This window comes from Corvus cornix, chromosome 5 (assembly GCF_000738735.6).
Source record: "Corvus cornix cornix isolate S_Up_H32 chromosome 5, ASM73873v5, whole genome shotgun sequence".
In the NCBI taxonomy this organism is placed as follows: Eukaryota; Metazoa; Chordata; class Aves; order Passeriformes; family Corvidae; genus Corvus; species Corvus cornix.
In genome coordinates, this window is record NC_046335.1 from 19025704 (window position 1) to 19097792 (window position 72089).

Below are 72089 nucleotides of genomic sequence, written 5' to 3' on the forward strand. Positions count from 1 at the left end.
CATTATTTATATTGATGTTGTTTCTTTATTTCTAACTTCTTGAAGATGATGGAACCACCTGATTTATCTGATGTAAATCCAAAATATCTGAATTAATACAGATGTTTGGAATTAGAACTCAAATTTTTCCTTTATTTTTTTTCTTTCCTTTTCAAATAGATGTAGCTTATTTATTAAAAGGCAAAGTTCCAATGGAACATTTCTTGGGAAGAGATTTATCAGATGCTACATGACTGTTGATATATGATACCTTTTTCTACACCTCAGAATATTAAGACAGTTGGAACATTCAGGTGGTTGAAACCTAGCTCTCGGTCCCTAATTTCCCTAAAAAATCAGAAGCTTGAAGATGGATGTCATGTCATGAGGGAAAATCTTAGATAGACAAAGTTTCTTTGTATGTTCCAGTGAATTAAATCTTGGAAAACTTAGATCTTGACCAACAATTTAAATGTTGGAAAATTTAATCCTGGGTAAAATTGCTGGATGGACAAAAAGCATTTTGCACCATAGTGTACTGAGATTTTTCAAGGAAAAGGAAAGACTATTCAAAGGGAAAAGGGAAGGCAAAAAAGAAGGAAAAAGGGGAAGGAAAAAGGAAAGGAAAAGGAAAGAGGAAAGTAGAAAGGGAAGAGGAAAGGAAAAGAGAAGATGAAAGGAGAAAGGGAAGAAAAAAATAAGGAAAGTGAAAGGAAACAAAGGTTTTATTTTAATTTTTATTGAGTAGCAAACTTACTACAGCTCCAGAATAAAAAATTTCTAAATAAAGGAACATCCATTTAGGCACATTACACTTGGTACCAATATCCAGCATCAATCATTGGAAGACAGATGAATTAGAGGGATTTTAAAAAATCTACATGAAAATTCTTCTGCTAGCGGGGACAGAATGAGAAGACAGGCTTATGATGGCAGAGGGCAAAAAAATTCATCTTAATATCTTCCTTCCTCTTTCAAACCTGAGAAAAAAACTTTAATTGTGAGAAAGAATAAGGATAAACAAAATAGCCTTTTCTATTTTGGTTTTGAAGTGAAATGTAGACTTCAGCACTTCACATTTCCTTATAGGTTCAGATCTCATTGTCAGCATCGTAAGATATTCTGTACATCATTCCTGTAGTTTGCCCTTACCCTCACCTCATAAGACTCGGATAAAATCCCTTTCATGGCACTACCAATGGGTTTTTGTGAAGTTTGTGTCTTCCAAACCCCTTTAAGACTGAATTTCGTGATGTACAGGATCTGTCAAACAGAAAGTGAAGAGAGGCAGAACGGGTACATTTGGAAAAGATAGGTCTTTGAGAACACAGAGCAACTGTGAGCGTGTTCAGTTCTTTGTCCAAGATGCTTGACTTTTCAAAGTCTGAGAAAAGTTTCCTTGAGGGATATGAATTTTACATGAGCTACCCCATGTCACTGTATTTGCTTCTTTGGCAGTGTCACTTTTTGAGCTCTTTAATACTATTTTCAATGAGTGATTTAATCACTAATATGTAGGAGAGATTTTGTCTCCTGTATGTTAGGTATAGCTCAATAATGGCTCATCTCTTAAAAGTGTGTGCCAGCTTTGATTCCTATATGGTCCTTAGTATATCAAAATAGTGTTTAGATACAGTGTGTTTTTCCTAATGTGCTTTCAATCATTGCTCAGCTTACGTCAGGAGCAAAGGATATGAAAGATACTGGCCCCAGCTGTCTTCTGTTCTAGCATTAGCTATAAATTGCTAAATCAGCTTGGAGCAAATATGGTAGTATCTAGTAATATATAGCAGGCCAAATAAGAACATGATGCATGTGCATGCAACTGATGTAGATCAGCAATTTTTGCTGCTGCAGTTCTTCTGAAAGTATGTTCAATAAATATGATTTTTCTCTATCATTCCTTTTTTTTGTGTGTGTTTTGGATTTTTATTTTGTAGAAGATTCAATAAATAGCCATTTCTCATTTATATCAGTATGTTTTTCAGATCCAGTTACAATTTTTTTTTTTTTTCTGGACTATTTATTTTTCTGGCTGTCTTTTTAAAATTTGTTTCACCATTTTCCCTATTGAACAGTTAATTGATGTTCCTATATACTGTCAAATCAAAAGAATGAGTGTATATCCAGTCCTGATTTTATGATTTCTATCTCTGATCCTCCAAAGTAAGCCAACTTATTTTGTAAAAGGGTCTGGATGATGAGTGTTATGTTTTCTTCCACTTTTTCTAATGGTAAGATCCTTAGAAGTAATGTGCTGATAGTTGAGAAGAGAAAGAGTTCATGACAGCAATCAGATAGCAGAAACTAGATTGAAGAGATCTCCACAAATAATAGGTTTAGGTTGCTACTACCTCTCAGACTGGTATTAAATCTTTAAGTGTTTTGTTTTAATATTGTTCTGGCAGTAAGAGCTTGAACTCCAGTCTTTCCCTTGGGTAACTGTTCTAAGAGTCCACTTAATGAATAATTCATGCATATTCTTTTCTTCTCTCTAGCCTAAACACTTGGTAATTTCATGAAAACAGAACTAAATGCATCAGGAGAAAATGAAAATTGCCTATTTTATGAAATTATAACACATTTATTATTTTCCCACGGAAGTGAAGTTGAATCCTCTCATACTGAAGGAAATTTTGCTCCTTGGCACAAGGAATAAATGAAATAATGAATACTGGACATCACATTTCCATTGTCTTTGGTACTTACCCTGTGAACAGGCAGAAATGTCTCTATATTGCATTTGGGCAATACGAACCTTCTGATAGCAATGAATAAGCTACCACAGTCTTCAGAGCAGTAAAGCTTAATGCATCCTCTTCTAACATTACTCCTTTAACTTTTTTTGGAATCTTACTGCATTATTATACTACCTTTCCTGTCTCCATCTCCCAGACACTTAATTCCTTCTAGACAAGAAGCTAAGGAGGAAGCATCTCAGTCAAGTACACAGATGATGGGAATTGAAGAGACCAGAAACTGGGTGCTGCAATAATGACTTGAAACACTATTCTTTTCAGAATGTACTTCTCAAATTCTCTGTGACTTCATTTGGATAAGAAATTCTTCCCTACTTTTTTGGATATTCTTCCCCACTTTTCAGGAAAGAAACATCTGCAAGATATCCTCGTCCACCCTGTTAGGGTGCATATAAGCATCTCACGCCACATCTACTCAGAAGGACAACATTAAGATAGAAGAGAACTTCGGAACCTTGGTCAGGGAACTTACTTGCTTATACATTGAAAAAGCATCTAGCACACATTCAGTTTATCAATTTTGAGAAAATTAAAATTAACAAGGAACACAAAATAGAGAGCTGGGTTCCCCCCCAAAGGACATTAGACATCAGCAATTCTTCAAATAAGGTGGTAAAGAATCCAACTCGCATGCACTTTCTAAAGAGAGTTATGTTTCTCTATAAATGGATTTGGGTGATCGGTTACAGTCAATTAGTAAAAATACCCATGCCTTATATGGTGTTACTCTTATTGCCAGTGTTGCAACTGATGCTCCTATCACTGTTTTAGTATTACTAGTACTAGTACTGGTACTGGTACTGGTACTGGTACTATTACTGCCGCTGTTATTGGAATTTCTATTATCTCTCCTTCCAGTCGAAAACATGGATTTTATTGTTCTAGTTTCTTTTTCTGGTTTAAGGCTGAGACTTCTTTTTGTTTATATCTTGTGTACATTGTCAGAAATTCACTTGTTCCCAGTTTATGAAGCAATGAGAATTGCCAAATTTGGCACAGAATCTTTCAATCTCTAAGAACAGAGAAGGAAGAGTTCTAAGGAAGTCTTCTAAGAGTAACTGCCTCTCCCTCTCTTTCTGATACACATGTTCATTCACACATACAAATATAACTGGAAATGAAAATGACACTCAAAGAATGTTTAAGGTGGCTACAGAAAACAAGGAATGAAAAGAAATGTGAGTCAAGGGTGAAAGGTACCATATGTCTTCAAAAGCCTTGGCACAATGGGGAACCACCTAAATAGCTTTCTTAATGCACCCTGTCGTGCCTAGGCATTGATGGACATATGGTACATTTCACCCTGAACTGTGAATTTCCTGAAACAGCTGTAATGCTCTTTTAATGTTTTTCTGGATAATGACACATTCACAGCATACAATACTTAACCATTCCTCCCTGACCCTTCAGGTGGCCCATGTACTTTATCAGACTATAGAGAACAGGATATCAGTGGATCATTTATCTTCTGGCTGCATAAATATGTCTTACTCATTGACATATTCTGCAGAGGCTTAAAGTTTTTGGTGACTGCACCATGAGAAGGCCAGCAAGGTATTCAAGATTGCTGTCCTCTGGGAAGATCATAAACAAACTCAAGATACAGACACATAAATAAGAGAATTAAGCATCAGAGTATCTCTTTGCTTTAATAATTTTATGGTTAATTTCCTTACTCTTATTTTTGCACGATAAACTGGGAAAAATTCATGGGTGTATATGGAAAAATCAAGATGCACACAATTGTAAATATATAAGGTAATGAGATATTATTATATTGGTATATATATGTTATTCTCCCCATAGATTTAATTCCTCTGTGTAACTCATCCTCTGACTCATCCTTTATACATGGCACAGTATCATTCATTTTGCATTTCACTGCTGACTGGTAAAATATAATTTTTATTTTTATGATCAGTTACTGGCAGTGTGAGATCTAACTTATAAATCTGCTTGGGTAAATAGATTGGTCTGTTTAGGAGAGAAATTACATTACATGTAAGAATCTCTCTTTCTTGTTATTAAAAAAGAAACAGATGTATAAATTTTCAGATTAAAAATATTTAAAGAAATAATCATTTGGTCTAAATAAAACTGATTTTCTTGCATCAGAAACATTATCTGAACACTTTTCTTACCATCCTTTAGGGGAATTACTGACTGATGAAAGACTTTAAGTTAATAAAGTTTAAAAGACTGTTGTTTCTGTTTTATTGTTACTGCCCTTTCCTTTTGTTATCACTTCCTTTATATAAAATGGACAGCATATTTCACAGGTCATCAGTCTCTTCATCACTTCTGTGAAGCAATGCACTGCAGAACCAGAATTTTTGTGTGAGAAAACCAATCAGGCATCTGAGTGGATTAGAGATTGGTACTATAGATTTACAATAATTTCATCTTCTCTTTCCTGAAAATTTAGTTCACATTTGAAACACAACAGCTAAAAATATGGATGAAAAAAGTAAATAATCAGTTTTCCCATCATATATATTTTATAGAAGTTGTATAGACTTCATTATGTAATCACTGGTTCCAGTACTACATGCTAGATTATCATGTTAAAGTGCTCTCATATGTAGAATCAAACAGTTCCTTTATTAAAATGTTTCCAGAAATGCTGTGGTCAGTGAAAATACATATATATTTTCAATTGTTTTACCTCTGAAAGCAAAACTCCTGAATAATGAAAATGCATTTACTTGTTGGATTTTTGTTTGGATTTTTTTTTTCCCTGCAGGGATTATATTTTAAGTTTTTTGTATGTGCCCTAGTTATAGTCAATGTGCTGCTCTGAAAACTGATATTGTTCTCCGTGGATTTTTAAATTAAAATAATCCTGTCTCTTTCATAGGCCTTACCCATGCAAATGCTCATTTCTTATTCAGAGAATAAGAATACTTCTACCCACCCAAATTTCAAATACATCATATACTGTCAGATGGTGCATCAGTTCTGTCCCAGCTCTCTACTTTCACATGAAATTGGCAAAGCAGATCCTCCCCCTCATTTAATTTTACCTTTATATTCTGTCCTCCTGATTCTTCTGGCATTCTTCACCATTTTCTTGATGCTTGGGGAATGAAGTTGCAAGGTCCTCCCACCTTTTCAGGAGGAGGAACTGCACTGAAGAGGAATAAGTAAAGGAATAAGTAATGGAGGGAACAGAGTAAAATACAGCAGAGTTTTCCTGAAGCAGAACTGACAGTTCTTGTCTTCCAGAAGAATGCAAATGGGGCAGGCAGGTGGTTGAACAAGTTTTCCTTCCCTCTCCCAAGTAAGACAAAAATTTGTGAAAATACTGGAATTTATTGGTTTTGTATGATAAGAATCCAGAAATATACTTGCCTAATCTCATTGAAAACAGAAAATACAAGCTATACTCCTACAAGGTGATGTGTTTGTCTCCTGGAGAATCATCAATGTAAAGATTGTGATGACTACAAAGTGGTTAGATTTCTATCCAATAGGATGTACCTTAGTTATAAAAGAATTGCCTATCTTTCATTGTTTCAGAAAGCAAAGAACTGGAAATGTTATAAAATAAAAGTCATGATCTTTAAATGATGTGATTTTCAAATACTTATTTTGAGGTTTTATAGTATTATGATTAAAAATGATACTAATACAAAACCATGCTATGATTACTCAAAAAAAAATCACAAGTAAACATCACTGATAAATTTTTTTACATTGAAGTATTTCAGGTTCTTCATGCTGGCACAGGAGAACACACCTAATAGGACAATGGTGAGCTACTCTCATCTCTGGTTTGTGTATAGAAAACTTGTCATTACAGAGAGGGTTAAATCTCACAGTACGGCACACAGTACTTCATTAATAACTTAAATGTGTACTTACATCTTAACAGAAATGGGCTTGTTCATTTCAAACTCAAAAAAAGCTGGAAAACATGCTTCAAGATGAGGTTGTTTAATTTTCAATATCTTTGAATGGCTTGGATTGTATTGTCTGCATCCATATTCTATATATTGAATCTACAATCAACATAAAAACCTGGCAAAAACCCCTTAAAATTTCATTTCTCTTCACTTGTCCACAATTTGCCAACTTTCCAGCACAGCACTTCCTAATTGTATACTCAAATACCAGCCGTCACACATAAAAGTATTGATGGAAATGGAAACTCCCGGAACTTAGCAGCAAACAAATACTGAAAGATTTATGAACACAAGTTAATTTTTGACATTGTTAATGTTAGAAAGTATCTCCATCTAAACTTCCTGTTGTACTCCAAAGAGCTAACCTATGAGCTCAATTGCTGCACACATGTGCAGTTTAAAACTACTATTAAATTAATTTAGATTACACCTATCCACAAATTATTTTTCATACCTACATGCTATGTAAAGTTCAGCCTTGGAAAATATTATTGAATTGTAAAGATTGTTGTAGACCATGTGAAGACTTTTTTTTTTTTTTTTACAGAGGAAATATTAAGATTTACTGTAAATAGTAATTGTCTAATCTAAATATAACTCACAGATTCACAAAGGTCTCACAAGGTGCTGATTTTATAGATCCTGATGCTTTAGACAGCAATAATTACTAGTCAAAATAATCACAGTTGTGAAAAGAGAGAACACAAAGACAAATCTGCACCTAATTAGATGGCAAATATGTTCTCCAGTTACCAGAAACCCACCCCCTCATGGGAAAAGATTGCTTGTTCCTTTGTAAACAGAAAGACAATGGAGAGCAGCACTTTTGTCACATAAACCCAAATCTGTACAACATACAGGCCCACAACTCTTTCTATTTAAGTAACATTGGGCAGGAAATGGTTCAATTCTTTAAAGGGTTCACACCTAAATTTACAAACCCTTTTTAAAAATAGTTTCTAAAAGGACTTAATCTACTTCATAGATTCACTCTTGTATACATTTTTCCATTGCAAAATGGAATATGAACTCTATGCAAGCATGAATTTTAATATTCTAGATTAGTAGTTACAAGCAAATAATATTCTTTGATACTGGCCTATGTAAAACCCAGTGTATCATACAGCTCCTGCAGATACTTGCTCATGAAATAAAACATGTCTAAAATGTAAGCGAGACCAGATGAAACTCAGATATACTTCTTCATTCTTTGCTGGCAAGAAAGTGGTTATTCTTTCATAAAATAGCTTCAAAATTTTGGTGGGATTTTTTTTTTATCCCCATTTTGTTGCAGAAAAAAAATTAAGTAGCCTTTTATTTACTTGGAAATGCACACATTTGTGCACCTATTATTTAAAAAATTGACAAAACATCAAAATTAATGAAAAAATAGGTAAGTCTAGGCATTAAAAATGGGGCATCCACAAATTCCTACTGCCATCTATTGGTAGTAGCTTGGAACTACAAGTTATTGCCATTTGCATAGCATTAAATAATTAAGTGCTTGAGTTATGACAACCTAGCAGCAGAGACACTTAAAAAGGAAATAGGATATTACTGGAATCACTTGCAAGACACTAATTCTGGAAGAATTTCTTTAGTGAGAGATGTGGATATGTTTGGAGGTGTTCTTGTCTATTTTTCGATGTTAAGAATATATTCTCTTTTTTCAATAAAAGATATTAAGAAAGAACCTGGACCTAATAGTCCCTAACCATGCAAAATAGTACTACTTGCACTATCCAATTAAGGACTCAGCTGCCTAAAATCTCTTCACAGCAACACAAACTTTCTGTCCCTTTGAACACAGCCCAGCCCTGTGTTTGAGCAACCTGCTGTGAGCACATCAGGAGAGGTGAATGACTTCTGGCTGGAACTCCAAAGAGCGGCACCTCTGAGCATGCAACTGCTTAAATTTTACAGCCAGGTGCTCAGACAAGCACTGGGCTGTATTTGAAACCTGTCTTGACCTGATGCATTCAGGTAAGGGTTACACAAGAAGAGCTTCTATCTGAACCTGGACCTACAGCTTGAAGGCCTCCCTTCAGTGTCTAGACTCTGCCACTAGTGTGAATAAGGTCACTTTCATGTGACAGCCCAAATAACTTACTCTTACAGAAAACAGGAAGCTCGTGGTTAGCTTGGCTGCGCTAGCATTCCCACATGTCCTCCCAGGAGACTATTCTTCCCATCTAGTATGTTTTGTTCTGAGAGCAAGAGGGAACTGTTCATCTACTGCTCTCACTGAAGATGAAAGACAATAAATCGAACAACAAAGGCCATGGTCTAGTACTGTTGGGCAATTGGCCACAAGATGAGATCCCTTGTTTGCAGCTTTCTTTTCAGTAGTCTTTCTCCTTTTTGCAAGAATCAGCCTTACCTTCAAGACGGTTTATTTCCCAGGGGATGCACAGGTCTTTCATGCCCTGGGCAAGTGCTTTGACCAAGAGTGTATTCAATGCCAAAGCCAGTAACAGTACTCAGCACCAGCATATGTTAGAAGTAAGTGGAATCTGTGACTGCAGGCCCCTGCAGAAGCTGATGCCTGTGAGGTGTATGGTAACAAAATAGCTCAGGACACTCAGGAATTAGGGACCTAATTATCACCGTAAATGCCTAAGTGCTTTCTTGGTAGCAGGCCTTAACCCCTAACTAACCATTCTGAAGAGGCTCCCTGAGTTTCAGTTTTCAACAGTATAAATACCCAGTCCAAGATTATTAAATCTTCTCTTCAGGAAATAATACAGAATTCACAGCAAATGAATGATGCAAAAATAATTTTTTTGAACAATTGCCAACGTTGCCTCTTGGTGATTCCGTTTTAATTTTTATGCCTGATTTTCTGAGAGATAACACCTTTATACAATATAAATGTTTTTTAAAGCAGAAATGTTGGCTTTGAAATGAGCCACCATAAGTAATGGTTGGTTGATTAAACAGTGGGTTAATGTTCTGTTTCAAAACAACTCAAATACTGAAAAATGCTTCATATTAATGAAATAGATCCATTTAGGTAGAAGTTATCCAGAATTTGTACATATCTTCTTCCTTAATACAGAGAAGACTCTTTATTTTTTTAACAGATAAGGGAAAAAATAGTTTTGCCTGGTTTTTAGCCTGTGAGGAGGGATTACAGTATTAATTTGCTTACACAGTAACAGCATGGGCATTGTCTTTACTGACATATGTCACTACTTCATGTTCCTAGTTTCTCAAAATAAAGGTTCTTACTCTATACTCAACCCATTTTCTCTCTTTTCATTGGTGTTTCTTTTCAAATCTCAAAAGATTCTTTAGGGTGAATTTTCCCCCAAAAAAATCAGTGTTCTGAGACAGACAAAGCACAACAGGCCCTGAAATGAACACACACCTGTGTGCCCAGCTTTTGTGCTTTGCTCAGAAATAACAGCATCTCTGGTTTTAGGGAGGTAGATAGGGGGGTACAGGGCTATACTGTAATCCCTCTGCTGGGATAAACTTATATTTAAATGGATTTTTTTCCCAACAAGAGTGCATTAGGGGTGATAAAAAGGATAAGGTTGGACGTGCACAACCAGGGGCTGTAGCCAAGGACTGGTGAGGCAGAACATTGCAATTCTTGGGAGGCTGCTGTCTGCAGAAGCTGCTCTGCCACTTCTGCAGATTTTGCCATCAAAATCTCATCATGCTGTTGCCCTAGGCAACTTCTTGCTCTGCCTAAGGACATCCCTGGTGCCTAACAGCACACAAGCCAGATTTCAAACTGGCGCTGTTCCCATTTCTGACACCTCTGTTGCATCCCAGCATCAGCATCCCTTTGAAATTGTTCAGAAATTACTAGCAGTAAACACTATAGTGGCTGGGTCTCTTCTGCCTAAAAAGTATGTCCTACTAAAGGTATTATTTTCTAGTGATTTAGTAAAACGGGCTGCATTCCATCTGGTTAATTCATGTCAGCAGAATTGGATCTAAACTTCTTACTGTAATCAAAAAGGCAGTGTGACAGTGTCTATAGTTTAGAAGGTGAAAATGTTTTCAATTAAGTAGTATTTACCTTAGGAAAATATCACAGATTTCCTCCTGCCCTTTAGATTACTATTGTTTGTTGAAGGCAGTTTTTGCAAGACAGTGTAAAATGCATATTTGTTTGGCTATATTTGTGCAATGTTGTGAGTCAGAAATATTATGTCTTTGATACAGAAAGAACAAATTTTTGAGTAGAGAAAAAATGTAAAAAGAGCTTGAATCACATTATGCTCTCTTTTTTTTAACCTTCCATTTTCTCTTGTGCCTACTCCTAAAGCAATTTTCTAAGTACTTTGCTGTGTTTCAGAGAGGCAGTTACCATCTCCATCATGCAAATTGTCCAAGCAGTCATGTAAAAGCAACACTTTTTGTGCTTGTCTGACTGAAGGACAGAGAAAATCTGCAATTTTCCCATCCCATGGCTGATATTGAAAGGGGTGGGGAATCCACCCAACTGTTAAAACCTTAGCAGATTCCAACTGAGTCATTTCTCTTTTTTTATCTCCCTCTTTTTTTTTTTTTTTTTTTTTTTAATACAGAACTCCTTCATTCAAGGTCTCTAACTATAACCATGATTGCTGTACTCCTGGTTAGCAAACAAACACAATTCTTGCAATGCAGAAGCTCACAGTTGTTACTGCTTCTGAATTCTAAAGGGGTTGAAAAAAAAACTTATTTTCATCTTGTGTTTCCTGTCTTTCGCTGATAGCTCAGAGATGGTACTGTCAAAATTGTGTTGTAACTAGGGATAACTTTGAAGAGCTACACTGAGAAGGTGACCTTCAAAACAGACATATTTTATTCTGAAAATATTTTATTTTTTGAGAGTAATCAAAAGAAAAACTGGGGGATTTTTTTGGAAGCAGTGGCAAAACTTTATTATTGTTATCAAAAGAAGATAGGTACCACTCTTGTGGGATAAATTGGTAATGGTGTTTTCTCTTTTTATATATTTTTTTAATACATGATACGTTATTGCAAAGGTGAAGTGTGTGTACAGTGAATTCAATATTCCATTGTTTATTGGCACCCTCTCTGAAATAAAAGCCACATGGCAAACATAATTCCATGCTGACAAAAGGTTTGTGCTGGTGTTCCCTTTTTCTGGCATGGAGCTAGTAATGTAAGCACAGGTACATCAGGGAGGTTCCTTGAGTGATTTGTTGCCTCATAACTGTGTGCTCTGGGATTTTCTGTCTCACAGGGCATCCTGGAACCGCACACTGTAAAGGTACAGCTGCAACCCTGTCAGTGTAGCAAATTGAGCTTTAATCTGACTCTGTCTGGTATTAAACACAGAGTGGAAGTCTGTTGAAGCAAAGGGTTTGACAAACACATATTTTTCAGGCTGGTCTGAACTTCCTGCAACAAAAGCTATGTGGATCCTGGCAGTTTAACATGATTTTTTTTCTGATCGTAGTGTAGTGACACTGACATCTCTTTGTTCCTGCTAAAAGTCTTTATTGTCATCAATTTTCCCCAACATACTGAATCCTAGGATGAGAATTCCATATTCACTGGTTTAGTTACTCAATAATTTTGATCCTTCTGTTTTTAACTTGAGCTTTTTGTAAAAATTTGGTCTGGGAGGTGAGTTTCTCACATCTGAAAGGAGATGAGAAAACAACATGGTGATTAATCTAATTAGTACATGTTCAAAAGCAATATTGTGGAATGCCATAAAAGAGTCTGCTTGGAAGCTCATGATTAGAGAAAATATAATGTTTTTATTTTCTTGTTTTTAAATTTTCTTCTTGGAGACTTTAAATCAAGCTAGTCCACTTGCTAGAATTAATTTTTTTTTTAATGCAGTATGAGGTATTTGTAACACATTTTAAAGAAGAAATTGAGTACGGTGACTGGAAGGATGAGATAACAGTTCTGTCCTCACTTACTTGGTTATGGCAAAATTCCCAGAGCCTATTCCATACAGGTATTTATTGTACACAGCCTATAGAGTACAAATAGAAAACTGCAACTTAAGAAAAACTAGTGTCAGGAGCTTAGAAATGAAACTAAACTTCTTGTTGGAAGGAAGATAAATCAAAAGAGCACTTTGATTTCTTCTATTTAAAAATAAAATAAAAATAACAATCAATAAACAAATGGCAATAGCTGTTGATATGCTGAATAAGCAAGTGAAGAGCTACAAATACCAGGTAGATTTTCTGCTTATCTTCATTCTCAATTTATTGGACTACATGATGTACTACAGAAAAAAGTGACCAAATTCATTTTTTGACTATATGCCAAGCTATGTAGCAATACAAGTCTATTTACTAGTTGCCAAGGTGCCTCATTCTTGAGCTGCAATACCCCAGTATTATTTCAGGTTTCCTACCCTCTTTGGGGCAGACACCTTTATTCCCATTTAAGCAGCTATTTCTTGAGGTAGAAGTGTGGTCAAGGTGCTAGATCCATATTAATTTGTTTCTTGACCAAAAATATAATTCCAAATAAAAGATTGCTATAAATAATTCCTTGAACCATATCTTTGTTTTTTGTGAGAGCTCCACCAAAACACAGCTGTGTAAAATATGCCTGAATATTTTCCCAAGGATACCACATATTAGTCCATTATAGCAGCAAGAGGATCACACTGGGCGAGTTATTCAAGCTTTTTCTGAAGGCGGATGAGATTCAGCAATTTGGTAAAGTATGTCACAGTGGAAGTGTATTGCAAAGCCCACACATGGTAATACAGTGACTGGAAGGCAAATATTTCTTGTTTGTTGTAATACTATGTTATGCATGAATGGAGTTGACTTGTGAAAAGCCTTGTAATAAGTATTGGTATCTGGAGGTGGAGTAGAAAGCAAAACTATCTGAGATGCAGGAAGCTGAATTAATTCAAGAATATTTCTCCTTAGATGGGGAACAGATATAACTGTCAATATGTAAATAACTCAGAGACTCTTTCACTTCTGTGTTAAGGTCAAAGCCTACATAAAATATGCTTAAAATTGCCTGAAATTTTAAAAATAATGGTAGATTATTTAAAACATTCAGCTTTTTGGTTTTTTTCCCAGAATCAGTCTTTTTCTTCCTTTTTCCTTCCCCTGCGCATTCCCCAATTCAATTCTTAGTTCTTCAGTACAGTGGAAATCTTAAAACTATGAATGTGACTCAAATGTAAGCTGATTATTTAGACCTCTAATAACATCATGACATTTATTTTCAACACCAAAAAAAAAAAAAAATCAAGAGAGTTCAGAAGCTTGACATGAGGACCAGTAATGGCTTTTTTTTTCTTTCATATTTATTCAGTTTCTGGTAATAAACTCTAGTTTCCCAGACATGTCATACACCAGCCCTTGAGGAGGAAGGAAAGACAGGGATAATGAGTCATGAACTGACTGCAACCTCCATTCCCCATCCCCCTGCACTAACTAGGGGGGAGAAGGTAGAGAAAATCTGGAATGAAATTGAGCCTGGGAAGAAGGGGTGGGCAGAAGAGAAGGTGTTTCAAGATGTAGTTTTATTTCTCATTACCCTACACTGATTTGATTTGTAATAAATTAAATTAAATTCCCCAAGTCAAGTGTGTTTTGCCCGTGATGGTAATTGATAGGTGATATTTCCCTGTCCCTATCTCAACCCACGACCCTTTCATAAAATTTTCTCTCCCCTTCCAGCTGAGTGATAGAGTGATAGAATGATTTTGGTGTGTAACCAGCCAGGTCAAGTCTCCAAACTAATTCAGACTATCATATGACTATACTTTTTTGCTCTCCAAGTTATAGTGACTGATGGTTTGGAAGTGTGGTACCAAACTTTTGACTACCCACTATACCATGTTTCAGTGATAACATTTATCTGGTTACCTATCCATATCTGGCCCTAGATTTTCATGACACTATTCAAGCATTCAGGGATGCTAAAAATGTGATGTACTCTGTCTGTGTCTCTCCTAATGTAGTGAGATAATGGTTTATCTGCCTTGCTGAATGCTGAAACAGAGCCTGCTTTCTATTATACTTTCAAGACTTCTGGTGATAGCAAGCGATGAATAATGAAACAGTCTTTCCTTCAGTAATGGCTTTATATAACAAAATCACTTGATAAAGCAAAGAATTTCAGAAGGTGATGGGTGCTCTTAGATTTAAAACTAAAGCTCCAGACATGAATATCTCAAGTACATAAATGCTTCATTGCTCTGACAGGGCAGAATGGCTAGTAATTGACTGCCTTAGTAGGATGCAGCATTGAAAGATGATTACATAAGTAGAAAGAGGCATTTGCAGGAAGTCTACACATTGTAATAACAGAATAAGGGTTTTTAACAAGACGGTTGCTAGAGCGTTGTATTGGTTTGGCACGGCCTGGTTTTAAGTAGCAGGGGGCAACAAAGGTGGCTCCCGTGAGGAAGCTGCTAGAAGCTTCCACCATGTCCAGCAGAGCCAATCTCTGATGGCTCTGAAGATGGACATGCTGCTGGCCAAGGCTGGACCAATGAGAGAGGTTGGTAACGCCTCAGTGTATTTAAGAACAAATCAAAACGAAGTCACAAGGTTTTGCTTCTAGTCACAGAAGAGGAGGAGGTGAGAACATGTGAGGGAAAACAACATGGAGACACCAAGGTCAGTGCAGAAGGAGGGGCAGGAGGTGCTCCAGGCGCCGGAGCCGAGGTTCCTCTGCAGGCCGTGGTGCAGCCCATGGTGCAGCAGCTGTGCCCCTGCAGCCCGTGGGGATCCACGGGGGATGCAGAGATCTACCCGCAGCCCGTGGGGATCCACGGGGGATGCAGAGATCCACCCACAGCCCGTGGGGGAGGTGCCCGTGCCGGAGCGGGTGGATGCCTGGAGGAGGCTGTGATCCAGTGGGAGACCCGCTGGAGAGAGAGGGCCCTGCTGCCAGGCTGGAGCAGCCTGTCCTTGGGGGACTGCACCCCGAGGAAGGAGAGAGCCCCGGCGCAGCAGTTTGGGAGGGCTGTGGGCCCGTGGGAGGGGCTCACGCTGCAGCAGGGGCGGTGCGGCCGCTGCTCGGGAGAGCGGACCCACGCCAGGGAAGTTCAGGAGAACTGTCTCCCATGGGAGGGACCCCACGGCCTCACAGGGGAAGACTCCTCTCCTGGAGCAGCAGAAGGAAATCCCGGTGGTGGACTGACCAAACCCCCAGGCCCTGTCTCCTGTGCTGTCGGTGGGAAGGAGGGAGGGGCAGGGGGAAGGTGTTCTAAGGGCTTATTTTACTCTCATTATCCTCTTCTGATTCTGTTAGTAATAAACTTCTGTTTATTAATATTGTTTATATTATTATAAATTCTGCTAGTAATTCACTTCGCAACTTAAGCTGAGCCTGTTTTGCCCTTGAAGTGTTTCTCCTGGTCCTTATCTCACTCACGAAGTGCTCGTTAACTTCTTTTTCCTTTTCCCTCCTCTGCCCTTCCCCAGGGTGAGCGAGTGTTTCTCGTGGTGCCTGGTGTTGGGCCAGTGTCAAACCACGACAAGTGTTAATAACAAAGATGGAAAAAAAAGCTGGTGGTTCTTCCAAGCATGTAAATCACTGAAAGTTTCACATGTACATAGAAGTCAGAGAACTGTCCAAGAGAAACCTATTTCAGATTTTTCTATAGAATTTGGGACTGCACTGAATTTTTAGATTGAAAATAATACTTCAATTATGTTTCAAAAATCAAAAAAAATCTTAATACTCTTGGAATATCTCTTTTAATGTGTTCTTCTCTATTCTTTTCCCTTCTATTTCATTCTATGAAGAAGTGTTTTGAATGAAATTTTATGGAACTTCCAGAAAGCAAGTTTCAGCCTTGGAGCAAACCCTGATGAATGATTCAAACACAAAATCAATCTGATACCTGGATTTGAATTGCTAATAATAACAAAATTCGCTGCTCATGCTGCCACTGCTGTAGCTCACTCTGCTAGTCCAAATGTCTGTTACCCATCCTTCTGCATGCAAACAAAATTGTTATCTTTTAGAAAGACTTTTCCATCTTGTATTGCCATGGCTTTTAACATCCACGACCAATCTCACATCTGGTATAAACTTTGTTGAAGACAGTAGGTTTTATACTAGGAATGATTCTGATTTGCAACATGAAGGCAGATTTTATCACTATCTGCTTTAACATAAAGCTGGCTTGTGTTTTGTCTTTGTTTTAGAAACTTATCAGTACTTAAAAATGTAATGCCAAAGGTGGTACGAATCAGTAAGACACTTTTAAGCCATCTCTCTACCCCTATCCACCATTTATGTTGTGATGCTCAGATTTGGAACCTCTCTCAGCAATAGCACCAAAATGCACTGCTGTGACTCTGCTTTTTAAACTCTATCTTGTGTCTGCTTATCTACCTAAGATTTCTCTGACAGTGCCTTTCATTATGTTGCATATGGATTGTTTGAAAAATAAGGATTACACAATTTGAACTGCTGAATGGAACACACACACTAGAGTGTTAGAGTTATAAAAAAGGCAAATAACTGCAAAAGTATTTTCTCCAGAAAACTCACAGAACATTAGCACCACTAGTTTTGTTAAGCCAACAAAATGCTTTCTATTTTATTATTTTACTTGATAATGGACAAACTACTGCTCAGTGGAACTAAGTTACTCACCCAAGTCTTCACAGTCCATCAGTAGCATAGTCAAGGATATATTGCTTGTTCCATTCTCATTATTGAAAAACAAAACAGAACAAAATAAAATCTTCTTAATTTTAAAGGGATTAGGATTTAACATCAGAGTTTAGGACTTACTTGTCCCCCTCTCTTTCAAACTGCCAGCTAAATGTGCTAGTCATAACACATATCTAAGTGGGATATCTAAGTATTTTGTCAGACCTGCAAAGTAACTGTCTTTTCAAAAAGTTAAGCAAACCTGTAGACTGAAAGAACATTCCATATTCAATGTCTCCTGAAAGTAATGGAACATTATGTAACTCCAAAAGCCTGCTCAGAGATCAAAGTTGTGCTGCTGCTTTTTGTCAGTTACACGTACACACCCTTGATACACTGTACTATGAGTGGGACACCAACACCTTCCACTGTGGTTACTTGGATGGATAATAAAGTGTCTTGAATTTCTGCTTTTTGCCTAAAGATAGGTCTTCTGTCTTTCTCTGTGACTGATAAGTATGATAAGTATGGTTCTACTACAGATTGATGATCATGAGAATTATTCCTAGTGAAGGAAATGGGGTAATATAATATTTTTAAGTAAAAGAGAAAAAAAAAGAGCGAGTTCTTCCTCCCTGCATGCTGGCAACAAAGATAGGCAAACTAAGATCAGAACTGGCTCATGATTTACATCTTCTTAATTGTCCCTTAGTTGCTAAAAGTAGTCTTGTAGTTTACTCTCCTTCAGAAAAAAATTGATGGATGCTTTGTTTTGATTTAGTCTTGTTGCACAGCTGGGAATCTCTTGCATCACTGCAGGGATTCTCTGTGTATGGCTGGTGTGATTAGTGGAAAAGGCTTGGCTATTGCAATGGATTGGACTCTGAAAAGTCTGAACAACGTTCAAATATTGTACTTCAATCAGTGATTTTACTACAAGGAGAACACATGAATCAGAAAACCTCAGAGCTGAAGGTTGATTCCCTTTTCTGCTTGTCAGTCAAACCTCTTGAGGTGAGTTGTTGAGTCCACTGAATATTTGACATCAACACAAAATTGATACATGACATTGTCACTCACAAGAACTCTAGGACAACATAAACTCTCCACAGCATAGCAAATCTCTATAATAATATTTTTATCAGTTGCTTTCTAATGTACTAACTCTACAGACCCCTGTCAAAGATGAAAGTAATATCAGATAATGTTTCTAGGACATACATAGTTGTAGCTTTCCTAGAAGTACCAAAGGATTTAAATAGCTTTGCTATATGACTAATCCATCCTACATGGTCTTCACCCTTCTCACATTCCTGGCCATTAAAAACATCATTTGATGGGACATCCATTTATGTCCTTGTTACTTTGAATCTTGTTAGATTGTAAGTTGGCAGCCTGGCTAACAGTCTATATGTGATTTTTCTTCTTTTCACAAAGAATATTTTACAGTAGTTAACACATTTTACCCAGCTCAGCTCAGGTTATATTTTTTCTTTAGGAGAATGATTATTTTATTTACTTGGAGACAATTTCAGCATGTTTTATATCAAGTTACAGATAATATCTGTCACGCACAGGTCTGATGATAGTTTTCTAAACACAGAAATGTTGTTAATACTTAGGGAACCGTGGCATTGGAAAGGTCATGTCCTTATTTTAGAATAGTGCATTATGGAACACCCTACTACTGACACAAACGAGTTTTGGTTAGAGTAGGATCTGAAGGGTGGTTTTGATTCAGATTCGTCTGTACTAGTAAAAGTATAAAAATCCATGGTAAATTCCTACTTTGGGAACTCAAAGGACATAACCATCATAACCTTCTGCACATTGGCACACGCAGAAGATAGATGTTCTGAGAAGCAAGGGACAATATGTCCTGATGCTGAACTTTCTTTACATACAACATGTAATAAAACAAGCTTTCCTTTCCCCAGTGCCCAAGACTGAGTCCTCATTTATCAAAGAACAAATCCTGCAAAACAAACAATAGAATGTCAAAAAGGGCTAGAACACCTTAAAATTCTGTACATTTATATTATCAAGCAGTCATTGTTAGAAATAAAAATCATCTATCACAAAAATATATTTTATAAGCTCACTCAGTTGAAATGAGGTTACAGTTCATATTCAAGATGTTGATAGAACAGTCTAAATTTATCTACAGTGCCACTTCAAAAAGTAACTTGAAAGTGTTGGAATCAAGTTTTACCATGGCTCATTGCTTTTGGGGAGACCATGGCCTGATGCAATGAAGCAAATGTGGAAACTCCCACTGATGTAATTAAGGTTTGGATAATTCACTAAGAACAGAAGCCCAACCTAAATTCCTGTCTTGAAGTAAGCCCTATTTACATGAATTTAATTTTTTTTTTTGATTAGGCAGTTCTGTGTCAATTATATCTAATTAAGAGGAATTACTCTTCCTTAAATTAATAGCTTTTTGTTTACATGTCTATGAACTTAAAGAGGATTAATTATCAACCTGGGGACTTATTCAGAAACAGAGGTCAGGTGTCATCTCAAACTGCTCATTACATTTTCTCTTTTTACTCTAATTTAAAAAGTAATAGGCTAAATTTGAAAAATCTTAGACTACATTCCCAGTTTAAATGCTGAATACTTGTTTATATTATCATCCTACTAAATTTCTGAAAACTGGCTTGGTTTTTAAATACATGCTGCTTTACAGCTTGTGACAAGAAGAAAACTACTTCCTCATGACTTTTGAGGAGCAAAACAAAAGACAGAGCTGCATAAACATCAAATACAGTTATAATACTTGGTGATGTACTCTTTTTTTTTTTTTGTTTGCTTCCCAAATTTCTGTTAAGGGATCAGTTTGGAAAAAAAAAGTAAGTAAATTAGTTATTTTTTTAAAGAGATTATTGCTTTAAAAATACCTGCTGTATTAAGACCTTTTGCTGAAGGATGGTTTTTTATGGGTATGTGTTTCATGATCTATGTTTCCTAAGTTCTTTGACTGGAGGTATTGTATCATTACATATCCATAATGTGGAAATTGAAGCTCAATGTCAGATTGTCATCCATAAGATAGTGGAGAAATTTTCTCAAGATAACTACATTTTTTTTCAGGTTATGTCTGGCAGTGATTGGTGAGTTCAGGAACATATGCGTGCTGGATGTACACATATTATGCAACTGATCTGCAGGTACACAGCAAGTCCAACACCTGAAAGCTATTCTGTTCTTGTAGAATGACTTTATGCTACATGCACTGTGAAATCAGATATACCAGAGCTGTTCTGCCCAAGCCTTCGCAGTCCCCAATAGGCTTGTAAAGCTGCACTGTGCAAATGTAGAATTCTCCTGTTTTGCAAATATGACACAGATATGTGGTCACATAGGAATTCTTCAGAAAATTCTCCAGAAAATCTGGTCATTGAACTTAAAACTTTTGACTATTTTTACTGTCCATAATCATTAGGCTGCCAAGGATATGAGTTTCCTGAGGAATGATGTGTACACACTTAAAATTTGAGATTAAATATTTCTGTATGGAGAATAATTTTTTTTCACCCAACTGCTAAAATACAGAGTAAACTTAACCTTCTAATTTTTGTACTTCTTGTTTTCTGCCATGAAATTGTACTGATGCAACACTGCTAATTTAGTACTGTTCTTTTCCAGTGTCTTCTATTTGAAGTAAAAGTTGTCATTTAGGACATATACTGTGGTATTTTTCGAATATGACCATTAACACGAGGTATTCAAACTTATTTTCAGTTAAGAGATAAATGTGTTTTGAATTTAGTTTCTTGGGCTGTTTCACTAAGCCGTTGCTCCATTTGCCTCCCTTCATAGGAACAAATATTTCTTCAAAACAAGCCCTTTCTGTTAAATGTCTATGGCAGTCTGCTTGGCAGCTGTAGACACAATTTGGGTCACTGTGTTGGAATTTGAGTATGTATGTGTATATTCTGTGCCACCTCTGACACTATTATGTCATGAATTGAATGCACAAGTGAATAGATGATGATGGTGATTTATTCTGATAAAAGAGACAGAATGACCTGAAGGTAATTCTTTACACTAAGGACACAATATATAATTAAGAACATTTATGAGCTTAAGACCTTTCCTTACATAGCTTTCTGTATTTTCTCAAAACTCTACCCCTAATGACCTCTCTCTTAATTGAAAAAATGGAAAGTCCCCGTAGATGTTGGTTAAACTAACTCACCAGTGCAGAAGACATACAGACAGCATATAACAGAGAGAGAATGGAATTACTGTGAGATAGTCTCAGTTGGCATAAATCAGTGTTGCTGTGATGATTTAAGCCATCAGAGAAGATGGACCAATATTACTTTTATATTTCCTAAGGAACACCAAAATATAAGTACAACTCAAAAATTCACATTCTTGTTTAGAAGTTTATAAAACTTAAATACAGCATGCCATAGGTAATGAGGGCTGTAAACAACTGGTGAAGAAAGAAAGATTTTTAAGGGGATAGAGCTAAGAGCACATTGTCTCAATTCATGTGTAGCCATTGACTTTACCTGATCTAATGAAGCAACAGTGAGGTTGATCTAGATGATCTTTAAAAGATTCCTTTCAATACAAACAACTCTATGATTCTATAGGTTGAGAAGATTGAGGGTGGTAAGACCCATACCTGAGTTTCTTTGAAGTTTCAGAATAGATGTAATTGTACAAATATAATTTCTGTTCTCACTAATCACAGTATTTAATTTAGTTTCTTGCTCACACCATGTTTGAGCTGCTTTTAATAACTCAGTAACCAGATCTCTGATGTTTTGAGGTTTTGATTCCATCAAATTTAAATTTCCCTAGTACTATCCTGGGAATAATAATTAAAAAAAAAAAAAAAACCAAGTAAAATGAAAATGAAACTGTTGTTTTCTTGAAAGTAAATAGTTAGAAGGAAACTTAAACACAACATCAAGGGTTTACATTTCTTCTCTGTCTAACACAAAGAGATTGTAAATTTGTGAACAATTTTTAATTCATCAGGCTGGAAGGATTTTTAAGTTTAAGAAAGATACAGATACAATGCAGATTTCCTTCTTTTGCCTTTTACAATTTATCACTGAACTTGGGTGAACTGTGCTGGGGTGAAAAGACTGAATGGAGTTCATTTAGGGCCGCATTTGATGAAAGGCAGAAGATCATGATCAAGAGCATATGGGATTGGAGTTGGAGGAGAGGTTGACATTTTTATGGAATAATGATGATTAGCAAATCTAGGCTTTTCAAAATTGTCTATGAACTGTTCTGAAACTAAGACTTCTTGGTGTTCACAGATTTATAATCTATGGACAGAAAAAAAGCAGAAACTTTCATTGCTAAGGTATCTTATTTCGAGAAATCTTTACCATACAGTTGTAAAATGTGCACATCCTGTGAGCAGAAGTGAAACAGGTTTCTTAGTCATTTTTATTCTTTATGCTGTTCCTTGAAGAACCTGAAGGCTCAAGAGGTCATATATTGGAAGAACTAGTATCTACAGTAGCAAAAGAATATCTATAATTTAGACTCCTTTGCATTTGTTCTTGTTTGTTACCAAAATCTTAATGCCTATTTGTAGTAGGAATGAAATAAATGTACCCCTAGGCCACATATTCTTGGAATCCAGTTCTTTGAGTCTGGACCATTCCACTGTGTGAACCAAAGATATGTGAAGAGAACTGTGAGATTTGCTTTGAAAGTGCGCTCCTGAGAGCATTGATATAGACACACTGCCTCTTGAAATCTACCTATGCAGACAGATATTGCACCTACCGAAAGAGAGAAATATGAGGGACAACTGAAAGTAAAGGTGGCAATAAAACTGTGATAACTAGCATAAAAGGAAAACAAATCACAGCAATATAGTTTGGAATCTAACAGGATCATGATAAAGAGATAGTATATCAGAAAAAAATTGATCTATTTTTTTTAATAAATTTAAAAGTGCAAATACACATACACATGTGCATATATATATTATATATATGTGTAACCCCTTCATTGTCAAATATTTTGCCTCAGATTTGTTCACTGCATAACCAGGGAAGAGCTTCCTCTTTGGGTACATCCTTCACGTAATTTCTCTTTTCCTACTTTTTTCTACAGGGTGTCTGACACATAATCAATTTACTGTGTTCCCAAGGTTCCAAGCTACATTATTGTAATTTCTTTCAGATCCAGCTCTTTCTTTTGATTCAAAGTCATTCAGCATCTGGATCTGAAATATTCTCCAATCCATATCTGCTTATTATATTCTTAAATACTCTGACTTTAAACCAGCAAAATCCATACTGGGAGAATTGCTGAAGAGGTGATGGGGTGGGGTTTTTTTTTTGGGGAGGTAGGGGGTGTTGGTTAGTGACTTTTTAGACAGTAGTTTGCAACACATTCCAAAAATAAGGTTTTGAGTGTTTATTGCTGTTCTACTCAGTTCTCAGGAGAATATGCTGGCATTGGTTTCAACAAGCAGTGTCGGTATTTCTGAGTTTATGACAAAATTCCATATAAGCCTCTCCTTTCCCTCTGCTTTGTTCTTATCCCGCTTCCAAAGGATAATCTTATAGGAGAACCTTAGAGACTGAATCATTGTTCAGCATGTAAAACACAAAGCAGAGCAATGAAGATAATGAATGTATTTGGACAGGATACGCCAGTTCAAAAGGTCTCAATTCTTTATGCCAGCTGCCCACACATTGTCATACAGTGTTATGCAGCTATTTTTTGGGTGATTTGGTTCATCTTCTTTGGTATTGCTGCAGTGCTACCATGTCAATTGCAATACTTATTTAATACTACTACTTACCAGTTTTGATATTTTTTCATCATTCTATGAACCAAAGTATTTTACAGTAACTTGCATAGGAGTTCTGGCATTCTGTCTCCAATTTGAAATGCTGAACACATCTAAGAGGGATATTTAATGTTACCATCTAAATGAGAGTTCAGCCATGTAACATCACCATTTTGGTCATTTTCTTTGAACATTACATCCTTATTTACAAGGAAATATCTGAGCCTTTTCCAAAACATCTTTTTCACTATTCTAGCATTCTAATTTTTTCACCAACACTCTGAAACACTGATATTGGCATCTGGCGGGAAAAGGGAGATGAAACGCATTGAGGAAATTCTATATTTATGCTAGTGATATGAAAGAACCAAAGTGTGCTTTCATTTTGTATGATGGCTTTTCCTTGGCAAAACATTAAAAGTTATGGGGGATCACTGAAAAAGATGGTCTTTGGCAGCCTGAAGTCTGGTGTAATGTTTACTGCATCTGAGTTAGATACTTGAGAGCAGTATTTTTACAATTATTTAGCTGTATCCCTTGTACTTGATGTTTTTTTCCTTCCATTGCCCTAAATAGGCAAGAACGTGCTATTGTATACATTTTAAAAGCAAGAGGCAAAGGAGCAGGATGTGTAGGGTCTACAAAGGATTTGGGTACTCAAGGTGTGACGTATCAGTGTACAGTCTCTTTATAGCCATCTGTGAATATAATCCATTGGCTGGGTTCCCTGTACATTGAACAGACAAAATGTTGGAAAGTTTAGAAGTCTGGGTGCTAAAAGATAACAAATTAAAACCAGCAAATAGGAAATATGAGACAAGGCTTTGGATAAATATATCCTCCATTCCTGTTTGCCCTAAATCCTTTTCTTCTAAGACAGTTCAAGTATGTCTTGGAACACAGAGACAGAAGAAATAGCAGAAGGACCATTTTCTAGAGTGTTTCTACAGCAGTCTAGGACATTATTTTTCCTGTATTTGTATTTGTCAATTATTCTCATAACCAGGAAATTCACATTCACAAGTCTCCCAATATCAAATTCTTTTTTTGACACAATTGTAGAGGGCCTTATTATCTCCATAAAGATGCCTAAAATAGTAGCAGTCATTCCCAATTCTCTTGTCCGAACAGATACCTTTGAATTAATTATAACAGGGCTTGGATTTCTAACTTAGTTTCTTGTGACCTAGTTGATCTACCTATAGAACCATCCTTTCTTTACACTGCTAAAAAAAAGAAGAAAAAGTAATGCTAAATACTAAAGAACAAAATTCCTTACAACCCAGTTTATTGCAAAGATTTTACGATATATGTTCCTTTATAAACACCTCTTTCCTGGTTACTGCCTTTTTTATCCTTGTACTGAATCTTGACAGTTTAGGTTTTGTGCTTTAGACTGATCAAAACTGCATTAACAGTACAATCAATCCTCCTTATCATTTCTGGAAGCTAAAGAGACAGCAAATATGGACAACTGAGGAAAGTATAGAAAAGCAGAATAAAATCTTCTTCTGTACAAAGGTTGTAATAAGACACTGATGCCTTCCCTGTCATTGCAGTGCATCCTTGTCATTTGCTTATCAGACAATAGTTAATGCCTTTCACCCTCCCATATGAGTACAGTTTTAAGTCAACTTGCCACTACCAATTTTTTATTTCTCTGATATTCTGTAACTGTGTTGTCTCAGTCTTACTATTAAAAGTAATATTGTGCATGGGGGTCAACACTGGTGCACATTGTATGTCAGCAGACTGGAGTTCAAAAATGGCTCTGCCTCTCAGAACTTTAGTGTGGCATTGCCATTTGTTTTCTTTACCTTAATTTGCTTATCTAATGGGTTCAAATTTGCTAAATTAGTGAAAAGTAGCATTGTTTGTTATCTGTGATATTGGGACAAGAGATGTGTGCAAAGCATTTACATACCTTGAGTTAAAAATTTCTATATACATATATAAGCTGTTGTAGTGGCTTTCTACCTAGTACCACTTTATCAACCCCAAAGTTCAAGAGCACACAGTCAGAATTTTCTGTAGGCACACAGGGTAAGTGAAAGAAAAACAGTTAATTATAAATAGTAAACAGGTTTTTTTAATTGACACTTTGTATCCCTCCTGTTGTTCTGATACTTACGATGCATTAATGATGTTAAGTGAACAGAAACTTTGATAAGATTGATATGTATAAGCCACAAATCTTCCTCCTTTGGTACCTCAAACTGGACATTAAACTTTTATCAAATCTTAAAAAGACAGATGGACTAGGAACTTAGCTTCTGAGATAAAGAAAAATAAAAATGTAAGAAAATACATACACATACAGAAACAGTAACTTTAAAATATTATGAATTACAATATCTATGGAAAATTAATTTCAAATATTCATTTACCACCTATGCTAACAGATTGCATAACCATGTTTTGTGAAATGTATATGCATTTACAGACTTCTTACTTCGAATGCCAATTTTGAAAGAAACATTTATGGAATGATTTACAATAAGCTTTTGAGGAGCAGCTTATTCTGAGACAATGTGCAGGCAGAAAAGAAGGTGGGAAATGGATTAATAGATTACTTACCTCTATTGTTTTTTCCAAATCTAACCATTGTAACTGCCCTAATGGCATTTAACAACACAAGGAGTACCTTCTCATGGCTTATGAATACCAGCTTATGTTTCACTTTCTTCCAATCAGCCTTGAAGAAACTTTCAGGTATGCCTATCTCCAAAAAACCCCCAAAATCTCTGTTTTTCTAAGGATGATTTACTATCTGTTCTCAGATAGAGCTTAAGAAGAGCTATATTATTTCTATATATTTAACAGCCTGACCTTTTCAGATTAAAGTCAGAGGTACTGGCATAAATTCTTGACAGCATAGTGAAGAAAAGATATCAGTACTCTAGAGGCAACATTGCATGTACGTGCTTTCCAGTACCATGCACAATCAGACATGTGAGGAATGTATAGAAAAAAATGGAAATGTTTCCTACTTACCCTAAAGGAATACAGAGTCTGGCTTTTGCTTTTTAAAAAGAAAGATGTTAAGATCTTAAAAGACAAGAATGTGAGAAAAACTTCATCAAAGGGAGACAAACCTTGCTTGTTTGTGATATTCAAAAATGTGAAGAAAGCAAAAAGAACGCTGTGTAACCCTGCCAAGAAAGAACAAAATGATTTTGCATGTAGTTTTAAAACAGATGTAAAAATTTACATCTTTAAAAAAGGGGGAAAATCCTAGCAATAACCTACTCTCTTTACTATCCATTGCACTGTAAAGAAGGAATGTTAATTACTTTTTTTCTTTTCAATAGCAGGAAAGCCCTAATTTCGTCTACGCTGAAAATATGCCCAGACCACAAGTATTTGAAAGCAAGGGAACACCTGCAAGTCAAGCAAGAATGAAATGGAGACTGCCAAAGCCTGTAATTTTCTTTGCTTGGTTCTTTGCTGTGAAATGCATCAGGGGTGTTATCAGATCATTCACTGATATGAAAAAGAGGTACTCACAAATTTCCCTGTCACAAACATAGTTTCTGATCTGAAATCTACTGTGGCCAAGAGAAAGATTATCACTTACTTCAGTGGCAAACTATTTGAGGTCTAACATGTTGTTAAACTTAGTACAGTAACATCAATATAATCTCTCAAAAAAATTAAAACTCTTAATTTTATAGAAATAAATATAAATTGATGTAAATTTTGATGCATTTGCACCTACCTATGTATTTCATGGCAAGTTTTAAGCACCACTTTTTTCTAATTCAGTTCCTTTAGACCTATTATCAAAATTACTACTGTCAGGAAATTAATTGTTTTTTAATATAAAACACCAACTGCCTTTCACTTTCAATTTCTGGTTTTTTCTTTTTTTATTTGCATTCATTTAGAAATTATTACATTCAGTGTGACAATACAAATTTCATATATTTTCCAGTTGAAAATTTAAGTGAAAACTGTGTGTTTTAATGACTTCTGTTGAATTGGATAAAACAACAGACTTTGGTCAATCTGCCTCTGTTTTACCATTCCTAAAAGTACTCTGTCCAGGTTTAATGATGTTGACTTGCTAAGGATATATTTATAGCAATACAAGTGCAATAATTCTATGTCTCTCTAAAGCTGAATAAATTAAACACAGGGAAAGTTGTTTTTCTGCTATTGCTATGTATAGTCAAAATTTATGCTACATGTGGCTCAATTTTCAACCTGCCTAACACTACATATGGAACACTAGCACATGATTTACTCATGCTGGGAGATTCCATCAGAACAGTCATGAGTGCCCATGAACTTTCCAGTAAATTCCATAAATTAGACACTTAAACATGTTGTTGACCTTCATCTCTTTCTTACTTTGTACTTGTAAGTTTGGAGGAACCTTATCTTAAATTTCTTATGTAGTGATATATGTCAGCATTTTTTTTTTTGTCTTTATAAATATTGCTGGAATTTAGGAAAATCAATTTTATAAGTTGGGCTAGAAAGAGAAAATAAATTGGATATCTGGAAATTCACTTTAGCCTGAAAAACCTGGTCTTGCTAGACGTCTGCTACAGTTAGTGTAGGGAAAAATGTCCTGTGCTTTGAGGAATATTCAGAATATTTGAATTCATGTTGTAAAACATCTTATGAAATAACATCTCTGTTCCTGTTAAAAAAGAAGGGAGTTAGCATCCCACAGCTACAGCTGACCTTCCTAAATGACTAAATACTCTTTAGTTTGCCAGGATGCTATACTGAAAATCTCAAGCTAAGGCCCAAATTGCCTTCAACAAAGTCATATTTCCTCTCCAGAAGTTAATTTTAAAAACCATTCTGAAAATCAGAACTCATGTATTCTACATATTTTTTTTAATTTATGTTCAGAAAGAAAATATCTTTTTAAACTTTGCTCAGTTTTCATCTGTATCTGAGTATCTACATGACCAAATGGAAAGATCACAAATCAAGATCACAAATCAAGTAGCTGAATGACTTTACACTAGAAAATCACCCAGCATTCTCTAAGATTGTTATCCCGCCCCCCCACGCCCCCCTGAGGTGGGGAAACTTGGAAGTCTTGAAAAAACTTTGGCATTTGTCACCAAATAGCCACACGTTAACTGGATTATGTAGATATTCACCAAAACTGCAACATGAGCACATCTTGGGTGAGACCTGATCACTGTACCCCTTTTTTCTACCAGTACACCTGATTCCCACATCAAACATTTTATGCAAATTCTCTGACTTAGATTTTCTTATAATAGTGATGAATAGAACTCAGTAATAATAAAGTCCAGGCTGCTATGGTATTTATTCCCAATAAGAAAGGCAGTTTTCTGCTAGTAATGCCCAATTTGACAGGACTGAGAAGAAATTATGAATTTGGAAGCATGTCACAGACCTTTTTTGGCCCTAACAATTATTTATTTTTCTTTATTACATTCTTCAGCCTAGAAAACATTCAAAAGGGACAAATAACAACACACATGCACACACACACGCACACATACAGAAACAGAGTGGGGCTCCATCAAAGAGAAAAGGTACAAATAAACTAAACAGGAGCAATTTGAAATGTTTTAAAATGAAAATTCCAGAAGGGTGTAAACTTGATAGACTCCTGGTGAGATAAAGAAATAAGATTGAGTTGAAAGTTTACAGTACCAAACATCATTAGGAAAAAGCTTTGCAATTTTAGTAATGCAATTCAAGAAGAATATGCTTAGGCAAACACATGGCAGATAATGAAGGTGACAGCTTTTGCCAGATACCCGTGATTTACCTTTGTCAGAAGTTTTATTAATCCCAGCACCTTCGCTACCACATCTACACTGATACAGTTTGCAGCTTTGAAAACTGGAAATCTGGAAGAACTGACTGCAGGAATTTTTGAGGTATTTTATTTCTCAGAGTAATTAGTGCTCTTGGAAAAACTAATCTTTAGTGAATCCCCTGTGGTGTGGTCTTTTTTAAGCTGAAATAGTGCCTTCATTGATATTCTAGTAGCACAGAAAATTTATCTATTTACTTATTTACTCTAGGCAAAATGACTTTTTTGTTGTTAATCCTCGTGGCCTACTGAAGGCTTCTCTAATGGAGGAAAAGTTATGTGTTTGAGGGGATCTTTCTGCAATGAAAGTATCATTTTTTGTCCATTAGGACTGACTGATAATGGGTGATTATTTCTCCATTGCAACATAGCATTTCTTCCCCCTTTTTTGTTTTTCTGAGTGTCTGCTGACATGGAAACAGCCATGTGAAAAATAGGCACTTTTATGTATTCTTGTGGCTTTCATTCATGATTATATTCCTCATGTGCAGCTCCAGAGATGCAGATGGGTGCCGTGCAGACTGCAGCAAGGGGCACAGGACATCCTGCTCATTTTGTCCTGCTCAGCAGCAGTTACACCCTCCCAAAGTGTTTTCAGATCATTGTCAACTGCATTACAGGCATTTTCTTAAAGGGAGTTTTTAATCTGTATTACTGTGACTCTCTTATAATGTTTGTCGTAATGCCTAGAAATAATATTCCTAACTGTTAAGGATTAATTTCATTTTTGTAATGAATAGACTTAACACTGGCATTAAAAAGAGTGTTAAAAGAGTATGAGGATTACATAGACAAATTTAATCTCTTTGCTGAATAATTTGGTGATTATTGTGCTGATAAAAGAGCACCTTAGATCCTAACATCCACATTTTATATCCTATACGCTTTCCTAGGTCACATTGCATGGTTTCCTAATGCTCCTGCTGTGAGAGTTTTGACACTGAGAAGCCATGTGTGGGAAGTGTGCTTGTCAGAGAGACACTTTGAGATGCTCTTTTTTTGAAACCCACCTGCCTTGTCGTGTGCTTGGTTTAGACCCATGCTGTTTTGAAGAGGCAACAAGGAATCTTTATTATCTGTCTACTGTTATGCTTATGTGTTTCTTCATATGAAACTGCAGTTGTGCTAAGAAGATTACATCTGTGCTGAATTCAGTTCTGTCCTCTAAGAAGCGTTTACAGAATGAACAAGGGTGATAAAATTCATAGAGCTGGGAAGCTACTTCTCAGGTTATCAGCTATTTTATAATCTGAATGATATGAAAATCACACAAATCTCTCTTGTGATAACCCAATCCATCTTGTACCACTGATTGAAGTACACATGTATCTAGATAATTATATGGTACAGCGAACACCGGAAGTTTTTGTTAGCTGAACTGGAACTTGATGAAAAAGTGCAGAACTGGAGCTTGCTGAAAAGCAATCACTAATTTGCCAGGAAATATGATTTATTCCAGCAATTAGTGGTGTTTCAGAATTGTCATCAAATTCCATGTGTTGTCTGATCAGAAAGGGTGATGGTAAGAGGATAAAGACTGTTCAGAAGGAGCTACCTACTGTCCTTCAAGGACTCATTGTTTTCTTCAGAAGAGTTTTCTGTTTGGGACATAAACATGGTAATGTAACCCTGAGTGGGTTCAATGATGTTCCTCCAAAGTTTACCAGTCCAGAAGAAAAGTATATTAATTGCACGTAGAAAAAGCCTAAAACCTTGCCCTATTAGGGTCATCCCTTTTTCAAATATGTTAACAGTGCTGGCACCAGAGATTTTGCACAGTGTTTGTGTATTTGAGGTATATTAAACACACATGCCCACACACACACACAGATATATATATAATATATATAGATATATAGATATATATATATAGACATATATATGTATTTGAATCCAATCACAGTTTTGCAGACTAAAGCAACAGTAGCAGGCCATGGGGACTAGATGAAACACATAAAGTTTGAAGCATAATTTTCTTCTCCTTCTAGGCAGGTGTGAGTCATGACACAAACTGGAATAAAATACCCTCCCATGGGAATCAAATGTCATGCTTTTTATCCTCAGGTGGTATAAATAGCATAAATCAATATAGTAGTGCCAATTTACATACATTTCTACACAGAATTTGGCTAAATGACAACTCACAAGGATATGATAACATTCTGCAAGTATTTGAAGGCCATAAACACTAAGCAGGGGGACAAATGATTTAGGGTGGCATAAGGAGATGTAATTAGGAGCAATGGGAGGAAATTAAGGGAGGAAAAAATTAGGCTGAATATCAGAAACAATTTTCTGACAGTGAGATGTATTAGACTCTGGAAAATAAGTCTCCCAATGGACATTCCATTGCTCAAGATGTTTAGACTAGACAAAGTACTAATGCATATCCAACAGGGACTAATTTTGCAATGTATGGTGTGTAGACAAGAAACCAGAGACATTTAATGGGGTAAAAAGAATTCTGCACTAAGAAAAAAAAAAACCAAATAAATATTTTCTTTTATCACTTTCAACAAATGCAGTAACATTTCTGTATCTTTTACATATGTGCATTTATACATGGAAACATATATAGAGAAACATTATTTTTCTTTTTTTTGTCTGTGCTACATTTTCTACTATTTAATTTTTCTTTTAACACAGGAAAAAATCCCATATATTTAATTTTTTTATTATACAAAATTTCACTCTTTTGTGTGTTGTAGAACCGGATATCCTTCTGGAACTGTTTAAGTACTTTTGTAGAAGTTGATTGTGGTATAATTTTTATTATGAAAATAGTTAGAAAATTGTTCTCAAATCATTAAAATATCTAATTTTAAAAATTTTACAATAAATGGCTGAGTTCTTGTTTTTTTCTGCATCTAGCTGGCCTTTAATCACTGGTAGAAATGTTTCCAAACTAATGTTTGCAAGACTGATTACAGGAAAAACATTTCAAAACTCTGTATCTTTACATTTTTTAGACAAATCAGAGATAAATATTGGGATATATCTCATTTTACTGTGGATGATGTCATCTAAGTAAATAGAATGTGCTCTCAAAGTTATTAGGTTACACATGATTCCATGAAATGCAAATGTGAAGCACACTCTGGCATTCCAGTCTATTTGGCTGCTGAATATCTAGAAGGCAACTTACAAAAGAAAAATATGCAAAACAGCTACCTCTAAAAAAGAAATCCGTGAGGTGTCAGTAAATAAACAACTCCAGGACCTATATATACAGCTTGTTTTACTGAGCACTGTATTGATGCAAGTGACAGAAGAGAAGCAGATGCATGATTGAGCTCACCAAAGAGAAAAAAATTACCTGAGTTGGAAAGGTATAAAACTATAAAATAATGATGATGATGATGATGATGATGATGATGATAATAATATATACTTTGAAAGCGCTTTGGTAACAAACAGTTCTTTTTTACTGAGGAGCATGTATAACCCCAGCATTTCAGAAGTTGTCAGGTTTTTTATTATCTACTTGTTTCTTCAGTTTCCTCACCTGTTTGGCAAATTCCATTATACATATTCAGATGCTTAATATAGCTGAAAGTTATAAATTTCCTTATCCTCTTTTTTCGGCATTTCTCCAAACTTAAAGTAGACCCATATAACTGACATGACAGTGGGAAATACAGAGAACACAGAGACTTTTTAGCCACTTGTTCTGTCTACTACTGCTTTAGTTTTTCTGCAAAGAAAAATGTCTGGGGAAAATTGCATTGCAACATGGCCAGATGACCCATCTCTATTTTTGAAAACATTTTCATCATTTTCAAGAAAAAAAATCACTTCACCAGGAGTCATGTGAGAAATACAATCTTGAGCACCTCTCAAAAAAAAAAACCAAGAAAAAAGCTTGTTGCAGTTTTGAATAACAAGATAAGTAGTTTCAACTGTTAAAACTGCAGTATATTCAAAAGCATGGTTTATAGTATAAAAAGATCAGTTCACACTACCACAGTCCCAATTTCACCAAAATCCACCATCACTAAAGTATCTGCATAACTGTAGGAAATGTGCAGTTGGAAATTTGCACAGACATCAGTCTAAATCCTTGAGATTCAGAAGAAACAACCAGCTAACTTCCAAAGGAAATGAAATTGACGTTTAACACTTTTAAACTGCATTTTGATAACATTGTGGAGAGTTTACATATTTGTGGGTTTTGCCTGAGTGACTTCACGTGTTCAAGTTGTCATTACTATGCAGCAGTAGTAACAAAAAACATTGTGCTTCAAGTATTGTAACATAAAGAATCTGCTTTTATACCACGGGAATGATAGACACTCTTGGTTATATTAACACTAATTCTCAAGTGATGACAACTTCAAGTTTATATCTTGCAATCTTTATTTAGGTAAGTCAAAGTATTCTGAGAAAAGAGAAAATCACACCAATACATTTATTTTATTATTTTAACACCACTTAGAGTTGAAAGCTCTGTGATTTTTTTACACTATAATTGATTTCCTACGTAGAAACACTATTTATTCATCTTCACAGGACACTCAATATAGAGTGGATAAAATATATTGGATTTAATTGGAAGCCAGATAGAGAAACATGCTTTTTACTAGCCATATAATAAGTCATCATGTCTTATAGGTGTTAAAGTTTTCTCTAAATTTTATTCTATCAGAAAAAAAAATTATTGCTTTACTCTCTTTAGATCTTACTATATGTCAACAAAAGAGTAAAAAATTTAAATATATTTCTTGGATAAGAGTGTGTTATGGAGCCATTTATACTGTTTGTGCAGCCAATTGTGATACGGCTAAAACTAGTTTTGACAGACCACATGACCTGTCTTCAACTCTCTGTGATGGGAATTTTATGTTAAAAAGACCATAGTCCTTTGAAGAGATCAGGTTGTTTACACAGACACTTCTCAAAACTCGACTTCTGAATATCACGTTTGTTTCTCTTCCTTTGCTGGAATTACCTCAGAAAATTAAGATAATTTTAAAAATAAATCTATTTTAAAACAACAAAGGATACTTCTAAATAGAATAATATTTTTTGCTTATTCTCATGCTAAATTTTAACTTTTTATTTTAAAAAAATTGTTGCTTGTAATTTACTAATTAAAGCACTTCAAAGCAGATTGAAATCGTATAAGAGCTATCGTTGGTTTTGATTGCTGTAAGTATATAACTCAAACATTTGACAGACTCATGAGAAAGGCTTGAATGATAGCTAGTAAACAGTACAGTCACTGTATTCAGAACCTACACAGGGGATAACCCCATAATATGATATCATCATGGTTGATGCAATGCAACCTGATTAAGCAAAAACAACTTTGTGATTATCTTTGTTTCAGAGGAGATTGATACCCATTTTTAATTTCATTTCTGATCTTTTTCAGACCTCTCAGAATTCAGGAGCTCTATTTACAAAATAGGGGATGTTACAGAAGAACACTTTGTGGTGACAGCACATAACGCCTTTAAAGTTGGTAAGATTCCCTTAACCTTGATAGCTGTAGGCCAGTGATGAATTTCTGTTGTCCTAAGAGGGATTTCATAGCCATATGTGCCATTATGACATTAAGGACTGGTGTGTGCTGTTGATTTCCATTTCTATAACTGGATCTCCTGGATCTCCTGATCATACTCCAAAATGTGTTCACCCTAGAGATAAAGTGGACAAAATTTCTTCACCCTGAAAAAATGTATTCTTAACTTAAATGTGCTTGCCTCAGATCATTTAAAGTTAATACACCAGTAAAGACAGCAATTTTAATTGCTTCAGCTGCGCTATGGGCTCTCTTTGAACCAAAACTGGTGGAGTAAGTAAACTGCTTTGCAGACATCCTTCACATTGCATACTGTCATTTGTTGTACAGAGTCATTGCAGGCATTGGAAAGTTTTAAGGGCTTAACTCAACCAAAGATTGAGATAACTTGTCTGACTGCTGCATTAGACGGATTTTATTTACTTGGGTTAGTGAAGCTGGGTTAGAAAAACACTCTTTTTCCTACAGACATGCCCTTTCTCTGTTTTCCTAAGTGAAGAATTTTCAAAGGTTTCTGGAGTTCAGAAAAGAGTTTGAATGTGCAAACAACAAAATCTTTTTAAGAACACAGTGAAAAATAAATCCCCACAGCTGCTGCCATGCAGGATGTTCTGAATCTAATGAGTCTGAATAAGTTAGCTTTTGAAAAGCTGCAGTCTATCATGCAGCTTTTCAGGCCCACTTGGTGACCGACATTTTGGCAGGACTTGAGCTGTGGTTCAGTGACAGCAAACGGTTTGCCTCCATAACCAATTGACAATGGAAATCTTTGGATTTTTCTCGTTTCCTGTTTTAGTTTTTTTGTTTAAATTTTAAAATTTAGAATTTTCTAGAAGATAAAAAAATATTATAAATGTCATAAGTGACTAGAATTCTTAGAAAACTTAAAATAAACATGATATAATATCAATTAAGTACTTAAAACACCTCATTTACATGCTGCAATGGTTTGAGGGTTTGGGATGTCTATTTTGAGACAGTATCTATAGAAAAGGTGTTGCATAAATGTACTATGAATTTTATGATTTCAAACAACACAGCATACAATAACTAAAGAATTCATACATACTTTGGAGTGAGTAAAACCATATTAATATTTAATCTGTTCTTTCATTTCTACTACAGTTGTATTAGGATTCTGCGCATTCTTGAACTGTCATGGAATTTTCTACAGAACTTATCCCTTCAGGAGAGACTTCTATCCGGGGTTTTTTGGATGTTTTTTCTCTTTCCCTTTCCCTTTCCTTTTCCTTTTCCCTTTCCCTTTCCCTTTCTCTTTCCCTTTCCCTTTCTATCTCCCTTTGACACTTCATCTGAAAAACCCAAGCACAGAGTAGAGTGTCATCCTTCTGGATTTACAGATAGAGACTGTAAGAATAGTTTTAGGAGGCGTGACTTTCTAAAATCATGTCACTCAAAATGCCACAAAATCTTCAATACCATACTCACAGAATCTGGCATCTTTCCAATGCATTATAGAATTCAAGACTTTAAAGAGGGAAACAATCATTTTGCAGCAATAAGACACCTGACACTATAAGTTTTTTTTGTCTACTGGGAAATTCCTGTAGATGTTTTTTCTTTTACATAATTACATGCTGCTGACAAGGTGGTGGCAGTTACAAATGCTGTAGTAACCCACTGCATTATCCCTGGGGAAGACAAGCAATTTCTATTTGAAGAGCACACACTCCTGAAACAATCAAATGTCTCCCCCTGAGATTTGAAATGGTTGTATCTGCTGCAACATGGCAGGTTGCTTCCCCCAGGGGCACACACAGCCTGGAGGCTGCTGTTGTCATCTCAGTGGAATCTGCTAACAGAAGAGTTAAGAGGAGCAGTCTGGCTTGTGCCTGGTTGAATTCACTTACTGCACTAAGCCTAGACTTGGTTAACATCCAGTTTGGATGCCATACATCTCCAAATTACACTATTGGATATTGAACTACGTTTTCCTGAAACAGCTTCTCCTTTTTTCCCTTTCAACATAACATCTTTACTGCAGAGACCTAGTTTTTTTAACTTTCTTCTCTTAGTTATTTCCTTATTTATCTTTCTTCTGGAGATATCTGGGACTTACAGTATGAATTATTAACCTTAATGCTTTTTTCCTCTGGAGCTCTTGATAGGTTTTGTACCTTTTAAAAACCAACACCGGATGAGAACCTGTCATATTTATTTTCCCAAGGATTCTCTTTCAAAGACAGCAAGAGATACTTTATCATCTTTCTCTCTCTTTTCCGCTGAACTGGAGTAAATTTGGTGGCAGCAGTGAGGAAGGCAAGTTAATGAAGTAAACTTCTGTTTATTTCTGGGTTACTAGAAGAGTTAATTTATTACTTATTAATATTAATTCAGTGTGGATTTGAAGCAACTCCATATGCCATAGCTAATGAAACTGAATTATTATTTTAAAAAGTATTAAATTCTTTCATCTTACCTAACTTAGGGAATGAATAATTCTTAACTGTTTACTGTTATTACAGCACAGGTTCATTGCTCCTAACTTTACCACTTCTGTAACACATGAAAATTATGACAATGCCTGCCTAGTACCACTTCTTTAGTGAGAGAACAGACAACAGAGCTCTTGATTGGCTTTGATAGGTAGGTAGCATTGAAGGCAAAGCTTTGATTTCAATACCTTGAAGATGAGGAACTGAGAATTCATCTTCTAAGGATCTAATATTTTTCAGTTATATCTATTTGCATTTCTCATTTTATAGTCTAAATTTGTAAGTGGAACATGCTCAATACAGAGTCACTTTGGGTTGTATGAATTTTACATTGAGATTTTTTTTCAATAAAGTTACCAAAGTTTGATATCAAGAGACTTCAAAGTGATTTAGGCATGCATCCTTATTTTTTAATATAATCAGGTTTTAATTGGGTTCAACAAAAACCTAAAGGTTTATTTCAGGTTTGAAATACTTATCTGTATGGTTCTACCTACTACTGGACCTGCAAAATAAATAATCTGATTTTCCCCATAGGGCTTTAGACTATGAGGCCTTGTTCACCTCTTGATCTACAGCAGTCTTTGATGCTCTTTACAGGGTACACGGTCCTTGGAGTGAATATTTTTTAAAATTATGTTTCTGTTTCCTTCATCTTACATTGAAGATATACTGTAAATCCCAGCAGTTTCTAGGCTGTATCAGCTGCTTATAAATGAAAAATATGGTACATTAGAAATACTAGTTCATCCTTCAGCTTCATTTGAATACCTGGTACAGTGTCTTTGAAACCACTAAAATGAACCTATGAAAAAAACTAAACGCAACCCCAAATATATTGTTTAAATTCCATATTAATTTGAAGATTAAATATGTGAAATATTTGAGTTTTTCTCTAGGTGTCTATCAGATTTGTGCAAATTTAGCTGTGGAATCAAATGCATGTATTTTCCTTGTAATAAAGACAAGAGATCTTAAATTTTTTTAGGCAAATTCATGTACTGAAGGGCTAAAGAAGTCTCTTCATTTTAAACAAGACATTTAATCTCTTCTAATTAGCCTGCCATTCCCAATAAATATGAATTCATCAGCCTGCATTGTTTACTCAAATCTCTTCCCTAATCACTGGAAGTAGATGATGAGAGTCACAGGAACACAGGCTTTGCCAGCCCCCAGCAAAGGTAAGTGGTGACTCCAGTGAGACACTTACACTAGAATTTGTGCTCCAGCACCACTGCGTTATTAAACTCATGGAAAAGTGCTGGTGTATATGTGTACAAAATATCTCTCATTTCTACAATGTTATTTATTTCTTTATTTGTGGAATCACTGTCCAACATGGAGTGTTCTGGTGCAGAAGAGATTTTAATTCTGTCACGTTCTGCACAAATGCAGAACGGTGTCATCCCAAACAAGGGAGATCAGAAGGAACATACATGGGAATGCTGGAAAGCAGAATGGAGTTGGTTAGCATGAAATGTAGTGCCTTCTGTGAAGCAGAGCATAAATTTTTATTTGCAACCAAAATGTTAAAGAAAATATTTGAAGTAGGCTTTTTGGAGTATTTGCAGCATGACAGATAGGACAAGATGTATTCTATTGTTGTGTCCTGCTTTGACCTAGAAGAAGCCTGTCTAATCCAGTAATTTTATCTTTACCTGTCTTTTAATGTTCTTTTGCACTTTTTATTGTGCTAAATCACTTTCTAACAGAAGACTGATTAGTATTATGCCATTATCAACAACAAAATGTTTGCCACAATTAATATACTTTGAATATATTAACATATATTAACATATTTTGAAATGTACAAAGATTTATTTCCTTTGATTTTTTTTTCCAAATCACTAGCAGAACTCAAGTAAAATCACCCACCAGAAATTATGGAGTGGAAAGCAAAAGCCAAAACTACTGAGCCCTGTGGGTCATGGAGAGATATTTTTATTGATGAATTCAAACTCTAAGACTTTATTTCCCATCCTTAATTCATTTACAGGGAAATAAAATGTGAAACTTCAGTAGTTTCTTGCAGATGAGGTCTGTTTGTTCAAGAACACTGTTACAAAATTCACAAAGCAATGCATTTGCTTAATAAGGGATAAGAAATTTAAACCAGATATACAACAACATTCTTTTGTCTTTTATCAAGGTGGGTGTCCATCGCTCTTTGAAATTCGAGCTCTCAGAAACAACAACTCCAGTAAGGCAGTTATAATATGCAGCTTGTTGTGAGATTTCAGTTCTGATTGTTGTAAAGTTACTAAGTAAAAGAACAGGAAAACACAGTGTAAAAAGCAAAAAAACCACTAATATTAGAATACCTTCTATTTTTTATCTCTTTTGTTTGCAAAGACATAGAACCCTGCTTTTTGCTGTGTGGAAACAGAAATATTATCCTGTGGGCTCTTTAAATTGCTGATGAAGCAGAGGCTGCTTCATCTCCTCTCAGCAGTATCTCAAATCATATGAGCAGAATTTCATTAGCAGTTGATAAAAATTTGACATTTTTGATCTGTTTTAGGCTCTCAGTCTCCATGAATGAAATAGATAATGGGTGATCTAATTAATATACAAAGAGAAACAGCCAGTCATTTTGCTCAACCTCAGCTCTTGTTGTAAACTAAATCAAATAACTATGATCCAAAGTTATCTTGGAGCTGTTGGTTATTTTGAAAGAATGGGTTTCCGGATTTCTTTAAGATAGCAGCTCAATTTGCAAGTAGAATTAGAAATCCATGAAAAATAATAATTATTTGGAACACATTCCAAGTTTGAAGACACTGAAAAAGCTGATGTACATGCAAAACTGATCAAAATGCTTCCTTCCTTGTGGGGAACCTTGTTGCAATCTCCAACTTCCTTGTGCAGATTAGGGTTCTGTCTTTATTAGTTTAGTAGTCATAATGCACAGTGACATTGACACTGTACTAAAGAGGTGGGCTTGGTTGTGGTTTTTTTCAAAACTGTTTCAACACAGAAGACAACAAATTAGACAGTTACATCTGTCTATGTAGTTGTGTAGAGGTAATTTTATCACCAAATTTTCATGGTTTCAAAGGATTCTAGATTTCACCTTACTCTCAAATTAATCTTTTTTTTTATTATTTTTATTTTTACAAAGGGGAAGGATCAAAATCTCAGTGTAGGAGAATGAAGCTGCAGATCCCAAAGATTAAATTATAGCATTGTTCCATTTTATCTGAGGAGAGCTTTTCTTATCCATGGTGATTGCTTTGTGTCATAGAAACTCAATCACAATAAAAGGTAAAAATTGTAAAAATCCAAATACATCAAATTTTAATTCAGTACTCTTAAGCTCAAGATTATCTTTCTCCTATCAGGAGACTTGATTTGATATTTTTTGTTTAAGTTATTCTATTTGTGCAGAGTAATATAGATATCCCATTTCTGGAAAGATCTAGACTTGAGGGGGTTTTTTGAGATTTTAATTAATCTGGGGACATCTGCATTAATTTGAAGTAGAAACACTAGTGATATCACATTGGTCAGAGCAGCAATTCATTATATCTTGACTTTCAAACCTTCTATCTGACCTAAATACAGTCCAGTTTCTCTCTGACATCCAAAAAAATTGTCTCAGAGTCTTTGTGTCATACATATTCACACATTTCTTTGAATTAATTTTAATAAAAAATTCCACTGCCCCAAAAGTACTCTAGTTATGATTAAATGTAAACATGAAATCACATTTGCAGGATGAGATTATCTCATCCTGCAAAGATATGTTACTTTCTAGGAAAAATTAAGTCTTTTCTTCAAAAATAGGCAACCCAATAATATCAGTCAGACAATTATACCCTTTTATTACACTATCTGTTTACATTAATTTGGTTTATTATTCTTAAACAAACCAAGACTAAACATGCAACAAATATATCTGCAGGTTTGTGATGCACAGAAGTATGGCAAAGCTGAAAACGAAACAGAACAAAATAGATTATTTAATTTATTCTTAATTGATAAGATATCAGGTCTTTATATTGATAAGATTTTAAGCCAGACCCACAAAATAAAAACTATATTTCATTAAACTCATATGCTCCCTGTGGCCCATAATAGGCAAATCCTTTGTGTTGTTTGCATTCTCCCTTCAAATTATATATGTCATTGTAGATACTTCAATTCATATCTCCTCTGCAGGTGAAAATTAGCATTGAAACATCCAAGCAATGTTGTTTATATAGACTGAAGAACTGACATTAACTTTTAGTTTCTGAACTGAGCACAAATTTGACAACACATTTGTTATGCACATGTACATGACAGATAAAAAGGGAACATTTTGTTGCTTCTGCTGTTACACTGTATTGCTATAGTGAACAATTGAAAATATCATTTTCTTTCATCTGAAGTTCAATAAATAAATTGTGAAGAAAAATCATAAAGAGATCAAGCTTCTGAGATATTATCATGCATATGTTTTTTAAAAATTACATAAAATTTTGTTGATAAACTACAGACACATTTTAATATATATTTCAGAATGCAGTATGTTTTTGGTAGATTTTTCTTTAGTTGCAGTAGCCCTGTCTCAAAGATGAAACATGTGAGACTGTAGGGTAATTTCATAGTTTTTAACTGCACTAATATCTTGGTGATGGGTTCTCAGCAATGAGCAATTTCTCCTTGTTTTACCTTTTCTTTTGGGTATTGGAGAAAAGCAATAATTATTAACAATGATTCATTTAATCAGGGAACTCTGATTAAATTCTTCATCATTTTAGTGTCCTTCAGGTTTAAATGAATTTTTGGATTTATGCCAAAAACATGAGGCCCACACTAACTTATGAGGAACTTGTTTAGCCCATCACACAATTGGAGTAATAAAAGAAAATAAATAAGCAATCAAATAAACTTTTTTCTGAGGAGATTTATACTAAAAACAAAATAAATCCTTAGTTACAGAAATAACTGTAATTTGTAGTAATTTACAGCTGCACAACTAAGAAAAGAACATGGGTTATTGCAGGTCTTACTAGTTTTTATTAGGACATCACCTAGAGGCCAATAAACAGTGAAACTTGATTATGCTAGGCAATCGAAGTTAATTTCCTTTCATAGAGTATTGATCACAAATTAACATTAAGTGCACAGAATTTGGGACATCCTTAGTATCACCAAGATAAAAAATGCCAGAAAGAATGAAGGAATCTCCCAATTTTTTAAACTTTTTTTTTCAAGATGTACTTGTTAATGAAAGCTAAAATCCATGGAGAAAGGAGGGAAGGTAAGGAGCAGGGTTGTAGGCATGAAATAGATAAAAAGGAAATCTGGAGAAGAAACAAATAGATTGTAGATGACAAGGAAGACTTTCTAGGAAGCACCTCCAAGCCCTGATCAGAGAATGCCTTTCATTACTACAGGAACAGGCAGGTCTCTGACCACCCAGCCAACATTAGAATTGCTCCTTATGCAGCAACTCCTCATACAGGCCCTATGAGTAGTTTGTCCCAATAGCCGCAGCTTTAAAAAAAAGTCATGAAAACTGTCACCGATGCAATGTAACATCACAGGTATATTTGTGGCTTTAGAAAGAACCATGTTGTATAAATGAATACCATTGTCATTTATTCCTTCTGTAGTTTATTATGTTGGCTAGGTCATTTCAGTCTTGGTTTATTTTTTTCTTTGACTTTTTATGCATCAAAGCTACTTTCTCATAGAACTGTGCTAAGGTGATTTCTGTATTTATTGCAATAGTGATGAGTGCGAGAGAGAGAAAGTGCTTGTTTATGACACTATAGATTTTCCCTTTTTCAGAAAAAACTTTTCATCTTGCACTTCTGAGGTTTTGAGTACCAAAAAAAAAAAAAAAAAAGTCTTCTAATGTTTTGGATTCAAGGTAAAAACAATACACTTTTATTTAGCTCCAGGACATGATCAGGCAATCCTTCACATCCATTCTCCTTTCTCTTCCTATCTAATTATCCTAGCACTAAAATATATCTTCATTTGTGTTTCTTCTGTTAGATAATACTAGAAGTGAAATCAAATTGAAGATTCATTTAAAGTAATCCCATAATCACATCAGGCCTCAAACTCATAAAGTCTGGGAAAATTCAGGAAGTCATTGATATAATTTTTATGTAGTACAGACTGTCTTCAAGGTTCATTTTTTCCTCACTTTAGAAAGAAAGTATTGAAATTATTGTATTGTGGTGCAAGATCTAAAACTACATATTATGTACTGCATACTTATAATGTTTTCTCTAATAAATACTGATTAGAATTAGATTCTTTGAAGTAAATCTAATAAATCACCTGAATGACATCACAACTGATTTGTTTTCGAGTCATTATGTGTAATTGGCTAATGGTATATTTACTCTTGTGCTATTGAATCACCCTCAGGGATAATTCCAGTAAGTCTTGCATCTCAAGAAGAATTTCTCTATAGAGGTAAATTATCTTTATTTTTTTAGTAAAGAACACTAACTAATTATTTTTATTTAAATTCATTTGTAAAGCAGTAAGTCTGTCCTGAGGTCTCACTGCATTTTCAAGTGATGAATTTGATGTTCTCTGATGCCTTGAATTTCCCCCTTGAGCCAAGAAAGGGGATGAGAAAAGGAAATGAAGCCCTGAAATCCAGAGTTCATGAAGTGCAGTATTAAAAGCATATGTAGAGAGGATCTCAGTCAGTGCCCTCTGGTTGCGAATTACTATAAAAGACTAAAATTTTTGTTCAAAAGGAAAAGTATGGACTTAACATACTCAAGGCATAGAAGACTTCTCTGGAAGTGTGGAAGGTAGCAGATACTGGGATTCTATTGTCTGATATGTAGTGATTCTCTGAAAAAGAGTATAGAAGCTATATAAAATGATCTTGCTTAATGCTATCATGTAAGAAGGGAAACACATATTACATATTACAAATTATTTTTTCTTCTCTCTGAATAACTCTATATTTCACCTATGGATTTGCAGATGTACCTTTAAATACACATTTCTTACTGCTTATCAAAAATTTCAAAATTTTTTTTTTGAAAGTTCATCTAATGGGGAGTTTTGCAGTTTATAAACTCACATTTACTGTGCAATAGACAAATAAACAGGAAAAAAAAGAAAGAAAACCCTAAAAAATTCTTGTTTTTAAAGGAAAAAGAAAAGACATGTTTACTGTTTGAAGAAATCTTGCAGAAGTAGGTGCTTCAAAACCAATCTGCATCTTGTTTCAAAGTAATAATAAGATAAAGACATTTAAATTAAATGTTTAGGAATAAAATAAATATTTAGGACCATGACATTAAGATTCAGAATTACTGGTTTCTGTTAATTAGTTTCCTTCAGTTGGTAGCTTTAGAGAGTTTTATTGGAAATGTGTGATTTTAATTAGGACACAAGACCTTTCTGAAGATTTTATTTATGAGTAAGCAGTAAAATTCATAGTAAGTGGACCACACATTCTACATTGATTTGAGGATATCATTACCTTTGAAATTTATTTTTTTTCCTCATCCTAAAGGCTAACAAGTTCATCTTGGAATTAAATTATCAATTTAGTAAAACAAGTTGCTGTAATTTTATTGCCATAACATTGCTATTCAGTAAAATATGGGGTTTATTCTAAAAATCTATTGCTTTCTACTTGGTTTCACATTGACAAGTACACATCTTTTCCATTTTGTTTCTCTCTCTAGGCTGTTTAAACCAGTAGTGTGAAGTGAAAAATTGAGTTATTGGAACATCTCTTGACTTCAGTGGGGCTGGTAGAGCTTTTGGTTTTCAGGTGAAGGTTGGAATGTAATCATCAGCTGGAGTGGAGGAACAGAAACTGAAAAGGTAAAATTGCGTTAATATGGACAAAAGTCTTTCAGCCTGAGTTGCAAAGATGAATCAAAGCTTTCATCTCAAAGTAAAAAAATCCTTTGTGCCTTGGAAAAATAAGGCTGATGAGAACAGGACAGGAATCAGCTTTTTTAAAGGAGCCGTTCTTTGGACTTTACCAAGGTAAATACTGTGATTATTAGAAACTATGTCAAAGTGGTGAGATGTCCAATGGAACAAGAAAATGTATTTACCATTAATTTCTCTGACTCATCTTTGATACTAAGTGCACAAAACAATAATTGATAAGAATGGTTTGGGAAATTTTAAATTACTAGTGTATAGAGAATCAAGTTGGCAAAAGAACAGCATATAAAGCTGTCCTTAACTTCTAACAACCTATCTCAGTAATGGTTCTGGATGACTGCAGGGCCAGATAAATAAGAAGTACTAAGAATAATGTTTAACCAGATGGTCTTTTGAGACAGTTATGCTGGTAGAGTTTGGCCCACAAATTCGGTTTTGCTCTTGTTGACGTATGGAATTATTCTGTTCCTGAAATATATCTTTGTGACTTCCACAGTGCTAGCCTTTCTATACTCTTTTTTCATCAGGCTGAGAATTTGAAACTGTGGTGATGACAAGGACTTTTTAAAGATGGAGAGGAGGTGGCTGCTTCTTTGAGGCCAGTGGTACTTGGATACATGCCTTCCTTAGGTTCCTAGTAGACTGGCCTTGCTTTGCAGTGAAATGTTGTGTCCCAGCTCCTTGTCACTTGATCTAGGAAGGACAGGTTTATGTTAGATGGATATATGAGCTGGGCTGGGATGTCGGCAGTTAATGGAACTGCACTGTGGTGGTTGTAGTTGGCTAATGTGCCGCTTGATCAGACATCATTGACACACGATCACAAGAGAAGTTGATCTTGGGTAACTTTGCCTAAAGACAGTAACTCTTCTCTGCTTACTGGCAGTTTGAATAAGCCATGCATGTTTTAGTATAATGCTACATGTTATAATATATGGGTGTATTCAGAATTGTTTTGACACTGACTCCAGAAAATAAAAATGCAATAAAGAGGCAGCTGATGCATTACACTTTGTTGGGATGAAAAACATCAGATACCATTAAGTTCTTTTGGCCCAAAATTAATGAAAATCCCTACTTGGTCAAATTCTGTTTCTGTAGTTTGTTTGGGGGTTTTTTTGTCTCCATTGGTAGAATTTTCTGACTGACAGAAAATCATTGTCTATTGAAAGAACAGATAATTGCCGTAATTGTAGTGCATAAAACATATCTCTATATAATTTAAGAAAGGTGTTTGAAACTGTATCAGTACATTAAAAGCAGCAAAAATATTCAAGGCTAATTACTAATGTAGTATCTCGTATATCTTTTTATTTTTGTTCACTTTAATGATGCAGAACTCTGGAGGTCAATTCCTATTCTGCTGTACACTAAAGCTTGCCTCTGCAAATGGAGAAAAATAATTGAAGACCATATAAAGTAAAATCACTGTTCATATAGGCTGTCTATTTCTCATATCTAGGAACTAAGGAAATCATCACTGAGAGCAACCTTCAAGAAATGTGAGATGAAAGAGAAGATTTACATACTTGAAACATCTCTTCTGGTTTTTCTTTATAGTCTCCCTTGAACACACTATAGCAATATGAATAAAATATATTTTAAATGTCTAACTAACCCTGACTTTTTCTATTTCCAATATATTTCTTTGCACTACCAAATAACAAACAAAACATTAGAAGCCCCTGATTCACTCATTTTTAGGTGATCTATGATGCAATTTGTAAGTCCTTACAAATTTTTTTCTCAGTAAGCACTATAAACAACTCAATTTTTTGAATATGCTTCACAGATAATATATTCAGGTATGATTTATTTTATGAAGGTGGTATAGAAGCAAAACATACCTAGGAGGTACAAGAAAAAGTAGGACTTATTCTGTTAGAAGTAACCAAATCATCACTTTTTACACCACTCTAGTTTCTTATTTTAATAAAGAAGTGAAATTACAACAGAATTGGTTGCATTGCTCTTTTCAGTTCACTTCACTGAATTTCCTACTGATAAAAAGATAGTCCTATAACCATGAGGACAAAAATCTCATTCAATATCTATTATTTATCCAAAGTCAGAGCTAGTGACAGGCCACTTTATATTTTATATTTCCTTCCATGTCCAGGCATAGAATCCAAGCATAACCTGGATGTTTCTATCTGCTAATTGTTTCATATCAGAAGACAGGCATAAAATGATAACTCAAAGTATCCTTACACTGCTTCTGCCAAGATTGCAGGTTTTATACACTTACTGTCAATATTTTCCCCGTACTCCTTCCCTGGCCAAATAAAGTCTGTGGCTCTGTAGTTCAGATTTTAAGGAAAGGTGGGACCATTGTATTTGGATATGCTTTATTTTAATTGAGGAATAAAATAATGGGACTATCATTCAGAAAATTAAATTACAGAAAGGACCTCTTCTGTCTGGTATTTTGTGAGAAGCAATGGACTGGGCCAATGGTATTTCAGTCCTTGGTGTGACAGGTAACTGATATCACTGAAGTGTGAATAAAAGCTCAGAAAAATGCCAGGATATAATACTATAAGCTAACATGCACATTTGGGGATTTAACTCAAAATTTAATTTGTCTGCTGAAGAAAAGCACTGTTCACTCTGAAATAGTGCACTTAGGTGCTTCTCAGCAAATCAGTAAATGCTTAATGAGTATAGAAAATTCTCTAAAGCGTGGTTTTTACACAGTGAGTTATTCCAACTCTGTATCTAAATCAGATCCATTCCTAATTTGTTCCTAGATTTGTGTAGGCTACTAAAAGTAGTAGCAGTAGAAGGAACCAAAGAAACTTGAGACTCTTGGGAGGGAAGGGGAAGGGGAAAGGGAGAGAGAAAGGGAAGATAAACTCACAAATTCAAACCCAAAATGACTAAGAGATAATAAGCACTGGAACCTTAAAAGTGGATTTTTTTCATTCATGTTCTTATTTATGTTGAAATCAGTAATGTCAGACACTAGATGAATGCACCTCTCTCTTTGTCTATAAAGTTGTAATTAGTGCAGACAGATTCTTCCTATCCTCTTCTTCAAACCTTGTCTTCAAGTTTCTCAAGTTCAAAGATGCTGTCTTGTTCTCCTAAGCAAAGAAAGAAGCAGAAGACATTTGTAAGAGGACAGCTTGTAAATTCCCAAGGAATTGCTGGGCATCATAATATTATCAAGGAATTAGTGTAAGTCAATTTTGGCACTCAGTCAGATGCTTTTTACTTTGAGAGCTGGCTTCACACTAGCCTTAGGGAATCACAAATGTCAGAAGTGGGCTACAGTATAGCTTTCTTTCCTTTTTAAACAGTGTCCTATGTTAACCTGTCTGGCACATCTGGTAAATTTCAAAAGCAGAAGTAAAAAGGCAGTTGTATGGAGGAAAAATGTGAGAAAGAAATTCAGAAGCACCATTCTTCTTTTTACAGACAGAGAATATCACCAGAGCACAGTTGGTATTTTTCATTATTGAGAACATACAGCAGCTTAGTTTCACCAAGGCTAATTGATTTTCACAGCTGGTGCATGAAAGGCTAAAGATGATATGAAATTTGAAAAGGACTCTTGTCTAGCCCCTGAAGCTTCTGGCATCTGTGGAGACAGCAGAAAATCTTTGGAACTGGAGTTACTAATATATCCAACAATAATGTCAGGTCTCTGGGATATTTAAGATATTCATCAATCTGTCCATACTGCAGGTAGTTACAAGAAGCCATACCCTTGCTCTTAAGAGAATCTCACACATCTCTCACATATTTAATTTCATTTTACTACCAAAAGGTTGAATAGGTTTATATCACATGTGACATAATTATCTACAGAAGGCAACATCTTACTGAATAAGCATGTTTTATTATTTGTTACAGGCAAAACAGATCATGCAGCTGAGACAAGTCTGCTATAGCTTGGAAAGGTTTGTCTGAAAAAGGGTTTGTCTGAAAAGGAAGGGTTTGTCTGAAAAAAAGAAAGTCCACTGTGGAAGGGATTAATCAAGCGCTGCTGTAAAAGTCATTCTTTAATAGCACTTAATCTTATCCAGGATATCAAATTTCTTCATGTGTGGTCAATCTTCCTTACCATTGATAAACAAATCCATGGGATGCACACATTTAGACTGTTGAGGTTTAAGCATGTACCCCAATCTCTTCCTGACTACTAAAGAGTTTTTTTAATTGCCTTTAGATGTTTAAAACCATCTCTCTTGATCCATGTGGTATCAGCATGCAATTCTAATGAGAATAAAGATCTTTTACCTGTTAATTTATAAAAAAGGAAGGACAGATCTCAAACTGCCAAAATGTCTTCAGCTTGTAGCTATGCCATGTCTTCGCATGAGGACCATAATTTAACAAGGTGTCACCTGCTCCATTTTATTGATTAGCAAATGAATCATAATGAATCTTACCCTTTCTCTCTTGGTAATTCGTTACTATGTTTCAACACGAAGCATTTCCTACTTTGAAAATTACTTTCCATAACAATTTAATATATTAATTAATACACATATTTCATGAAAACATCTTAGTCAAGGAAGTTCATATAGTTGTTACAAGCTGCTTATTGAAACCACACAGAATGGCAATTGCTGATTTTGGGTGACCATAGATTTTAGAATGACTGGTTAAGAAAACTTTTCTATGAAATCAATTCCTGAATTAACATACAGCCTCCTCCCCCCCACCCCACTCCATTTCAACACCATAAGTTAAATTTTGAAGGCAGTGAGAAAGCTCTATAAGGTGTGATACTTGGACTTTGATATTTTGACACAGTAGAGATACAAACTGTCCTGTGAGTCTAGAAGCATCTTAGAATACAAAATATCTAAAACTCCTAACTGTAATATGAACGAGATCTTAAAAAAAAAATTGTGACATACAAAATATCCCTATCTAGAGATGTAAATGTTTAGACAAAAGTTTATAAAATGTCCAGTAACTGAAATGTACCAGTTATTTTGTCATAGAAACATAACATGAATTTTCCATACAGGCACTTCTTTCCAAATATTTTGCCTATTATTTGCAGAAACTCAAGATAGTTTTTTACTAACCACTTCTTTCTTTCACATTGTAGGCAAATATAGCTAAACCTCACCTGTGAGGGGCACTCCCTAGCTGGCTTCTCTTCCTCTTAGACAAAAAAAATCAGATACAGTTTGATGGTGGCAGTGTCAGGAATTTTGAGAATAACATTAGGATTTAGCCTGGATTACACCTCCTGGGACCCAGCGTAAATGTGTGAGATTAACTTTGTGCCATCTGGGGAGTCATCTGGTCCAACAATAAAAGGTGTTCCAGCTGAAATTGAGGAGACTAATTATTATACTTGAGTTACAATTCACAATAATAATGACTTGAGGGAATTTCAGATGATCATTTGGCTGGCACCTTTGTAACAAGGAATCCTGTATTCAGCTGGTGCTTCCCCAAGTTCACCTGACTCACAGCAAGTCTGATATCTAGTAATGACCAGTAACATACTGATGCATCATATCACGGATCAGAAAAAAATTATATATTGTTGCTATGGGAGATGAGGGGAAAGCCTCATAAACTCATTTTGATTAAAGGGAACGGGATAGAGAGAGAACAATCTTGGAGGGAAATAGTTTTTGTATTGGCAAATAAATGAAACAGTTTCTTCTTTCTCTGAGACACAGTGTCAGGTAGAGAGTCCATCATATGCAAAGCAGCAGTAAAGTTACATTTTTAAAAAGGTTTCTAAAGTTGAATTGGGTGGGAAAGGTGAATTTGAGATTGCAAACATTTTGAGTCTGTAAGGCTTGGAATAATAAATGACTGACTTCCTCTTTTCAACAAAGCTGTGCTTTTCTCTCACGCTCCATTTCCTTGCAGCCAATAAACTAATGAAATACCAGTGTCTTTATATTTCTGTGTTGTACAGATGTCCTTTCTCACTTTGTCTCGTCTTGAGGCTAATTTGTCTCTCTGATTATAGGATTATAAGAAAGTTACATTCACACTTGTTTCATCCCTTTCATTTCTCTTTCTCTCTGTCTATGATGAGAACACTTTTTTTAATTGACACCTAAGAAAAGATATCACAGAGACAATATAAAAAAGGGTTAGAGGACTTTAGACTTTGTCTCAATTGAAATGTCAGACAGACAAGTTAATTACAAGCACATAAAATGAAAGACAATTGACCCTTTGAGGCCCAATAAATAGTTTTACAATTTTGGTTCTTTGATTTTCCCTTCCATCTCCTATTTAACAAGAGATTGTAGTTAGAGATGGTTCCTTGAAAGCAAATGATGGCTGTCAAATGAGACTATTTCTCCTATTAGGCTAGTCCATGTACACAAAGTAGAATTGGAAGGATAATAACACCTGCAGAAAGAAAAATCCATTTAACATTATTTTAAAATATGGAGAGGGAAAAGGTGACACATTCTGTGATTAGAGTTTACCAATGCTGGCAGTCTTACACCTGCAGCTACTGTGCAGCTGAGTTTGGCAATACATAATCTCACATGAATGCACACATCTCTATAGAAATGCGAATGCTGCTACTCACAACAGGACTTTGTTTAGGAGAATAAATATAACTCTTTGACACCATAAATCTGAAACACACTGCTTTGCGAATATGCACAAATTATGCATATTCCACACATGAAGGCTAAAAGGAGTCACTGATAGAGCCAGATGAAGATTCAAGGGATCAAAATTTTAATTTGAATACACATGGAGAATTTGAAGATTTTTATGAGATATAAAGGAAATGTTGCATGATACTATGACATACTTTTAATGCTTGAACTTTCTTTTTTTTTTTGACTGACTGACTGACTGACTGATTGACTGACTGAAAACCTGTTTTCCAATCAGTGCTGCTTGAATTGACCTACTATGCTATTAGGACAGAGACAAAAATATTAGTTTTCTTTCTCAGAACTACAGCTTTTCCAAATTTGGCTCAATTTCATTAGCTTAGACTTAGAGGTAAAGTTTATACTACACTGAAAGAGCAATTCCAGAACAAACATTAACTGGGGACACCTTTTCTTTCCCATATTACATCAAGGTGTCTATCTCACAAGTATCCTGTGGATGTCTGGCAATTCATGAAGGTGTTGGAAATCTCAAGTGTGGGGTTCCACAGAAGTGTGGGGCTCCACAGGCTCTACAGAATAGCCTTTGTCTATGTTCCAGCTATATCAGAAGCCATGCTCGTAGATCTGCAGTGTGAAAGGAACTGTGAGTTTAAAGTCATTGATGGGTATATCATCAAAAAATGGCTAATGGATAGTTATTCTGGGAGCATTTCTGACTCCAGTGGTATAACTGTCTCAGAATCATGGAAGAGGTTTCAGAGAGGTACCAACACTGCCAATTGGCAGAAATGGCAAAGTAGAAATTGAAGGAAAATGCCCAGAAAGTTCCTACAGCATGTATTTTCTAAGTTGGTGATTAGCTCTTAACTGTGTTTTGCTATGTCTCTCTCAGCTCTCTCTGTCTGAGAATATAGAATATGCTGATGTTAAAGCTAAAAACAAAATTAGGAGCAGAAACCCTTACCAAAGTGAGTGAAATTCCTCCAACATGTTGCCTTCTATTTTGCATTTACTAAGTGACATGCAGGCACCTCTTTTTTAGCTCATCATAACTGACAGTGGAATGATGAATCTTGAATAAATTCAAGCCACATGGATTTCATTTTCCCCTATACTCTATGCATTCAATAGCATCCAAACTGAGTTTAGGACAGTAAAGTTTTTCACACAATTTATTATGGAGAGAAGAGGACCACTGCCATTCTGGTGTGCGCTCATGTAAGAAATGAAAACTTACACTCTTTTAAGCACCATATCTGAGTTTGGATTGATTTAAGAGAATCTAATGTGATGTAATTTATATGGTGATGCAGTTAGTAAGAAGACTGCAGCAAGAAAATCAAACAGCATAAGAGCATAGAGAGAGCTAATCCGTGCTGCTGTAATTAAGAGAGCAGTATATTATAATCATAAACATCCCTTTAAATAGTTATGTCAGGTCATAAAGAGAGCACCTGAGTTTGTTGCAACATGTCCTCACAAAGCAGATGGGACCCTGTCTATTTGGCAACAACCCAATGAAATCTGCTGGTAGGCATTACTGCAGCCTCCACGTTTTTACTGTTAGTTCACCTTCAGCTAGGAAGACACCATCACACAGACGGTAATTAATTCTGGACAGGTCAAAAGGAATTACTGTGAACAGAAGAGAGAAGTGGTCTGGATATCAGGGCTCTGTTTTAAGTTTCTCAGTACCACTGAATCATAGGGATTAGCCATACATAAGCTATATGGGGTACAACCCTCTTGAAGCTCTATACTTCCACAATAGCAATAATTATTGATACACCAATAATTCAGGTTATTAAACATAATGCCTTGAAATCTTTGGAAAGTTTAAATAAAAAATCTTAACATATTTAATGCTACTTAATAGCACAGGGCTGTTTGGTTATAGTTTTTTGTGGGTTTATTTTTGGTTGGTTGGTTGTTTTCATTGTTTGGATTTTTTTTGTAAAACATCTCTGACTGGTTTTTTTACCTCTATTTCAGCTATAAATCTTAGCTAAACTTCTTCCTAATGCCTACTTGTCCTCCACATCTCCTTATTAACACATCTCTCTGTCACTGTAACCATCACTGGGGCACTGAGAAAAGGACCAGGCATGTCAGCTGTGAACTTTAAGTATCTTTTGATTATAATACAAAGAAGGTGTTTTGGGGTTTTTTCTGTCTTCATGCTGATATCTAGCTGGCCTACTTATCTCACCATCACGTGGAACAAGGCACTAGTTAGTTTTAAATAGCAAAATAGGATTTTATCTAACTACATATGAGCTGCTAGAGATTTTATAATTAAGGTAGAAAAATACAGAAATGTAGCTCCCAAACAGAGCATATAAGCTAATTCCAAACTTTTTTAGTAATGTGACTGTTGACATATTAATAATAATAATCAAAAATGACACCCTAATTCTCAATTCTTCACTAAATCCCATTTGTTGCAATCAGATGCACTCTTGGACTTCAGAAAGAAAGAAAGTAGGGATATATTTTAAAACTTTCCCTTTTTAGAATGGTTTTATCCTCATAAAGATACAAGCCAGTGCTTTTACCAGCAAGAGAAATTGTGGAAGAAGATAAAGGCAAGACCTCAAAAGAATTTAAAAACTTCTTTTACCCATCTCCTTGCTAAATAGAGGTCCAGTTTACAAGTCATAAAAAAAGGCAAAAAATATATTTGTGAAACTCTGATCTAAAGACTGTCCTGTTCTCACTCTCTTAGTCACTTGAAGCACCTCTGGAACACAGTACTGAATTGTTTCTTGCAGCTTTGTCTTTTTAATAGAGAATTCTTTAGTGTTCCAAAACTTATACCCTGATACTCTAAAACATTTAGTAAGCCACACACCTTGTGTGCTCATGGTCCTTCATTAAGTCTGAAATATCAAATGTTTGTTAACAGATTTTCTATCCTGTACCACACTGGGCTTTTTCCTCATTGTTAGGTTCTTTGCTTTTCTATTTTCCCTTTAAATAAAGAGCCATCAAATTCTATTAATTAAATGACTAGATAAAAAATACCTCAGAGTATATAAACACGCTAATGTATGCCAAACTGACTTTGCCACAGAGAAAATAAATCAAGACAAATCCCATGGAGAAAATAAGAAAAAATATTACCAAACATTAGTGGAAAAAAAAGGAAAAAAAAACCCCACAGTATGATAATACAGTAGATAGAAAGTAAAATGTTGGAATGTTTTAGGAAAGAAAAAAATTGTCTAATTGTCTTCATGCACAACATGTTACTGCAGATCTGAGAAGTCAAATTTCATTCCTTGGATTGAAAAAACTCACCTTTGAAAAACAGCTTTAAAAGTAAAACAAACCCCTATAAGGCTCAAAGTCTTACATTTTGCTATTACAATACAAATTTACCTAAATTTAAAAGAAAATAATTAACATGGAAACAATTCTAGTGAATATGAAAATTTACTTGGAATAATTTGGCATATGATCTTCGCCAAATGCATGAATCACCATACAAAAAAAGCCAACCTACTTCAAACCACTGGTAAAACATGAGTCAATGCCACCATGTTCTGTCATAAAAGAGCCTCTTAATTAACAAAGTAAAAAAATGTTATGGCCCATTTTCAATAAAGCAGAAGAAAACAGCCAAAATAAGAATCTTATTTTGCTCAAACACTGACAATCCTTAAGAGAACTCCTGAAGTATGACTGTAAAACTGTCATGAGGTCTGGGCATATTTGTTCTCTTCCTACTTGGGATTGCACACAAACCTGACATTGTGATTCCATCATTAGATGATGTGGCAAGATCTGCTATTCCAGATCTTTAGGTTCTAGGTCTTTGTGGACACTCCTTAATCCAGACCTCAGAAATTCCATTTTCCCACTCATTGCACTCTTTTGATCAGAAAACAGTAATCACGACAAATTGCCCTCTAGCTTTACCTAACTAACAACTAGCAAAAAAATATGAACAGTGCCATCAAATTACTACAGTTTATAATTTGCACTGTGAGCCAAACTGTGAAAGGGGACGTACATGGGTTTCCACTTAATTTGGGAAGTTTCTCTTACCTAAATCTGTCCAGCTGTATTGTCTGTGAGAGAGGAAAAGGTGTATTCTCAGCACGAGTTATTCACAATGTCAAATTTTACTAAAGACTAGGAAAAATGTAATTCTTACCAGATTCATATGCTCAGTTAAAGACTACAGGGAAGTTTTCAATTTTTCTTGACCTGACTGCATGCTTGTAGCGTGAAGTATAAACTCTTGTCTGCACTGGGATTTTATTTCAAGCTAACTAACTCAAGAATACACATTTTTATAACTGATGGCAAGGCTTTTGATTGCATGAAGTATACAAGAAAGTGTTGCAAATGTTTCCAAAATGTTTTTTGGAGTGAGGTCCTTGGCACACCAAAAGTATGTAAAACCATAATAGGAGTTCTACAGATCAATCAGAGTTATATTACATAGTAAAACATACAACATTTCAAATTACAGTTATTCGCTAAAGCGTTGAGACTTAGATTTGACGCTCACCATGAAACAATAATAAGATAAAAAAGTGGTCTCGTCTTGCACTGTAATTTCTAATAATAGTCTTATCATGAACATATGCATATAACGATAAGCTACAGGTCAATAATTTATTCCAATTTTATTTTTCTACTAGTTACTATGGGACTAGCCTGATTAGATCTAAAGATGATACTACTACTTATTTAGACAAATAAAACCCTAATTTGAAACCAGTAAGCAAAGTAGGAAAGCAAATTAGAGAAGGAAAATCAGATCAGTGTAAACAAAAATGTAATTTCGAAGTTTAATTAGTTAGGACATTCTTTTTAGGAAGTCACACAATCTATATTACTAAATGCATGATTGTTAATAGTAGGCATTCAGGCTATCCTTAACAGAAACTCTCAGGGTTACCTAGACTGCAAAAATGCAAAGCTCAGCAAAGCTGTGCATTTAGGGCATAGAAATGAGTGTTCCTTCCCTTGGGAGACCAACTCCTGGCCCTATAGCAAGAAAGACAAAAGCTTGACAAGTTCATATGTGACAACTGCAAGACATCAGTGTTCATATTTGGCAGCCTGAAGCGGGAGTATCTGAGTTATTTCAACTGTTAGCAGGGTTTCAAGCAAATTATACCAAGATGCTTTGCATAAACAAAGAAAATTGCTCACAATAGCAGGAAGAGTAGGAACATGCCCCTTTATCTTCCCTCACCATAGACTGTTCCTAAAACTACTGTATTTCTTTCTTGTCACTTCACAAAGTGAGATAATGAAAACAAACAAGCAAACAAGACACACAAAATAATCTGTAGTCTGTAGTATCCTTTTCAGACAAAATCTGAACCTTTCTCTCTTCATTTTTATGCTATCAAGAAATACTGCATATTAACCATTGACTGTTCAGTCAGCCTTTAAAGTGACATCAATCAGTTTATACTTGATCCTTCAAGGCTTGATCAAACAGCATAATTATGCTATTTCTGAGCATTTTGAAGTTTCCCTTTGCTTAAGTATGTTCAGCAGCATAAAATTTGATGCTAGATATATTAAGACACGATAAAATCATCTGAAATTACACTATAGGCCTAGTTTTTTATTTACTTTCTACATATACTCGAGTGATCACATTTAACAAGCTGTATATATATAAATCATGTTAAAACATAAACACATAAAAAATTTCAGTTAGATTATTCAACACCACAGCAGCACATGGAAATTTCAGATGAACTAAGTATTGTAGGATCTTATAAGGTCTCTGTTCAGTGAATATTTTCCTTACAATTAGAATAAATAGAATTATTCTTCATCTATGTTTAAGAATGCTGAGCTGTAGAGATATTAAAAGACCTGTCTGAGATCAAACAATGTACATGCAGTATTTGCTGGAAAATTCAGGTATGTAATTTAAGATTATCTGTCTTTTCAAAAAGTGGACAGAGAAAGCATATTTATAATGGTTAACAACACTTTCTTCTTTAGCTTTCATATATAAGATCAGTTAGAAATTTCCCAGTATAAATTGCCTGTGTTGGAATTTATGAATGACATTTATAATGTTAGTAGATAAGTGGTAAAAGATGTCTCCTTCTCTATAATTTCCTGACAATATATTCATGGGGTTTAATTTTTTTTTTTGGTCTTTCTGAAGTTCATAAAACAATTCTGGATAATGCAGGAGTTCTTTTGTTTTTCCTTGCATTTCATTTTCATGCATAATGGCATATGAAATATATGTCATAAAGACTGTTCTGTATTAACACATTATTGCAACCATGGGAAAGAGGACAAGTTGACCATGGTTGTACTATAGAGAGTTATATTCCTGATTTGATCCATGTTTGGATTTAGCTAACTCATCTGTTCCCCACATTTCTTTCAAGTAGTCAAAGCTATGCGTCTCCATTCTCGTTTTGCACTATATTCCTCTATTCTTCAGTTGTAACAGTAATGGAATGCAGATCACAAGAGGTGTGGAGAGACCAATGTGTCACCACGGGTTTGCAGTGTAAGTACTGTCGTTACATGGTACAGGTGAGCCTGAATGTGCCACTTTCAGGAGAGAAATATGGCAGTATCAGTGTATGGGAGTATTCAAACTAAGAAACCATGGAGGAATGAAAACAGACAAATTTTTGTTGCTCTTGGAGTTCAGAACACTGTGTGCAGCATTCTGCTGCAGCTTAGCCTGAGTGAGCAGGTTTCTTTGCATGCTGTCTGTCAACAGTATTTTTAGCACATTTTCTTTTCAGATGTCTCTTTGAAGAAGATGAGACTACAGTTTCTCTTATTTCTCTAAGTGGTCTGTCTCCCTACTTTACTTGAATCCTTCTTCTTAACTCTTCTTGAAATAGCTTGCACAAAGTATTTGTCAAGACTCATTCATTAAGATCCATCAAGCGCTAGAGGTCCAACAAGGTACATCTGAAACTTGTAGTACAATCATAGCAGAGCAGAGCAAGCCCCAGGTTAGCAGAAGAATATGGTTCTGTGGATGAAGACATTGGGAGAGTCCAAGTGACAAAACTGATAGAAGAACCTGTGATGTAAGCAAGATGGATCAGATCCTACTAAAGCAACAGGAAGAAAATACTGCTACACATTTTTCCTGCTTTTTTTTTCCTTATGAATTTTACTCCTGCTGAACACCTGAAACTGATTTCAGTATGTCTGCTCTTAGAACTCACTTTGCAAACATGCGTCTGTGTAGATGTGTGTACCTCTTAGGTAAGAATGATTTTTATAGTTATACGTCAGACTCTGAACAGAAGTTGTTTAGGCATTTGTGCACCATCAATTTTAAAAGCACATCTGAAACATGAAATGGGGTAAAATGGGGCATATATTGGGTACTGATCTTGAATCTTTCTTTACAATGACATATTAGCTAGTCTGATATCTTACTGCTAAACTATCTATGCTCTTAAACAAGCATTATTCAGTTCTGGATTTATATTCCCCATCTAAATACACTTAACTACAATCACAGTCTCTTGATAAGTTAAGGCATGAAAACATTCAATGCACATGATGTTGCTTGTGCAGCAGTGATGGAAGGATAAAATGGGTCATATCACCTCAGCATTTCTTAATCATGCTGCCAAAGCTGTGCAAATTCTATGGGGGCTCCTTCCCAAGGAGAGAAACATAGAGAGTTTTCAAATAATAACAAAAGAAACCATCAAAGTTCAAGACATTGCATCATATTTCCCAAAAAAAAGATGTTATGCTTTATGATCATTTCTCCACTTTTTGAGCGGAACTTGCAATCTGAAAGCATGACACAGCCACAGGATTAACCTCCCATAACCAAAAATTACTCATTTTTCAAGCTAAAGAATACATATTAAGCAAATGTGGACTCAATTATATAAGAAGAATTTCCCCATGGTGGACTCTATTAGATTGTGAAATAGTTTCTGAAAGGAAACTGTGGAATCCTAATAGCTGGTGATAGTTTAAACTGTGGGGAAATAAACTTTCACTGTTTAAGAAGGCTGGAAAATCAGTTTAAACATTGATTCTGGACTCTAATTTATGTGTAGTAAGGGGGAAGAGATTCTATGTTCTACTGGTGTGACAAATTGACTTATCAGCGTGAAAATTCAGTGTGCAAAAGGTGAGTAAACTAGGTAAACTGCAGCAAAGGCAAATTTGGATACTTTATAGTGCATGTTTATTTAGCATAAATGTTTCATAGCAGTTAGCTGCAGACAGACAAAAAAATGAAAGTGTATATTGGGTGAAACACTGAGGGTGCAAAATCTCCTAAAGTAGAACAGTAATGATCTTTAACTGACAATCCTACTTCACTTAACAAAGCATTCAGTATTTTTCTTATTCTTCCCCTTTCCCCCTTCTTTATATTCCCTGGATGTTTAATGCCTTACATAGAGGCCGGGTGAGCATATGTTCTTGGTTAAGGACCATTGTTTATGAAATTTTTCCAGGTTTCAGATGTCTTTGTGGCAAGCAGAACACCCAGGCCCCTGGCTGGTAGCAATTGGAGCCACTCAGAAGTATGTAAACATTAGAGTGAGGAATTTATGAGTCTACAATTCAGCTGTATGGAACATTTCTCAATGTGGATTTTTTTTCTTTGTGTCTTTTTTGTGCAAATAGATTCCTTGACTTCAAACACAGCTGAGCAGTACCTAGGTGTAGATAGAAAGGAACAACATCTGGAAATAATAACTACTTAGCCATTAGTCTAATGTCTATAGAAGTGCTAAAATAATATTCACATTTAAATTCAGAAAGTTGTTCCAAATTAATAACCCACATGATCCTGAGCTAAGCAAATAAATAGGATAAAAGGTGGGAGCAAATATAATTAGGGGACTGTAACAGAAATTTCCAGTTGCTGACTGAATCTGTAAAAAGATAAGAAAATGAAGATTCCTGATCAGTTAATTCTCTAGAAATTAAGGCTGGCAATTGAAAGCATATTAACAGCTAAATGATTACCCACACAGAAGATGCCTTTAATTGGGAATGGAATGTAGCATCTAGTATTGCAGAAGAATATGGGTAATTTTATCATGACTATAAGGTCATGGTGGTTTATTTATGAAAAATGTCTTATTCTGAATGGTGGAGGAAAAAGGCCCATGATCAAAGTTCCTTTCAGCCTGCCCTACCACTTCCCTGTTGCTGAATGTACTGAACATTTTAAACTTATCTGTGTGGCTTACTGGCACAGAAAGCAGCATTTGTGAGGACGCATAAGTATTAGCTAGTGGATAGATGTTTTGTCATCATCTCTGAGAAAAAACTAATTCTCAAAGCTGCACAAGTAAACCAATGGTGACTGCAGAGAATGAGGCAGTTAGCTTCAACATTTCATTCCTAAGTGGTAAGATAAAAGTTTTCAAAAGGATCAATCACTGATTTCAGTGACTTTAGTCTCAATATGAAAAGTACACAGCAGTACTTTGACTCACATGTCTTTGGACCCTTAGAATTTAGTTATAACATTTTGGTATAGCTCTGGGTTAAAGAGAATATCTCTTATGTGTTATTGTATTTAATGTGCTTATTGCTGTCATTCTTTCATTCTCAGTTTCCTGTAGACTAAGGCCTTTCCTGTTCTTCATCTTGTTTCCTGAAATGTATACTGAGAAATGGAGGGGAAAAAAGTATTGTATGTACTTAACACATATTCCTCAAAACCATTGGATAATAGGTTCAAGGTGCTGTCATACATTGCATATGCAATGTGCCTGAAAAAGTCAAAACATGGGGTTACTTATTTCCTTAATATCCCAGTGTAGACCAAAGGCTAATACACATAGTGAAACTTCTCAGTGGAAAAAAATATAATAGTGCATGAAAAGGACAAAAGACAAACATTTGCTTTACTGTAGAAATTAATCCAAGGTTTTAAATTCTAAATTCTGAACAAGATAAAAAAATAGGTTTTTATCAAGATGCAGTTTGTTCTCAGACCAACATTTTAGGACAGTCTAAAACTAGTTCCAAATAATTTACAGGTGTTCATTGAGCAATATTTGATTTAAAATTCAAACAAATAGTGTGTTGCTAATAGGAATTTATCCTGGTCACATTTTAAACCAAGACAGAACTGAAAAAAAACCAAAGAAGAAAACATATGTTGTCAGAGATTTACAGTTATGAAAATAAAGTTATAAACATCCCCTTCCATGTGTGAAGATAGTGACAATATCCATGAAATGTCTCTTTGCTAGTAGTAGGTCCACTGGAAATTTTCACTGTGGCAGGAGAGATTCATCTGATGCTGAATTTCCAAAACTGACTAAAGGTCTCTGTCAGTTCTTTCCTAGTGCGGGTTTTTGTGGAAACTTACTGAGGTGTCCATATATGCTTCTATGAAATTTTGTGAGCAGAAAAGCTTGGAAAGTGTCACCCTCCATTAATTCAAACCATTATTTACCTGCCTAACTACAGCAGGGATATGGTGAAAGGCCTGTCTATGTGTATCCATGCCACATAAGACTGCAGCATTGTAATTTGTTGTAGGCGGAAATTTGACATGGGATTTAAGGTGCACTTTTCTTTTTTCTCAAGTTTTGAAAAGTCATTAGCACCTGTTGATATTTCTTCTTCTTTCTTTCCCCTAAACAAATATACAAATAAACAAAAACCCAAACTACACCCCACAGAACTAAAAAGTAAATTACTCCAGGTGTTGGTTGGGGCAGTTTGCACCAAAAAAACCATTCTGTTTTAGTTTTTTATTTTTCCAATGTTAGAGGGGTTTTTTTCTTCGGGAAATTGTAGAGGGACATGAGCAACATGGATTAAATTCTGTAAATATTTTAACTTTCATGTTAATCATAACTTTAACAAGAGATAATTCTATACAAGGAGATAAGACACAGCTTAGCTCAATGTACAGCAGTACCATACTTAGAATTTGGGAAATGCTTCCTAATATGTGGGTGGAAAATCATTTGAAATGTCTATATTTTAACCCCTGCATGTGGACAAGAGGTGTATATCTAAGTATGAATTAACCCTTTCTCTAGACCAATCTCATTAACTGTTAATGTATTGTTAGCATCTTCTGGTCCTGAAGAATTAACCAAAATGTTCAGTGTCACTGACCACTTATGCTTTTGAAACACTTTTGTGAGTTTATCTTGGCATATGTCTTATTTATTTATTCATGTGTAGTCTCAGAAGTGTGTAAAATACAACACAAAATTCAGTGCTTTGGCTTTTTTATGCAAAAAGCTGTTCAATCACCTGGACCCTCCACCTTTGAAAATATTCTTGGTTCAGAAATGTGTCATTGAAGCACAATGGAATTTTACAACAAATGCAGGAAGGCACCATATCAGTAGTCTCAGTAGCAATTCACAGGGAAAAAGAAAAAAGGAACATTTTCTTTCTCGTATGGCCTGCCTTACTGTAGTATGCATAAATATTCTTTAAATATATTAAAGAACAAGAATAGTGACATTTGAAAACACGTATATATCTGGGAGTTGCTACTTATATTTCTGAAAACAGACTCTATTAGTAACAAATGCAGTAACCTACTTATTTGTGTTTCCTTATTAATTTTGGGATGGAGAAGGAGAAATGTCTGTTATTCACCAGATGATGAAAAGAGGATAACCAAAGTATGCCAGAAGAATTACTCTGATTCACAAATTCCTATTCATTGAAATAACAATACTACTAATAGGAAAATCATAAATTTATTGATTGATTCTACTGGAGAACTTCCTGTTGTTCAGGCAAACTTTATCCTCAGTCATGAAGCCTTAGCTTTGCCTGAGTTCCTGTGTTTGGTTCTAGGTTCTTTTGTGATGTCCAACTGGGGAAACAATATATTGATATGCTATTTAAATTTTATATTTCTCATTCCCTCAAAATTCAACCTTAATCAGACTCAAGCAATTTACTTGGCATTGCACATCCCTGAAAACAGTAAAATACCTTTCTCTCCATTAAATAATGAAAAAATATGTAATTGTCCAAATTTCTAAGTGGAAATCAGAACTGAAATAGTACTTCATCATAACTACAGACAGATGCATGCTTAAGTGTATCTTTTTAAGTCTCTAAGGTATAATTATCATAAGCTTATTTTCTGTCTATATGAATACCTAAGAGAACAAAGTATTATTAGCTTCTCTCTTCTCAAGAACTTAACCTAATGGGGCCAGGGAAGTATCTGACCTAGAGCACTATTTATTGGGCATATCCTTTCTCTCTGAGGCTGCTCCTGAGCTCGAGGCCAAACCAAAAGATCCTTGTTGAGTTTACATTTGCCCCTTATGCAGACACGACTTTCATGTACTTTAATGGGAGTTTTGCTTGATTTGATTCCCTGACACTTATATGATGCAGAGGAGTAGACTGCAGAGGAGGTGTTAGTAATGGCCTTTAAAACTGTCAAGAGCCCAAAGGACAGTGATGCTATCTCAAGGAGGGCTTTTGTGCAGGAGTCATTTTATTTAGTGTTCTGTATGACTGTGAGTGCATGAACTCTCTCTCTCTTCAGTATGCACACAAGAGAAACTCCTCAAAATGGTCTGTTTTCCTCCCTTGTGCTGTGGTGTACGCATCTGTCTTCCCACTTTGTGTTTTGCTCATGATAGAAAACAAAAAAATGTTGTCCAATGAAACAAAACGCCTCACTACAGCAGTGTCCTCTGTGTTGGACTGTACAATTAGCCTTGTAGCTTTAAGTAGGGACTTTTCCTTCTTGTGTAATCGCATAATGATGACCATGCATTCAGATTACAATCCAGTGGTAAATAATAGTCAGACCTATTCAATGATTACAGTACTTCTACCCCTCAAGAACTAATATTACATTCTGAAATACAAGTCAGTAAATACCTGTCAGTAGTTACCTGCAAATTATATACAAATGGTCTTAGTTATTCTTATATTCACAGTCATATGTTCCCAACAAAAGTATAAATTGCTATGTGATTATATTTGAGGGTGATGGAACCAGTGAGAGGTGTGGGAAGGAACTCTTCCTCCAAGTTCTGTTAGCATCTGTGGAAATGAACACTTTTTTCTGTTTGACAAAGGATTGCTCAAATAATGTAATCCTATTTCTCTAAGGTTGAGTTATAGGTCACTGGATGAAGTGGTTTTTGGATTTTAGTCCCTGTAATTTATATGTTGGCATTACATGAAAATATTCATGTTTCCAGAATTTCCAATATTTTTTTACAAATAATTTTTCTTGTATATACTGTGTTTATGTGTCATTTTGTCTTTGTCTTAATGATAGACAACTGGGTCTAATGAATTAAAATTTTGAAAAATTGGTATTTGCAATGAAAAGTAGCTTTAAAAAACAAAACCCCCCAAACTTCACAAATAAAAAAACTCAAACACACCTGTTTGAGACAGAATTTGTTCTCTGTAAACAATGAATTCTCCTAAGTGCTTGGAGCCTCTTTTATTTAGAACAGACAAAGCAGTGAATTACTCCAAGCAGTAGTCCACCACTACAGAAATTATAACAGGTTATGATACAAAAGGTCTCTTCTTGATCCTATTTTCTCTAAAAATTCAGTAGACTCTTTACATATGTCCTTGCTTGCTTCAAACCACCTGGATGAAAATTAATAAACTGATGTCATTTTTTTCTTTTCTTGATACAAGAACGTTAGTAAATGCCTGTGAAGGGCTGTGGTGAAGTTTTGGTATGAGGCTGGGCTTTAACTGCTGTTGTAAATTACCTGGATTGTTTTTGAGCAAATGGCTTAAACATATTTTGCCAACTGCAATGTTTAAACCCTTTTCTTCTTTACCTGAGAGTTTTCTTTTAAGCATTTTAACCTCTCCATGTGGGCTAGGAAATCACTGTCATCATTGTTTTATCACTCTCCTTTAGACAAAAGCAGATCAAGAAGTGTGTGTAAATTAGCTAAATGAATGGAAAGCTGATTTCTGCTAATGCAAGAAGCCTGAACAGCCCATGTATAATGTTTCCAGTTGAGTGCTGCAGGGGCCATGTTTCAAACCCTTTAGTTGCTATAACAGAGCTTTAAATTAAAAAAAAAAAAAAAATGTAGAGAATGTGTTCTATTGCACTATTTTAATGGTATGTCTAAAAGAAAAAAAAAAGATTATTTTATTATTGAAAAGAACAAAGACAATATCATTCAAATGGAAATTATTGATGTCTTTCAAGTTTTATGCAGTATGATAGTGAAGGAGGCAATGGCATACTAGCAAAAGAAAACCTTTTCAGAGCTCTGCATGGCTGCAGGGATTTTATCTGCTCTGACATCTTTGATAATTTGACAGCTGCCTTTATTATTAAAAAAGTCTAGCATCTGTAAGTTTAATCTGTATCTTGTATGCAAGCTGAACAGAACATGATCTTACCCTAATTCCACTAGAATGACAAACCTGAATTTTGTAATCCACTGGCACACTCAAGTGTATCTGTTCCAATGGCTACTGAAGGTTGTTTTTCAAAATATAAAATGATAGAATAAATAACAAGCACACAATGTTTTCTTGCCTTAAAATACACATTTTCGGGTATATTAGGCTTTGGGTTTGGATTTTATGTTTGTTCTCCCTAGACACTGGTCAGGAAGTGGTCAGATTGATCACAACATTAGTGTCTCAGTATCGTAGCACAACAATGTTGGTACTGTGAGCAAGAGACCAGGTAATTTTGTATTGGGTCCACTTTCCACCTGTGTATCTGTGAAAAAAAGACAAATGAACAAACAAAACAAACAAAACCCCCAAAACACAGAGGTAAAATTAAGGTGAAAAAGAAGCTACACTTTGTTTTAAATATTAGGATGGGTCACATACAAGGACAATAAGGAACCCAACATGCCTACTGTGTCTATGAACACAAGACAATTTCTTGTTTACGTCAAGAATTTGGCAGTCCAGATGAAGACTTTTAACAAAATCATGAGAGAACTCAGTGTTTAATGATTGCAGCAAGTGTATACCCAGGCCTCATCAAATCTACTTTCATCTGTAAATTTATTTCAGATGGAACTGAAAGATTTTTAAACTTTCTGTCATTCCTGGACTACTGTCATCCTAATTAAAGCTGCTTTTCAGTGGGTTGCCAGAATTCTGAAAGCCTGGACAAGGGGGTATAATTTCCTCAATAAATATACATTAAAACTATGTTTTCTGGAAATGTCAATCTAACTTTCAGGCACAAGTCAAAACACAGCCGTACAGTATTTTCTGAAAAATGCCAAACAGTGAGAAGATATCAGAGCTATGATTGTCCTTGTGTGTCCTATGCAGAGACCACATGGCAGAAACTTAGGCAGGTATTGCAGGAATTCACAGAGGAATTTTTAGGTGATCAGAAGAGGGCTACATGCATTAATTAAAAACATAAGAATATATGATGTCAAACAAACAGTCCATCCAGCCTAGAGCCTAATCATTGACACAGGCAGCAGATGTTTAGAGAAAGAACACCAATCTAGTTGCTTTTTGCACTCCAAACTCTGTCAATGGCCACAGGCTGTTGTTAAATGGTACCTTTTATTTAGATGTTTTAGTAAATGAACATCTAATTCTTTTTCAACTTACTGAGTGCCTCTATTTACATAGTGCAGTAAGCTCTGTAAATTTGCTACTTGCTGTTTTAAGAAGGGCTGTGTTTTATCTGCTTGAAAAGAACCTCCATCTAGTTTGAAGAACCCTTATTTCTAATATTGCAGTTTGATTAACACAACAGCTTCTTATTAGTTTTCAGGATTAATAATATCCCAAACCAGTGTTCTTCACCACAAAAGAGATTAGTAGCAGCCACAGATTTGCAGATTCATTGTTAATTTCTTCTCCATGTCTCTAAAATCATGAAAAGAACTGGTCCCAGCACCTACCCTATGGGACCCCATTGCATATTCTTCCCCATCCTGGAAAGCAACTGTTAAATCCAATCCTATGCTATGTTTATTTTCTTTAGCAGCCATTGGTGAACCTTTAAAAAAATCTAAATACATTGGTTCAACTATCTCTTGTTCATACTCATGCTTATTGTCATTCTTCCAGAACTGCAGCAGGTCAGTGAGGAAAGATTTCCCTTTACAGAAGATATGCTGACTCTTTCCCAAACAACTCTGTTTATTGATATGTTAAAGATCTTATTTTTCTCGTATAGACTCAGACTCATTGCTCCTGTAATTCCCACTATCCTAGCTAGATGTCTTATCACAGATAGACAATCTTGACAGTCTTCCTGTACCATATGTGTGATGGCCCCACAACGATGTTGCACACCATGGTGAAATATCATCTGGTACTGCTGACTTATGAACACCTAATTTATATATTTTATCTAATATATCCTGTATATTTTTAGAAGTGATTGAATTCCTTTGACCTATATGCTACAAAAGGGCTTTAGATGTGGGAATATATTCAATGTCTTCCACAGTAAGGACCAATTCAATGAACTCATTGTGTTTATTTACTAAAGCCTTGTCACAGCTGAGGTTTTTTTCACAATTTTGTCACAATGTGGTCTCACCAGTTCCCTACCAGAAGTGCTTTAATGTGCTTAGAGACAGTTTTACTATCAGTCTAAGCACACTTTTCCAGCTGCTATTCAAATTATTTTTGAGGGTTTTTTAGTTTCCTGCTCATCTATGTTCTGCATATTTTATTGGTTCAGTTGTTCTCCATATTTAGTGTGTTTTTAATTTCCTCAATGCTGAGTTTTTATCTATAGTATCATTGTTAGCTTGTAGTTTGAGCTAGAGAACTAATGTAGGATTTTGAGGCCTATTTTGCTTTATTTTGAATTCCCATTAATTTACTTGGACTTCCACTGTAATAATTTTTTGGTAGAATTCAAGATGAAAAGAGGATTTTAGGGGGTTGTTTGGGGTTTTCTTCTTACATTTTGTTTGGCAGATTGGTTGATTTGTTTGGGGTTTTTTTCCAGGGTTTGCTCACCCATTTGTTTTGTAAAGCTTTCTTCCTTTCTGAAAACTGAAAACTCATATTTTGGGGTGGGTTTTTTTTGGCCTGTTTCCTGCTTTTGAAACTTCTTTTGGCATGGTCACTATCACATAACAAATCTCCTAATAATATCTCTTGAAATGGTTCCTCCTGGCTCAAGACCAAATTCTTAACAGAATCTTTTCCTGTGAATTCTAAGACTTTATATTGTTCTAGAAATAAACTGTTCATCATAGCAAAAAAGGAAGTTTACATCTCATGCCATTTAACCCTATCAGATTTCTAGATAGATAATCAGAATTTCTCACACTTAGTACTTCTCCCAAACTTGGAAATTTTTCCATCTCACTCAGCATTTTTTATTGTTCTGATAAGGGCAGGCATATTTCCACACTAGTTCTACATTTTTATTAATAACATGAGATTTCCATCCAAAATGAATAATGCTTTTAATTTATGATCATAATATTTTAATGTTCCTTAAGTTTCATACATCACACAGTGACATTCTTTCTGCACTATGTCCTAGTCTAGAATTCCTATGAATCTCGAAGCCTGGCAACACAGCATTCATGGTTTATCCTCTTCCCACCAAGTCTCTGAGTTACCTGGTATGTTAGGGTAATTGTTTAGATTCCAAGAATTGAAATAATTCCTCATGTTATTTTCCAGGCTCCCAGCATAATTAAGGAAGCACTACTAAGTTTTGCCTTATTTCACTGACTAATGTTGCATATTCTATACATAAAGCACTATGCTTACCCTATGAATTTCCTTCCTCCCTTTTGAGAGGCACACTCAGCAATAGTTTTGGTATCACTTCTGCAGACTGTTTCAGCCTAAACTACCTGTTCTGCTGCAACAACTGGCTTTCTATTAACTTCTGATTTAAATAATCCTTTCGGGCATTTTGGTTTTGGGGTAACTTTACCATTATGAGGATGCTGCATCTGGTTTCCTTCTACTCAGGTTCCTCTGTCCATAAAGTTCTACAGTTCCTAATGTGTCTAAAAACCTACTGTGTATCCAGTCTTCCTATTGGCTCATCCACATATTGAAACTCTTGACTTCTGTATATATGTAAAAATAAGTAGAATTTCAAAGTTGAAGAAGAGCTCTCCAACTAAAAAAACAAGCAGGGATAAGGAAATTAAAGTGGTTGAGGTTCAAAGTGGACAAAGCAAAAGATTGTCATCTTAACAAAAGATGGAGTTTCTTGAGGCATTGAACTCAATGCAGTGAGCCAGAGAAATACCCATGACGAACTGATATTATAAACAGCATGACAAACCTAACTAGATTATTATAAACCCATGACTTTTAAGAATATTCAGGATGAGAACAATGGTTATGTATCTTTTCAATAGACAATTTTTTTTTAATCATTCCTTTGAAGTCCATATTTACAGTCTTTGCTTAAGACTCAGTTCCCAAACTATGCAATGTGGGAAACATTCTTTTGGAAATATCAAAAAATTATTCTTCCTACTTCCTACTTTTTACAGTCAAGAGTACATTTCCTTTCCAGCCATTAGGGTATATAGTTTTGTGAAACAAGTTTACTTCAAACCATTCACTGTTTCAAAACTCAATTTTAAAGGCAATATTAAGTAGAAAATTATGAAAAAACAGATGAAAACCATAACAAGTTTGTTCAGTGGAAATATTAAACATCAGCCGCTGTTTCAACATTGCATGGGCAAAGGCACAAAAGGAAGAAAAAATGTTTTTTTAAACTTGGGAATGATTTTATTTGCTTGACATGTAAAATATAGTCTAAACTCTGAGGAACTTAATAGGCTACAAGTATACAGAATTGAAGTAATTTCTGTGTTCTGACATATTTCTAGCAAAATTCATACATTCCTTCTTATTTAAGCAGGAAGCTGAAGAAAGAACTTGTCTAAAGAAACTGGAAAACAATTATACAGTTATTTTATTGGTGGTGGTGGTGGTGGTGTTTATTGGTGGTGATTTATTACAATTCGTTAGTAGAAAGAGAAGACATCATCATACTGTCCCCACATCAAAGTATACATAGCAGTCGTTCTTGAGACAGTCAATATAAATATTATAGTTGTTTATTGTTCCCTCCAAAATTGGGTCAATCCACTTTCTTTTTTCCAGTTACCATCAGCTGCAAATTTGCAATTTGTTTCTTCCCTTTCAAGACAAAAAACATTTATTTTAGTGTACTATAAATTTTATCTTTTACAGAACCACAAATTATGAGAACTATTTTGTGTGTCTATATAAACCCTTGAACATCTTATTCCTTGATTCTTTTGAGCCATCCTTGTCTAACTTGCCAGAGAGGAAGTATTAAGTTTCTAGGAAGTGGCTTGATGAGATGATTTCTTACTATTAGAGGATTTCTTAAGATTATTAATATGTTCTTTCTAACTGTACAGTAAACAGAGCTTTGTCTACAATCAGTTTGGTGCTGAATCAACCAACACTCTCTCCCTCAAAAACATTCAAATAAAAGTTCCATTTAGAACATAACCCTGCAAAACAAAGCAAATTTTTTATGGCTGAATGTTTGCAACTTTTAGGGCAAGCATTGAGTTCTGCATACTTTGAATAAACCATCAGGTTCCATCAGGTATATTCTTCACATTTATCCAAATTGCCTATGTCTGAGATTTATAGCAATGGAATCTAAGCTTTTAAACTTATTAATATGAAGGTGATGGTATTTTATTTCTATTATAAAGGCTTTTTCTGATTTGAGGAAATGGTTTCACACCATGAATCAAACTGAACTCAAAAACTTACATGAAGATTGAACCGTTCAGAAAAGGTTTCTGTTGCTTTTAAGACAGCATCACCATGGAATATATATCAGATTGAAAGCCAATACAGTCCTACCTAAAGAAGAAATATTTAAACACTGTATTTCTGTCTAGTTTTGAGAAT

The 72089-nt window shown here is 35.2% G+C and overlaps 2 long non-coding RNA genes across 3 annotated transcripts; both read left to right on the top strand.

The window, feature by feature from the left end:
• The first annotated feature begins 15189 nt into the window (after positions 1-15189).
• On the top strand, positions 15190-32620 carry LOC109143579. Of its 2 annotated transcripts, XR_002043853.3 has the most exons (4): positions 15190-15228; positions 18003-18235; positions 20318-20394; positions 27320-32620. It is a non-coding gene; the product is annotated as an uncharacterized LOC109143579 (long non-coding RNA). The 2 variants fall into 2 exon arrangements; XR_002043852.3 differs by lacking the exon at positions 18003-18235.
• An 8270-nt stretch (positions 32621-40890) lies between these two features.
• On the top strand, positions 40891-47582 carry LOC109143591. The gene is made up of 3 exons (XR_002043856.2): positions 40891-41067; positions 45465-45606; positions 47141-47582. It is a non-coding gene; the product is annotated as an uncharacterized LOC109143591 (long non-coding RNA).
• The last annotated feature ends 24507 nt before the right edge of the window (positions 47583-72089 follow it).